We start from the raw sequence: 60,948 nt of genomic DNA, 5'->3' as shown, positions 1-60,948 counted from the left end.
ATAAAAATTAATTATATAAAATAAAAAAATTATTAAGTAATATTCTTGTATTTATCTGTATATATAATTTAACATATAATAAATTTGAGTAAAAAAAATAAAAATAAAATCTAAATCTCAAATAAAACCTTAATATTATTAAATATTTATTATAAATAAATAAAAGATTGATATATTGATTATAACTAACTTGAGTTTGAATTTATTTTAGGCGATGTTTAAAATTTCACCTATAAATAAAAATAAAATAAATAAAAAAAAATAGTGAAGAAGATCAAGTGCAGGACGTGCACGTCAAAGATGATAGAGACGTCGACTAGAATTCGAGAGGGAGGATAACGTTCAAAATGAAACAAGAGAGGAATCGAAAGCTCCAATCAGATGCTCCCAGCTTACAGCTCTTCCAGCCCCTTGATTTCCTCCATGTGGGAGACGGCAATCTCTACAGGTGATCGGCCAATGGTAGTAGGCCACGTGTGATAAGAGCGTTGAGTTCACGTGTGGGCAAGTAACAATAATGGAAGCACAAGCGCGGAGGGAAAGGGCGGGGCCTACATAGTCATGATGGGGACCACCGCACACGAACATCACATAGGAAACTAAATACCGCTGAGCTGAGCCGACAACGAAGAGGAGGAGCCGACACCAGCTCAGAAAACGATTAAGGACATGTTGCAGAAATAAGTCGGGAACAGACCAAAATGTCGTTAATTGAGATTTTGACAATTTTTTTCAGAGAAAGAGAGAGAATAAAACAAAAAAGACCACTTGTTCTTCTTAGATAATTTCTAATTTCATTACCATAATAGTAACAAAAATAATAGAATCACTTCTCTTAGCATATTTAGCATGAAAAATTGATTAGAAGAAAGAAATATATATTCTTGAAGGGATATTCTTATAATTAAAATCAGAAACCCTACTACCGTCATGCATATTGCTTGAATGCTTGATCTGAAAAAGAGTGTGCAAGAAAAAAAAACCATGAGAGTTGACAAGATGAGATTGTTAATGTTGGCCAAAAGAAGCAAAAATATACCGTGGGAACCCATTCACGGAGCTATGATGATGGGGCGCATGTGGGTAGGACTCAGAACCCATATAGATACCTTCTTCCCTCTCTCTCTCTCTCTCTCTTTTTCTGTATCAACACTATATTTTACTACAAAACTGAAAGATGTGATGAGGGACAAAACTCTACCAACAAAAATTGCTATATTTCTTATTTTTTCTGACAGCCTTTGTTTGCCTGCCAACATCTTTTATGTCCTAAACTTTCCCACTATGCTAGTTTTAATGTTCAAATTGGCAATCCTAAAGCATTGTAGCTTCAGTTACTGCTGCAATTTTGTACAGCATCTCAAATTTTATCTTTACTCGTAGTTTTGTCACTTTCAAGGCCAATAAATGGTGACCTTATTATCAATTTTTTTTACCTTATTATCTCAAATTAAAATAAATGAGCACAGATGGCTCTATCGATGATTTTCTTGGTGAAAATTCAACAACAGACAGCATACCATGGCTAAGTATACTATAAGGTCCTGGGAGGAAAAAAAAAGGGGGAGTAAATTTCCCTTGTGGGTGATCATGATGAACAGGCAAATTGATGATTATGGTGGAATTAATCTATGATTAGGCACAATTTGACAGAGTGAAAAAAGAGGTGTAGTAGAAAGTGAAAACAGTAATTTTGGGCCATGATTAAAACTATGATTAAGGAATAAAAACTTTTAAGGAAATTGGAAGAAAGTGGCACTGTCAAAAGATGCTCATTCCCTCAGTACTCACTGCAGCTGCAATTTTACTGAAACCTGAAAGTGCGCATGGAATAGCATGACCAAAACCAAAAGGACAGTCAGCTTTTCTCCCACTTAAACAATAGAAAAATCTAAAATAATCAATTAGTTAAAATTCAATATATACTTCTCTGAAATCTCATGCTCCCCATCTGCAAAAAAAATACGCTTACATCCCCACCAAACTGACCAAAAGGCCTTATCTTTTCCTAACCCATTACACCTCCTTTCAACTGTTGAAACTATATTTTATTGGGCTTCTTTATTTTTCTCATTTATTACATGTTCAAGTCCTATTAGCATTGTTTTTAGCATTATTATATTCAACCTTGAGTGCTTTCCATCTATATAAGCATACCCTTTAACAACCGTATAACACTGTATCAACATTTGGTCATCTTCACAGTATAGTTTCAAGAGGTAGAACAGAGCTTCTTTGCTAAATTTCTAATTCTGTGCTTTGTTATTTCTATTTTAAGTTCTCTCGTCATTCTTTCTTGAATTTCTTGTGGGATTTGTCTTTATTAGAGTAGCTGACAAATTTTAGTTGCCAAACTGAAGTTAGCAATGCCTGCTTTGTTTGTGATCAGAGTTTTCTTGATACAGAAATTTAAGAGGGTGGTTGGTGCCAGTACCCAGATTGTACAAAGAGTAACCAGAGGCTAAGGTTTGCTCCACCTTTGGCTCTATTATTTGCATTAAAAGAGGACTCGCAGGCAAATATTTTCACTCCATTGGCTCCTCTGCCATTATAACTTGGCTGGCAGCTGCTGGATCTGGAATTATAATTGGTATGTATGTCCTATATCTCATTCTTCAACTATATCGTCTCTTTTGTTTTGAGATTTGACCCTCTATTTCTTTGAGCTTTTCTTGATTCTTGATTCTCATATTCTTTGATTTAACTAGGCTTAAAGAATCGATGGATAGTTTGTGGTGGGATGACTCACAAGTTCTCACAAACACTTCATCCTTATGGAACAATCCACAGCATGCATCACCCTTGTGGAGCAATCAAGAAAAAGAAGAAAGCTTGATCGCCTCCAATTCAAATTCTTGCCTTTTCAGTGGCAAGATGGATCTCACAGAAGATATCTTCAATCAATTTCAAGAACTTCAAAAGGTGAATTCAAATTCTATTGAAAGTAAGTGAAATGATTTATCAGTGAAATTTGTCTGTCCCTAACTTTGAATCTATTAATTAATGGCAGCTCCAAGAGACTACAAGGATAGTTGCAAATACGGTTGTTGCAAAATCAGGAGCAGATGTAAGATGGGGAGACACTTCAACTCTAGAATTATACTCTTCTCCATCGATCAATAAGCCTTACGCCACAACTAATCCTACCATCACTGGTTTTGGCATGAGTAATCAATCAAGAATCATCAATGGCCTACCAAATGAAAAGGCGGCCGGTGTTTCAACAGCTGGTGCTCTTGAGTCCCTTGATTGCTTGCTGTCAGCGACTAATAGCAACACCAACACATCAGTAGAGGACGATGGGATTTCCATGATCTTCTCTGATTGCAGAAACTTGTGGAATTATGGAGCTAATAGTGCAGTTTCATCTGGAGAGTCTGAGAACAATACTTCCAATGCAAGAAACAAAGAAATGCATTGCCGGGTGGGCAAGCTTGATGAAACTGTTTCCCAGAGTTCGTCTGATAAAAAAAGTTCACCAACCAAGCCTGATTCTATAAAGAGAAGCAACAATCAAAGTGAGCTCAAAGTGGGTGCCAGTAACAAATATCCTTATTTTGATCTTCTCCAAAATGATTGTTCTACTTCAGGAGGAAGTTTTAGGCTCATCTCAGAGAACCCACCAAAGCCAAAGAGATTCAGATTGGATAAACGTCCAGGCTCATCGAACATCAACTTTCAGCAGCCTAGCTCATCGGTATCTTCTTCTATTGAGGAGGTTGATCCAGAAGCCATAGCACAAATGAAGGAGATGATTTACAGAGCTGCAGCTTTTAGGCCAGTGAATTTGGGCTTGGAAGTGGTGGAGAAGCCTAAAAGGAAGAACGTTAGAATATCAAGTGATCCGCAAACAGTGGCTGCCAGGCAAAGGAGGGAGAGGATAAGCGAGAGAATTAGGGTTTTGCAGAGGTTGGTCCCAGGAGGAAGCAAGATGGATACTGCATCAATGCTTGACGAGGCTGCAAACTACCTCAAGTTCTTAAGGTCACAAGTCAAGGCACTAGAAAATCTTGGCCACAAGCTTGACTCAGTTAATTGTCCACCAACAAGCGTTGCTTTCTCTTCTTTACCATTCAATAACCACTCCTTTTTTCCCATGCAAACTCATCACTTTTCACCCCAAAACCCTAATCATATTGACCATCCTCAGAGTTGAAAAGCAAATAAAAAAAAACAATAGAAAACCTTAATAATGGATCCTTAATCATGATACTTATCATCATTTATTCCATCTCCAATGATTTGATTAAGGATCCAAAGCCCATTTTCTAGCCTGAAAACAAGTACAAAAGCTAATCCAAGATCCTTACCATAATCTCGATCATCATTAATTACATTCCTGTGACCCAAAGTTAAAAGCTTTCAGTAATGATACATTTCCTAATTAATACCACCATCATTACATCCGCCTTCCAAGACCACAAGGGAAAGAGTTTTGTGCAGTTGTGTTTCCTCTCCTGCTTTTGCTGCTTCCACTATAGTAAACAGATTGAGTGAAACTGAGGAAGATAGAAAGATGATAGTGGAAATAGTAAAAATTGGGATGGAAGTGGTTTAGGCATCACTGCCTTTTCATACAAAAAGGCATAGCAATTATAACACTTATGATTAAGATCAAGGGCTAGAAAGTGATTATCACTTTAGCTTGTTTTTTTACTATAGTTTGTTTAATGTATCCAATGTACTTAAAGCTTACTTTTCTTGGAAATTTTTATGATTTTTTAATGTAATTTGTTAGCTAACCAATGCAATTGACATTCTCTTAAGAATTGTGAGGTCCAGTCAGTGGTCCTGTCTCCTTGATTCAATCCAAAGCGTGCCCTTGAAAATCACCCCAAAGCTCATTGCTTAACACATGTTTATGCTTCTTTTTTGGCAGGAACTTCGATTTGTTACTGTTATAAAATTAATTAAAAACCCTTTCACCCCATTTTAAATTCTATCATTCCATCAACTTTTATCCAGCTAATGATATTGATCATGATTCATGATGATGGGTTTATGATCATAAATTTTGGTATGTGGGTTTTGCTTGGCAGCAATGGTTTTGTCTTGTAAGAGTTTATTTTGGTTTAACCTAATTTAATTTAATAATTAAAAATATATTACCAGCTCGATAAAGTTAAATTTAAGTCTTTTACTTTCTTTATCTTTTATATATATATATATATATATATATAAAATAATAACTAGATTTTGATTGGAGGAAAAAGAGGGTGGAGTCTTTTAATTTGTGCGGTTGGGGACTGGGGGCATATGCTATATTTAGACAATTCAGTTGTGAAAGGAACCTAGATCACTCCCTTTTGGGGTTTTGTTTTTATGCTTTTCTCATCCAAGTTGACAAATGCTATGCTATAGAGAGAGGGGTCCCAAGCAAAAATAACCGATTTGCGTGTGTAGAAAACTCATTTTGTAGGCTTCCCCAAGTGGGAAATTTGACTATTAATTTGTTGAACAGTTGGGATATGGTTGTGTTGTTATGGACAGCTACGTTTTCCATTGAATTGAATGACTGGCTGCTGCTGCTGCCTTAATCAAACCTCAAGCCATCTTCTCTCTTCTTTAAAGCTTGCAATATTTATATTTATATATCGGAGCTACCCTTCATTGATTTTTAGAATAACTTGCAAAAATTAAATATCAACTTGATCCTTGAGTTATTGGTCGAGATCAGAAATTGTCACTACGCACAACAATGTTGACTTGATGATGAATTTGCTCACAGAATTTGAAAGATTGAATTTTTTGATTTCTGGTTGTTGACAATAACTCATCATATTCATATGCTTATTTCAGCATATATATATATATATATATATATATATATATATATATATATATATATATATATATATATTTCTTTTATTTGGTAAATTATGTGTAAATGGAAAATGAGAAGTTGTATTGTTGAGATTCAAATTTCAATACAATTTTGCAAATAAATTTTATTTTTACTACTATATTAAGACACCATTAATTAACATTTATATTCTTGTTATACAAATAAAAATTTATTAATAATTCATAGAAATGAATATTTAGCTCAAGTTAGAACATTCAAGCTTGGCTTTTAGTGAGAGAGGCAATTATATTAATTATCTTATTGGATCAACAAGAATGCTAGTAATTGAAGAAAATATTACTTGATTGTTTTGTCTGTATATAGTGGATCCACATTTCAATTGATTGTGCTCTGAGATGACATGAAATAGACTGACTGGTGATCCTTGTTTTTAGGATATCGGGATTATTCAAAGCTCAAGTATTTTAGCTGAAATACAACCTTCTGAGTTTAGACGCATACTCTCTCTCTCTCTCTCTCTCTCTCTCTCTCTCTCTCTCTAATAATGGAGTTGTTAATATAGTATCTCAATCTGATTTTAAAAAAAAAAATCTCTTCTCTTAAGGGGTGGGTTTGTCGTTACTCTGGCTTACTTTTTTTTTTTTTTTAATATTACTATGACTGTTTAATTTAGTTTCACATAGTTTCATTTTTTTCAATAAACCCACATATTAATATTTGTTATAAAATCCCAACTTTTATTAAATTTTGATTTTTAATATTTTAACTTAAACAATATTTGAGTTTTTAAAATTTATTTTCTATTGATGATAATATAAATGCTAAAATTTTTACTATTAAAATAATAAGAAAATATAATAAAATTAATAAAATAATAAATGAAAAAAAAACTCAAAATTTATAATTTTTAAATATTTATGTGAAATTAATTTTAAACAGAGCTAAATAGTAAAAAACTAATTTCAACTAGTTTAGCATTGATTGGCATCTTAGCACAGTTAGGCTCCTGAATACTCGAGACTTGTCTTCTGTTCCCCTACTCGAAATAATTGAATGGAAGTAATTGAATTATTACAAGAAGAAAGAAATGAACTCTTTCATCCTACACTTTGATATTCTGTGCCTTTGTCAGGTTTGCAGGTTCAAAAATTATTAGCAATGCCTTATAATATACATACTAGCCTAGGCAGGAGTAAAGCTCACAGTGATAAGATTCCTGCTAGATGACAATTCAGAAAACAACAGAAGAACCGGAAATTACAGAGTAAATCTTGCTGAGTAGGAAGCAGAAATTAAGCTGGAGGCCACGTTTCCAATATGAGAAGCACCTTGCCAATTCAGCTGAGACCTATGAAATCTTTGAAAAGGAAATATACATGCACTAATCATATATCGTAGGGCGAGGAGGGATTGTGAACTTAATATTAACGGTTGGGATAAAAGATTGGCAGCAATGGCCAGAATTTGAAACTTGTAGGGCATGGTGCTCCAGAATTAGAAACCTGTAGGTGATGACGCTTTCAGGGTCTAGTTTATCATATCATGCCTCTGTTTTGACCCTCCAACAACTCCAGCTCAATGCAGAACTAGATGGAACGGACATAAACGCATATCAGCAACCAGAAATTGAGCCATGTCAAATTTTGTGGACTGGACTCTTAGGTGAGACAAATTGTTCTTGAGCTCTCCAAATGGGCTTGGTCTCTTGAGCTTAATGGGCTACTACCCCGGTCTCTTGTGCTTAATGGGGAGCTATATCGGTACTCAATTAATTCATACACTTAGCTTGATAAAAAAAAAGAGAAGCATGTTTGAATTAAAACCGGATTATTGTTATTATTATTATTATTTTGAAACTACTATTGTTATTAGAATAGACAGACAATATAATAATTAATAAGGACTTCTTGGAGAGCAGAGAGGATTTAAGAATGAATGATTCAAATTAAGGGTTGAGAAACATTTCTAATAAGTGCGGTTGTTATAGCTAGTTGACAACGCCTGAATAAAGGTATTTCTTCAGGTGATTCTTCTAGTTACCCAGATAATTCAAGTAGACACTCATATCTTGGGTTGTTTTCAGATTGCTTTGAAGGGTTTGAATGAAGATTTGACAAAGAACTGCGTATGAGGTATTTTTATGCTCCTCTTATCATATTTCTGTGTTTTTACTAAACCAGCATTTGTGGAATTATAGCTTGCTTTTCTTCTATCAAAGAATTTAGCTTTTGTTTTATTTGCTATAATATGTTTACCATCAATAGTCTTCAGCTGTGGTGCTAATGGGATAGTGAAAGTAAAACCAAATGGGTACCTGAAAATTTCTTTCTAGGGATAGGAATTGCAGCAGAGATCAGATGGGGCATGCAAAATTCTGTATCAAAAGTGCACTTTATTTTCTTTTTTCTTCTTTTTATTAATTTAGCACAAGAGACCTTGATCAACAAGCAGTACAAAAAAACATAACTTTCACTGGAAATCAAAATATTAAAAAGAAAACAAAGTCTTTCGTACATGCTTAACTACCTTGCCAGGGGAGTTGATTCAGTCATCATTTTAATGGAGACTAATGGTTCACTTTCATAATGTGTTGTTTCTATCTCTAAGCATTCGTTCAATTCTGTCACTACTTGATGCATAGTTGGCCTGCCAGTAGAAGTTGGAGTTGTACAGGCCATTGCTATTTCTACTGCTTTCCAGACAGAGTTAATGTTGAAATCTCCACCCAAGCTTGGATCAACAACACTTTTAATGTCACCGTTTGCGAGCAAAGAACTGACCCATTGACGCACGTGAATACTCCTCTCAGCTCCTACTGCAATCACTGGCCTTCCTGTGATAATCTTTAAGAGAACAACCCCGAAGCTGTACACATCACTTTTCTCTGTTAGCCGGTTTGTCACAGAATACCTACAAGCCCAAATTTGGAACCCAACCCATGTCAATTGCCAGTTCCCAATTGATCATGAAATTCTGTTACTTGAACAAATAAACTATTTCATTTGATTTGATATAGACTACTCACTCAGGGTCAAGGTAGCCAGGGGTACCAGCAACGACTGTTGATACATGAGTGCCGCCTTCGACTGGGAAAGATCTGGACAGTCCAAAATCAGCAAGTTTTGCTTGGAATTTGTCATTTAATAAGATGTTTGATGTCTTCACATCCCTATGCACGATTGGTGGCTTGCTCCCATTGTGCAGATATTCCAATCCTACATTCAGATCCCATCAGTTCCCTTGTGGACATAAATAATAAAAGATAAAGTGGAATCAAAATCATGCAAGTTAGTTATCTCCAGTCTAGCTAACCTTTTGCTGCTTCAACTACTATTTGAAGTCTCCTCGCCCACTTCAATACATTTGTGTTTGAACCTGCATTTATGCAGAAGCTGTTTCAAATTTCTGGCAATTGTTGGAAACTGCACAGTATGCTTACCTTTGCTAATAAATGAGCCTGAAACTATTTCTGATGCAAACTAACCTGACAAAAAGTTTTCTAAATCTCCATTAGCCATGTACTCGTAGATGAGCCCCAGGTTGGCGCCTTCATCACAGAACCCAACTAGCGTTGTCAAGTTCCGGTGATGAACTCTCAAAAGAAGTTTGACCTCTGCCTGAAACTGCCTATACCCCTGGACTGATGATGGGGAGAGCATCTTCACTGCTACTTGAGTGTCATCATCTAAGTAGCCATGGTAAACTGTTCCAAATCCTCCCTTACCAAGAACCCTTTCGAAGTTGTTGGTAACTTTCAGGACCTCAGAGTATGTGAAGTGTCGTCCTTTTGATTTCAGTGACTTGTATATGTTGTTGGTTTTGGCATCCTCTTCTCTAGCTTGTAATACTTTAGCAAGGTCAACTAGTAAGCAAATACTTATAAAGAATATTTTCTTTAATTGAATGGAAATTTGCATCTTGAATTTCCTGATATTGAACCCTTAATGACATTCCTTTTCAATTTCAAACTCTAAACAACATATTTAATTTTGAAGGTCATACCTTTTTGTTTTCTTCTTTTAAGACCGCAGAATAAAATAGCTAATGCACTTATGACAATGACCACTCCAGCAACCGATGCCACTACTGGAACAACCAAGTTGTTCTTCTTGTCCCTTTTGCATGAAACTGATGCACATAGATTTGGATTTCCACCAACACTTGAAGTAATTGAGTAGATCTCAATATAAGACTTGGAATTTTCATTAAAAATTTAGAAAATAACTTCCAATTGATTGTTACATCTATAAATGCACACCTTAACACTAGCAAATTCTGCTTTGACCTTTCAATGAGTGAAGTTGGAACCGAACCACTGAGTTTATTTCCCGTCAAATTCCTGCCAAGGAATGACACATAAGACAAATTTGCTAAGGTATTACTCCTTTCAATAGACTTCATTTGCTATTATATTCCCAAACAACTTACAGGAATTTCAAGGATGACATCTGAGAAAGAAAATCTGGCACTGATCCTGTCAAACTATTATCTGATAGGTCCCTGAAGTTTTAATAGAAAATTGTTAGAGAATTTTGTTTCTTGTATTGATATATTGAGAACAAACCATTTTATTTAGACTTACAGTGATTCTAAGAGTTTGAGATTGGATATAGCAGGAGCTATTTCGCTAGTCAATCCACTAGAGGATAAGTTCCTAATTAAACATCGAGTATTTTTATCACATAAAGTTCCAATATAACAAGAATTATGCTTACTTAAAAGCATAGACTTACAAGGATATGATCCTAGGCATATCATTGTCGCTGTAGCTGCAATTGAGACCTTCCCACAAGTACCCTTGAGGGGTGCATGGATCTCCTTGCCAGTTTCTCTTTATTCCATATGATGACTTGATATTCGTAATGGCATCAACTGATTACTCATAAGTCACAAATACATAAGTAGTAGCAGTAAAATTACAGAAACTTGACAAGATAATAGACTGGCCAGAAAATGCAAATGTTAGAAAGAACATACCATCTTCTTGGTTTGATTGGGACTGCGACAGTTGAAGCACATAATAAATCTCAATTGCATTCAGAAGGGGTGGAAGGGTTGAACGTTCTGTTTTATGGAGTGAAAACTGATATTGTTCTGCAGTCAGTGCTGATAGACTATATACTGTTGTTGTGTACAAGTACTGAGGAGCTACAGGTCCAAACCACTGTGTTTCATTAAAAGAAATGTTGAATTCTCTGGACTGGTTGGCTTTGAGTTTTACAATTTCAGAGAAGTGCATGTAGACAAAAAATTTGAGAGTACTATCTTCCATGTTTATAGAGAATGTCATGTTCTCATTAGCATTTGCAGGTGTGGCAGCAGTGCTCATGACAACCGATGGTGGCTGGTAAATATTTTGAGCTTGTATGGTTTGTGAGGTATTTATCTCTGCCCCATTAAGGAAATGATAAGGAGTCCAGGCACGGTCGTAAACATCGTCTGCATACCTGAAGGCAAGTAACTTATTCAGTTGTAACTAACAGCATTAATTGCATGCAGTTTTCAGGTTTGAACTGCTCACCTAACAGTTTGATTTGTTGTTGAACCAACATCTAATCGAGCGAAGAGTACTAATGATCCTGATTCAGTTTTGTACGACGCATTCTTTAGAGGCCTCAATTCTAAAGCTGAAATGAAAGGCGTCCCAGAGCCAGTGTTTGCTAGGCAGACAAGTAAATCATTCTCGGTAGTCACATGTATGATCTCCTTTGAAATAATCATGGTTGCGTTAATCGTTTCAACTGTATCCCACTTGCTAGATCCTAGATGGATATCAAACTGTGGTGCTTGGTTTTGACCATCGTAATTTCCATACACGAAAGTAGCTCTGATCAAATATTTACTGCCCTTTTTCAATCCAACCTTGTAGCAGTTTCTGTTTCCCTCAGGAAAGCTTCTAAGATTCTGTAGCTGCTGGTCTATATCATATGTCCTGAATTCAGTTGATATTTTCATACTTATGCCAGTGTCAACAAATGCAGCATCAGAAACGTAATTTAAGTTTGTTCTTTTATCGGTGTAGGTAGCATTATCTGGTATTCCACAATCTATGCTGATGAACCCTGACCGAGAAACAGCAGGAGGCGTAAATTAGCTCAACTGTAAAAATAAAGGACAGATCAAACTGAACTTCAAAGATTGATGTATGTCATACCATATTGATCCTGAGCTTGAACCTCAGCTGTAAAAACGAAGATACTAAGCAATGGAAAGAGGAAATATCGTAACTTCCCTGCAAGAAGAAATCAATACAATCATTGTCTTGTACTTCCTATTGCGCAAGTAGTAGATAAGGAATTGCTTATAAATGTTTGGCTATACGCATGAAAACCCTTTTGTGAGTGTTAATCAATTAACCAGTTTGGTTATCTTGGTGTTGTTTTGTCCTGTTGTACTGTAGTCTCCTCTTGATCAGTTCATTGTACTATGGGTATGGGAATACAACTAAAAAATGTTGAAAAAGAAAATAAAAATAATAACAAAAAAATTTTTTCATTCTCCAATCAAGCATGCCTAATTATGAATTTCTATGTATAACCTCGAAGAGTAATTACAAGTTTATATAGTGGAGGAATATAGAAAGTGTGATACAGCAATCTTGAAGATTAATTAATGAGTAGACTCACCTGGAGGAATGGCATTGGCAATGGCAATGGCATAAAGCTTCGCTCGAGCATGTTGATTGCCTCCATAAGCTAGTTTGGAAAGGAAACCGAGCCACAATTTTAAAACCAAAATCATTGTTTATAGCTCTTGTAATGATTAGCTTGGCTGTAGATCCATGCTTTATAAAACAAAGATTCACTCCGTGAAAGTCCGCACGTTATAGCTCAGAAGTCTTCCGTGCTTGTTAGTCTACAATCTATATATTCTACTGTCAACTATTTTGATACGAACAATATATAGGCTTGGCCACGCCCTGGTTTAAATTTGAAATCAGACTGATTTAATATGGACTAAAACCGAACCGGAGTTTCATGGGTTCAAACTAGAATCAGATTGTTTTTTCCCTCTATTCTTGAACCATAACCACACCGAAAGTTGGGAACAAGCAATCACTTGTCTTTAGATTCGGACTTTGTCAAATGAAGTTGACTTTTTATTGAGAATGAAAAACTTTGATTAGTTATAATTCAAAAAGTTAATTAGAGATAAATTTAAGAAAAAATTATTATTCAGTCACGGCATTTCAATAAATCTAATTACTTAATTTTTTTATTAAAAAATATATATTTTAATTTATATAATTTGATTTTATTGACTTATTTACTATATATATATATTTTTATTGATGACTCTTTTTATTTTATTTCTTTCTTACCTTCTCTTATTTTTCTCTTCATTTTTCTTTCTCCTCTTCATTGCGCCCTTCTTCCCTTATTCTCTATTTATTTCCCATATTTTGATAGAAAATTGTATAATATTCTATGGAACAAAGTTAATCTTAAAGTAATCAAGATGATAATTTAGAAAAATTATTTTTTAATAAAGAAAATACAAACATGATAGATAGGGAATTGAATGAAATATTTGAATAATTTAAAAAATAGTTGTAAATTAAAATTCAATATACACACAGTAAAATTTGCATTTTTATCAACTCATATGTTTTTCAAAATATTATACTTTTTAAAATATAGAAATTAATTAATTATTTTAGAGACTAAATAATAGTTTAATTGATATTAAAATTATTTGAATAGTAGAAATTTTAACAGAAAGACTATTGCATTTAATAGAAATAAAATATAAAAATTAAATAATATATTATGAAGTTGCAATTTTGGACAGATCCATGCAAACACAACACCAACTTGCATGGTCCAGATCTTTGCAATTATGGACCTCTAATCTAAGCTAGATTGTGCATTCATTTGTAATCTCCTTTTCTTATTATGAATATAAAGAATCTTAAAATAAGTAGATATAAAGACTTAAATTTTATATCTTCTATTCTTTTTTTATTTATCAATTTTACCCCTATTCTATCATTAAGACTATTTAATATGACTTTTTAGTTTCCTAATGTTTAATATTTTTCTTATTTTTATTATTAATAATAATTAATATATATATATATATATATATTAAATAAAATTTATTAGTTGTATTTATTGCTACTAATTGATATGTGGCTTTTTAGTTTCTTAAACTAAGTTATGAAATAATGCTATAATATAAAAAATAAGTAGTGATATGAAGATAAATAAGCAAATAATAAGTAAAATGAAAAATGATTAATGAACATAATGGGATATAAAAATCCATAGTCACAAGTATATATTCATGAATTAATACCGTATAAAATTACTATTAAAAAATAATTCTACAAAAATTTAATAGCAAAAGCCCAATATAAATTTAAAATAATTATAGACCTCTTTATCATCATTTTTGAATTTATAGTAAAAAAATATGTAGAAATAATAAATAAAAGTTTCTACAAATATTTAAAAATATTTTCTTAAAATTTAAGTTTTTCACATTTTTAATTTTTTAAAATTTTAAATACTGTATTTTTATTATTTATTCTATTAATAATTTTAACAAGTAAAATATATCCACGAAACGCATGAGTAAATATCTAAGTCATTAGTTAAAGTGTTAAATTAATTATCCTGAACAAATAAAACTCTTAAATTAATCAAACGTAATTATGAGATAAGTTTTAGTGTGTGTAATGTGTATACTCACCAGGAATGCCATTACCCTCAAGCTTCCTCGAAACAACAATCACCGGCATGATTCAGGAAGACCAGCCAACGGTTTTCACCTTTCAGAAGCTGAATGTTTTTCTCTTCCTCTGCTCTATTATGGCTCAGCTTTAATTTGCCTGTACTCACTTTATATAGAAGAAAATTCAAACACCCAACAGTAAAGTCCACCCTAGCCTCTACTGGCTGGTGCTATGTAATTAATATATACAGGCGTGTAGTTTCCGCACAATTTGAGGACTCATTCAATTTTTGTTTGGGTTAGAATTATAGTAAGGTATTCTCAGGTCAGTCATTGGAGCATACTTAGAGAAGTGCTTTAAACATCTAATTATTTCAAGTTACAAGTCATTTGGTCTAATCGATTTTTTGATAGACTCAATTCGAGTTATTTCAAATTATGAATCGATTCAGATTGCTCATCCAGATAATATGTAAAAATGATTTTGAATCAATTTGATAGGTTTTTAGTAAAACTTTTATTTTTAAATTTGGTTGATAAAATTTGCCTAAATATATCAATTTCAGAATGGCTCAAATTAGGTTTATACTCGATTTTTTAACTTTTTTCGATCTAAATTGTTTTCAAATATTTATGGATTAAAACATACTATAAGTCGATTTTGAACCAAATGTGTGAATTAGGTCATAGAGGGTGTTTGATTTAGCTATTTATTATTAACTTTTGATTTAAAATATATTTTTAAATTTATGAGTTAAATTAAAAATAAATAATTAGTTATTTCATAAAATTACTTAAAAATAACTTTTAAATAATTTAAGTGTTTAGTTAAAAGTTACTTAAAATATTTTAATTTATTAAAATGATAAAAAATGATATGTAATTAAGCATTGTAGTTGTTAAAATGAGAATAATATTGATATTTTTAAAAATTATTAAGATAATATAGGCTTTTACTTAGTTAAAGAGTAGTTTTAAAATAAGTAGATAAATTATAAGCAAGTTATTTTTACTCATAATTTATAACTTATTTTAAATAATTTTTTTAATTTAAATATAAATCAAATTAAACGCTAATTTATTTATAACTTTCTACGTAGATTTGACCGATTTATAAGTTAAATCAAATACACTCATAATCTATTATCTCCGGTTAATTTCATTAATCTCTTTTAATCTTACACAATTGATATACATATTTTCTCTCTTACTCTCTATTATTAATCTATTAAGTTTTATTGGGTAAAATTATTTTGCATATTTGATGCATTTTGTTTATCACATTTACATCACATAAAATCTACATGTACATTTTATTTAATTAATATAAACTTTATATATAATTAATAAGAATATATATATATATATATATATATATATTATTTTCAAAATTAAACAAATCTTGAAATCGGAAGTAAGAATTAAATGGAAAAATAATGCCTGATAACTAAAACAGCAGCATACAAAGAGACTTCAAGGTCTTCGTCTTTGCATTAAATATGGGGAAGAACTAATACGAAGTTACAGGCGACTGGCTAGTTGCGGACAAATACAAGCAGCTGCTTGCACCCTTGCGGTTCAGTAAGTCCACGGTATCGATGAGAGTAGTTGAGAAGTCGATCGGCGTGTTTTTTAGCGTGTTGATTCAGCCTCTCTGATAGCTACTCACTTATTATTATTATTATTAAGTCTTTATATTTTAACAAAATTATTTATTTAATTTTTATTTTTTTAAATTATTTAATTTCTATTAATTTTTTTAATCAATATTGATCAAATTACTATTTAACTCTCTATTTTAGTAAAATCAATTAATTAGTCTTTATATTTTTAAAAAATATATTAATTAGTCCTTATAATTTGACTCTGCTAACTATTTAATCTTATAATTATTTTTTATATCTAAATTATCATAATCATACTCCTCTTATTTTTTTTCTTATCCTTCTTTATTTCTCTTTTTCTTCATGTTTTTTTTTTCTACATCCACACTCTTCTTCCTCTCATTTTTTCCTTATTTTTATCTGTTGATGAGAATGTTACAAACCGCCTATACAAAAATATTAATAAGTTTCTTTAAATTTCTAAATAATGAAAGGAAAATTATTTTACAATAGAGAAAACACAAAATGATGTCCAAGAAATTAAAAATTTTTAAAAATATAAATTTAAATTTAGTCTCTGCATGATAAAATTTTTATTCTCATCCAACGATATATTTTGAATTTTTTTTTTCAAAATATATAAACTAACTAATTTATTTCACCAAAATATAGAATCTAAATAATAGTGTTTTTTAAAATACATAATTAACTAATTAATTTCTTTAAAATAGCGAGTCTAAATAATAGTTTCAATAGCATGAATAATAAAAAAATTTGAAAAAAAGACTAAATAATTTAACGAAAATAAGATATAGAAACTAAGTAGTTTATTTTAAAATACAGATCAAATAATTAATTTCAGTAAAATATATAAACTAAATAATAATTTTCCCAATGTTTAAAGGTGACAAGTTGGGAGAGTTCATATTAGCTTATGAATCAATCCTATCGATTTTTGGATGAACTCAACTCGGATTATTTTGAATTGTGAATTGATTTAGGTTATTTGTCGACACTGAATAGAAATGATTTTAGATCAATTTGATAATTTTTTTAGTCAAAATTAAGTTTTATCAATTTACTTTTTTAGATCAAAATTCGGGTTGAAACGAATTTGCTCAAATATATCAGTTTTGGATTGGCTCGTATAATGAATTGTCATGTTGATCCTCAATTTTTTAAATCATCCAGTTTGAATAATTTCAAATTTTATGTAATGATGTAATCCATAGAAATTTCTTATGGGTATGAACTAGGGATGGTGATAGATCGTGTTTTTGCGGGTATTTGATCTGACTAAACTCTAATATGACGGATTTAGTTAATATATAACCGGGTATAGGACAAGTTTGGGTTTGAAGAATACTACCCGTGACGAGTTCAGATTTTACAAGTTTAGTATCTGTTATCCGAAACAATTTATATAAGTACTTAATTAAATATAAAATATATGTTTTTTTATAATAATATTTATAAATTTTTATAAATTTTATTTTTGCAAAATAGAATTTAAATATTTTATGAAATTATTAAATTTTTTAAAATGTATATTATTAATAAAAATAATTTGTTATTTAGATTATTAATTAAAATACATAGAATTAAATGGTTTCAGGCATTTTTCGGGTAATAATCAAGTTTGAAACATGTTTGGGTAGTTGAGAATAAATTTTAAATAAGTTTGTGACGGGTTTAGATTTTGAGAGTATTAATTGGGTTTGAGTTTAAATAGGGTGATTTGTGGGTACCCTACTTATTGCCATCTCTAGCATGAACTTAGTAAATAGATAACAAATGAGTCAGAAGTTCACCAAGATTTGTCTTGATAAGAATTCTTTGACGCTTAAGTTAGAGTTAACATAAGAGAATAATGTATTAAATTAAATCTGATTAGGAAAAAGGAACTTACCTTCATATATGATATAATCTTTTATATAGGATACACACAAAAGTTGATTTTAGTAAATCAACTGCGTACTTATTAGCTAATATTATTATAGGAATATATTTTTATTTATATTGTATAATTATAGATATCATTATCTTTGACAATTCTATTAAGATGAGGATTGCTATATTTGATTGAGATTCTTTTCTTTTATTGTATTGCAGTGATTAAATCGATTTGAATAAATTTCATAGTTAAACAATTAAATGCGATTAGGTCTATTAGTTATCCGAAAACTCGAACAGCTGGTTAAGTATATATATATTTTGGGGAAGTATATAATTTGAAATATATTATAAATCATTTTAAATATGACAAATTCAAGTATAATTTATGCTCGCCTGGCTTTGGTCCAGTGGCAAGAGCACAATAAACCTCGGGCTACGTCTCCATTTCGATCCCCCATGTACCTATCGACAAAAAAAAAATGTATGAGTTAAGTAAAAATTTGTTATCCCTAATTAATTTCAATCTCTTTTTATTTCCCATTAAATATAAACTTCATATATAAAATAAAGGCTAAAATCATTTTTAAATCAAAAGTAAGAATAAATGAAAAAAAAAAAAAAAGCATCCATGATAACTCAAACAGTAGCATATAAAGGGACTTTGAGGTTTTCATCTTAGCGTAGAATATGGGGAAGAAGTTATGAGTCGTTGGAGTTGCGGAGAAAGACGAGCAGCTGCTTGTAACCTTGTGGTTCAGTCAATCAATGAAATCGACGGTCAGCCATTTTCTATTTAATTTGTCAATTCTGTGGCTTACCAAACCATTTAATTTTTATTAAATAATCATGCACCTACCAACCAACCAACCTATTTTTTCCTCAAGTCTCCTACCATGGGCAGATACTGCCCCCATGAAATCCTTAATTTATATAGTTAGTTTATTTGCAATGTTGCCCCATTAAATTTATGAATTTAATTTGCCCACATAATTCACTTAATTTTTTAAGTTATTTATTTATTCTACTTAGACTAAATATGAATTATTATTTTAATTTTATAATGCTAATAAAAATTAGAAAATAAATAAAATTATCATATTAATTTATTCATTGTAATATATATTTTCACTAGGTTCAATTTCATTGGTGACAATCCATCCTTAAACTAAAGAAAAAAAATATTTTTTCTATGTATATTATAAAATTTTTATATTTATTGCACATTAGTTTCTTTTCTCAAGAAAAATGAGAAATTTATAATAATTGATTCAAATTAAATTTTCTATATATAATAGGACCCTCGGTGAAGGAGCTAGGAATTTAGTTTTGGGGCTCAATTAGAATATGTTATTTATTAAATAAATAAAAATTAATAAATTTTTTTTTGCAAAAGTTAATATGTTGTTACAACTAATCTATAATAACAAAATTTAATATCTTAATTTTTTTTTAACAAAATTGACTTGCTAAAAATCAAATAGAACTATTGTTAATTCAAAACCATAATAAATGTTTTATATTATGAATTCCTATTGTGGCCTAAAATCGAAAAACTTGTCTAATTTATCTCAAATTTATTTTTTTCCAAAACAATAATAAAAAGTAAATTTAATTAAAAAAATATAAAAATTATTTTAACCATCTTAATTTTTGATATGTTTTATCACACTCACATATGTCTAATGAATCTATAAAATATAAATATATATATATATATATATATATATATATATATATATATATATATATATATATATATATATATATTATTTAGATATAAAATATGAAAAGTGAAGAACTAACTTATTTGATTTTGAAAATATAACAATTAGACTGTCGGTTTTATCAAAATGACAAAAATTTAATTATTTCAATTGAAACAGGGGTGGAATTAAGAATTTATCATTTGAAGGGAGGGAATAAATATTAATAAGAAAAAAAAAGAAATTTTTATAAAAATATGGGAACTAAAATAAAAATATAAAATATTAAGATATCAAAATCAAACTATGAATGGAATTTATATAAAGATAAAATTATTGGAGGGACAATCAATAATTTTGTAAAAAAATATATTAAAATTTATAGGTAAAATTTTAATTTTAAAAATTGTAAGAGGGTAAATAGTAATTAAAAAAAAGATTAAATTTATGGGTAATTTTTGAAATTTAGAAACTTGCGCGGGGGGGGAGTGGGTGGTCATGGCCCCTTATCTGTGTATAGTTCTGCTCTTGAATTGATGTCACGACCCAACCTATGAGCCAGACCAGCACTAAGACCTGGGCCGGCATAAAGCCCCTGAAGCCCGTAGTAAACTTTACTGTTCTCAAATCCGTAACCATGGCCCAAAAACTTAGGCCCAATATGTAAATAAAATAAAATAAAATATTTTTATTCGGATCACCCAATCTGATAACCATCAAAAACTTAAATTCATGCAGTCTCTGACAGGATTAATGCTACTACTAGTACATGCAGAGTTCTAAATTATAAATTTAGAGAATAATAATACAATTAAGTAATTTTTTTCATAACCTGCTAGGAAAAGAACAGGTTATTCTGAAAAAGGTCTCCTCCTATAGCCTGGAAAAATAGGTGAACAAGAGTGAGCGTTCGACTCAGAGAGTAAAATACCAATTTTAAGTACAATTTCTATAGCTATCTAAAGCTAATGCACCCTGTGGAATGAAATGTAATATCATCATAATTTTTATACAATTCACATCATAATAGTAAAAAAGTAATTTGGAGCACTCACTCACCTAGTAATGTTCAGACAGTACATATATGGAAGTTTATCTCCTATACAGCCCTCTTAATCCAACCTCTGCCAGCGAGTGGATTGAAATGTAATATCATCATAATTTTTATACAATTCACATCATAATAGTAAAAAAGTAATTTGGAGCACTCACTCACCTAGTAATGTTCAGACAGTACATATATGGAAGTTTATCTCCTATACAGCCCTCTTAATCCAACCTCTGCCAGCGAGTGTCTCTCAAGCTGGACTTTCGCTTAATAAACCAAATGCGGGGTCCCAGCGAGTGTCTCTCAAGCCGTGTCTACCCCGACTTATCCATAAAGGACTGGGTCCCAGCGAGTGTCTCTCAAGCCGCGTCTACCCGTCCTGTCCATATCTAATACCATACCACACGCACGCACATTGCTCCAAATTACCACAAACAATATCTATGGCATTTCATCAATTATGAATGCAATATAAAACGTGCCTAGTATTTAACTACATAGATACATATTTATAAGTGATGCATGGGCATGCTTGAACATATAATAATATTGAAATTATAATTAAAATTAATATTTTACTCACAGTACACCAGAGACGACTGTAGAGGTTGGGTGAAGGAAGATAGTTGACCTTGATTACCTACATAATTTTATTATGAATTTATTAGTGCTAATTCAAATAAAAATAAATTTTAAAGAGGCAAACACATCCTAATTTATGCCAAAAATTTGACAGAGTGTCCCCTATACCTAGGATCTACCTAACCAGCAAAAGGATTCAAAATACACTTCTATATCCGCCAATCACACAATCACAACTCAATCACATCACAAGACCCCTCCTGGGCCCACCCAAACAGTCAACAACCACAATTTGAAAAATTATAATTTAGCCCCTATAACTAGCCTTTTTGCAAAAACTATCCAAACAAGCTCTAAAAATTTGCCCAGCGGTTCTTAATAATATTATAAGGCTATTGCAAAAGGAATTAAAATTTTCTGATCATCCACGAATATTTTATGAATTTTATTCTAAATCGGTATTAGCCGAAAATGAGCAACTTGGTGTTCGGGTTTACCTATGTCAATTCTAACACCTGAAACGCGTCTAGAACGTCTAAAAATGCTAGAATTGACTATAATATCGATCACGTTCTGAGACTGGCTGCCAGGTAGCCGGATCTAGCTGAAAATGCGGTCCCGACGCCAGTGAGCTATCTTCGATCCAATTACACCTAAATTAAGTCCAAATTGTTTTAATAATTATCATAAAATTATTTTTAAATTTTAGAAATCAAAAAGTGCAAAAATCTCACCAAGCGATCTGGACCGATTGATTATCGCCTTTTCAAACGATGTCCGATCGTAGCGGGACTGGTTCTATCTCTAAGATTTCGTTGTCCTGAGTCCATCGGTGGTCTCGGATTTTTGATCCGACAGTCAGATTGCCAGGAAAATGACCAGAAAGCCACTGCCTAATTTTTCTCTCTCCTCTTTCTCTCTCTTCGAAACTCGCCGGAAACCTCTATGGAACGGAGCACCGCCGGTCGGGATGGGAAGCCCGTGGTCCAAGGAGTCGAGCACCACCCTCCACTAGCCGGAACGCCACCGGGAACTGCCGAAATCATGCCTGAAAAGACGCGGCTGCCACACACGTTGGGGCCTCCTCTCGCCGCCGTTCGCTATCCAGGCAGTTTCCAGTGCCGTTGGGGACTACTGGAAGCTCGCCGGACCTTTGCCGACTGTCTCCCACCACTGGGTCAGCCGGAGATGTAATGAATGGAGAGGGAGAGGGAGAGAGACGGGAGGAAGAGAGAGAGAGACGGGAGGGAAGGGTTGTTGCTACGTTTTAATTTTTTGGGTCTTTTTTTTTATCTTTTAATTACACAACTAGTCCCTCAACTTGCTAGAGGTTTACAATTAGGTCCAAAATTATTTTTTTATGTTAAAGTTTAATAAAACTCTAATGATGATAAAAATAAATATAATCTAGGAAAATTTAATTATTTTATTCTTATTTAATAAATTAACTTTAATTAAATTATTTATTTATTTATTATTATTATTATCTTCATTTATTTTAAAATTAATTCAAATAAATCCTATAATATTAATAATATAATATTTCCTTTTCATTTTATTTATAATTTAAAAATTTTGGATTGTTACAATTGAAACCTTCGATAACAATACAGTTTGAACTATTTTGTTGATGGATTATAAAGTAAGTAATTTGTTTGATTTTGAAAATACATAGACTAAATTATATATTTCACAAAATATTAAATATTAAAGTGTAAATTATCTTATAAAATATTTATTTGTAAAAAACTGTCATTATACCCTTAAAAATTTTCAAAATTTCAAGGGGACTAGCGCCTCCTTGACCCTAAGCCCCTATGTCCCAGGGACCCTAATGTCTTTTTCACAAGACTAATGAATTTTTTGAGAGAAGAAAAATTTTAGAAATGTATATCATGCTATTTTATAATTTAATATTTAATAAAATTGTCATAAGTAAAAAAAATCTTATTCATTTGATATTTTTATATTATATTAATTAAAATTATATATGATATTAGAATATAAAGTTGGAGATATCTTTTGAAAGTCTTATTTTATCTAAATATCTAAATAGAATGGAAGAAAAGTTTTATTTTTTTTATATTTACTTTATCATTTTATAGTTGTATTTTACACTAAATTATATAATAATAATAATAATAATAATAATAATAATAATAATAATAATAATAAATGAATAAATATACAAATCAACGTATCAACATTTTTCTCAGTGAGAAAATTTGTAAAAAATAATCCTCACTCAATAAAATATTAAGATAATCACTAGCAATGCTGTGTTAAAATGAGAAGGAATAGATAAATGAAAAAAAAATCTATAAATCTATTGAGGCAATGATATTGCATTGATTTGTTAAAAATATCCACTCCAACAATAATTGACAAATTTCTCTATTTTATAAGGTGTTAAAAAGTCAAGCCACTTATGAATCACTCAAAGTTTAATTTATTAACAGTTTAAATTCAATTTAAATGAGTTAAATTGGAGTTTAATTTTTAGACTGATTTAATAAATAAGTAAATTTTATGTTAATTAGTGGTATTTGATAATATTGTGAATATATTAATTTTGTTTATAATTAGTTTATGAAATGATGTAATATCATGATAATTTAAAATTAAAATATAATTAAATTATACAAGATATAGTATAATTAAAATATAATTAATCTCTTTTTCTCACATTAATAATTTTATAAATTTTTATTTAAAATTTTTTTCTTTTAATGATTTTTATGAAAAGTAACTTAATTTTTTGTTAATATCAAAAAGAAATTTAAAATTATGATGATAGATATCTTTCAGTTTTGAAGTTGTATTTGAGTTTAGGGCACCTCATTAGCATTTTACATATTTATGAAAATTAAAATATTTATTAAAAAAAAAAAAGAAAAGAAAGGCACCAATAATTCCATCCTTGCCGGGGAGACTTTCACTTCCACAATTTCAACAGGAGAATTTGACTGATAACTCTGTTTTTCCCCTGTCTAAGCCATCTCAGTTGCTAAACACACATTCAACTCCACCACTTGATTCATCGTTGACCTTGTAGCAGAAGTTACAGATACACAAGTGATACAGTTGAATTGTATAGATGTTTTTAAGCACATTTATATACTATCTCATGGCATTTAGGTAAGTAATCTCATGCATAGTTGTTAATTTCATTAGTTTTTGTAATATCTATTGTTAAACTCTTAATTTCATGTTTTCTGCACCATTTCAGATATTTTGATGAAGTCACAGAGCATAGGAGTGCAAAGGGAAGCTTGAAAAGGTCAAAAGACTCAGAATTGCTGCTGATACAAAGTACACGGGTCGTGTAAGCAAAGTCACAGACCTGTGTAACTTTCTGCCAGAAGAAAGCCAGAAAGCCAATGGAGAAACAAAAGTACACAGGTCGTGTAATTGGACCCATGTAATCTGTAGACTCTTGTAAGTCTCTGCCGGGCACAAGCTTAAAGAATTTTCTAAGAACAAAAGTACACGGCCTGCATAACCAGGCCCGTGTGTCACTGCACGGCCCCGGGCCGTGTAACTTACTGAAGCAGAATTGCGGAGTCTTGCATTGGCACAGAGACTTACACGGGTCTACATTGGCTACACGAGCCGTGTACTTTTGTTCTCAGAAAATTCTTCAAGCTTGTGCCCAGCGGAGACACACAGGTCTACAGATTACACAGGTCCAATTACATGGCCCGTGTACTTTTGTTTCTCCATTGGCTTTCTGGCTTTCTTCTGGCAAAAGGTTACACGGGTCTGTGGCTTTGCTTACACGATCCGTGTACTTTGTATCAGCAACAATTCTGAGTCTTTTGACCTTTCCAAGCTTCCCTTTGCACTCCTATGCTCTGTGACTTCATCAAAACACCTGAAATGATGCAGAAAACATGGAATTAAGAGCTTGACAATAGAAATTACAAAAACTAATGAAATCAAATACTATGCATGAGATTACTTACCTAAATGCTATGAGATAGTATACAAATATGCTTAAAAACATCTATACAATTCAAGTGTATCAAATACTCCCAAACTCAAACTTTTACTTGTCCTCAAGCAAAATAAAACTCTGTTTTAAAATGCATTTCAGGGGATAACTTAGGAATATAACCAATAATTTAATAAGCACATAATTGAACTCCTCCAATCCTTTATACCATTTACCCTCTTTCAAGGCATAAGGGTTCTAATAGCTGCCTGTTTGGAACTTCACCTCCTTTCATGGTATTTCAACTAATTATTCCTCTATACAAGGCCATTAATAAGTCACAAATAACCTGTTTTATTAGGATAGACTTGAGAAACACTTACTCCCCCAAATTTGCCTCTATTGTGGATGATTATGATGAAGTAACTCAATTCTAACTCCGTAGGCATATCTCAATTTTCTATCTCCATTAATGTAGCATATACTTTTCAAAAGATCAAAAGGTCTTTAAAAGGATTGTAATGGGGCTAGAGGGATAATGACTTGATTGCCAATAAAAGGTTTATAGGGAATGCAAATATGAGGATAGCATTTATACATAAAATACCAAGTATACTAAGTTTATTCTATTGATTTTGTATGGAGAGGAGGGGCTTTTGGTTTTTTTTTTTTTTTTTTTTAATAGTGCCAAGCATGCTTCCATGATACTTATCTTGGGACTTCTCTTTTATTTATTTATGTCCCTTTTGTCTTCTCCCCCAAACTCATTTCTTTTGCTGGGTTTAGGAAGGCATATTTTTCTTTTGTTTCAATTGCACACTTGCACTCTTTCTCGAGTTCTTCATCCTCTCTCCATTTTCTTTTTGCACTTAATATACTTTTTACTTATGCATTTAGCTTCCTCAAAAGGGTAGGTATGTGTTTAGGCTAGGGGCTAGGTCAATAATTATGGGTAAACAAGGAAAATCATATAGGTAAAAATATAAGCTCAAGTTGGGTGCAAGGGACATATTGTGACTAAAGGTGGCTAAGGCTTAATTAAACTATATCAAAGAATACCTTAATCATCTCTTCATCAAGTATATGCTAGGATTTCGCCTTGATAGGTCCAAGAGATATGTTCTAGAGCTGGTGAGGCATTTTCAGGTTTGTTTATATTTCAAGAAATTTCTCCTAACAAGTTCGATGTGACAAATTAATAGTTATGAAGGGGTTTAACTGGTCTAGTTCTACTAAAGAGATTAGGTTTTTCACAGACAACATATTAAAATCCCTTTTTGCCTATCCAGATACATTCATTCCTCTATCTCGTGGAGTTCAATTATTAACTTACTAGAAATTGGTTATAGTTCTAAGTTTCACAATTCAAAGTTCAAAATTTTCAAAAATTTTTTTCAATATTTTTTCGGAATTTTGATACACAAGGATAATATAGTTGAAATTAAGCAATATAATGATATGCAAGACATGAAATGCACCCGTACCCCCCCCCCCCCCCAAAAAAAAAAAAAAAAAAAAAAACTCAAATCGGACATTATCCTCGATGTCAACATAATATGCAAAATTATAGAAAACGTACAAAAATAATAAGAAAGCATATTATTTATTAAGCATGGAAAAGTTTGGACATAAAGGAAATAAAAGAGACCTGTGATTACAGTTTAGGACTAAGGTATGCAAGATTTTACAATAAAGAACCTATCCTATAGTCTTAGCTCTAAAAGGTCTCTAATGGTGATGATGGCGACGCTGGCTCCTCTTCATTGAGCCTCTTCATTAGCATGTCCAGCTTGTTGTGGGCTTCCTGGAGGCTGTCCTCGATTGCTCGCATCCTATTGTTGATGGTGGTCTCCATGCGCTGTAGGTATGCGAGGACCGGGTCTGTGGGTGGTGGTGTGTATGGAGGCACTCGAGTGAGGGACTCATGAAATAGTGGCTCTTGGGCTTCAACTTGTGGCTGCGAGGTCTCGCCAGGTCCTTCTTGTGCTTCATCTCTCCGAGGGATGGCATTGTAACACCCTAGGCAAATCCCACATCGACAAAACACGGGAGAGATGCTGGGTTTATAAGTTGATGGTTTGTAACCCCTAGTGACGCGTTTTAAAACCGTGAGGGCTTCGGCCCAGAGCGGACAATATCACTAGTGGGCCGGGCCATTACATTTGTGGTATCAGAGCCGCTCCGCGTGCAACCTTGAACGATGGTGGGGCAAACCTTAGCGAGGACGCTGAGTCCCATAAGGGGGGTGGATTGTAACACCCTAGGCAAATCCCACATCGACAAAACACGGGAGAGATGTTGGGTTTATAAGTTGATGGTTTGTAACCTCTAGTGACGCGTTTTAAAACCGTGAGGACTTCGGCCCAGAGCGGACAATATCACTAGTGGGCCAGGCCATTCCATTTGTGGTATCAGAGCTGGACTCCCTCTAGTACGGTGTGTGGTGCGAGGACGCACCAGGTGGAAGCTGGTGGGCTTGTCACGACCCAAGGATGGGGTTGGGACGTGCTTGTTCAACCAGCTACGCACTGGGGTGGAAACTTCGTGTCCCACATCGGAAACGGGAAGAAAAGATTTGGGCCATATATGTGGGAGCCTTCCTCACCTAGTCAACGCGCTTTTGGGAATGAAACCTCCCAAGGGACAAATCCGTGAGGCCCATGGGCCAAAGCGGACAATACTAACTGGAGAAGGATCGGGCTGTTACAGGCATTCCCTTTGAAATTAAGCAGGTAGCAGGTATTGCCCACCTTCTTACATATCCCCATTGATATGCAGATGGTTTGATCAATTCTTGATGTTCCACTGACGAAGCGCAGCTTGTGATGTCCTGGGACGAATCTGAAGTGGAGGGCGATGGTTGTGATGAGGCCACCACGTATGATATGCTCGGTAGGCTGATGATAGAGGCGGCGGAGCTGATTGCACAAAAAGAAGTCGGTGCTGCAGCGTTGCTCGGTGACCATACACCATAAGAAAAAGAGCTCACTGGCGTTTACCACGTTAAGGCTGTCACCACGGCCCATGATGGTGTGGGCGGCTAATCGGTGCATATAATGCAGGGCTGGACTTGTGATACCCGAGGATTTGGACTTGCTGGAGTTATATGGCTCCGTGTTTGGGGCAATGGAATTCCAGAAGTTGATGCTATTGTAGAGCATGTGGTGCTGAGGGATCTCTTGGTGGTCGGTGCTGTCGAAGCTGAACATGGCATTGAACTCATCTATATTCATCACTTGGTCGACACCAAGGAAGTGAAATTCAATTCTGCCTCTATCTTCCCTGTCGGTAGGCCATAAGGTGGCCTTGAAACTGCCCAAAAACTCCTGTGTGGTGTCTCAGTATGCGAGGAATTGGAGTTGGGCGAACCTTGTCCACCCGATGCTATCGAGTAGTCCATTGATCTCATCCTGTAGCCCGATTTGCTCCAGTAGAGTAAAATCCATGTATTTTGTGGAGCTAATTTTCTAGGTGTGAAGCCGGGTGCACATTGCCTTGTGGGCATCATCACAGAATCCCCAAGGAATGGAGATTTCGGGTTGTGGAGCGGTTTGTGGTTGGGGTTGCGGTTGAGGAGGGGCTGGTTGAGAAGAGGCTATCCTTGTTCTTAGGCGTTGGGGTGTCGGCTGAGGGGGAGAAGGTGAGGATTCTCCTCCTTACCTTGAAGAAGAGCCCATTCTTTATGCAGATTACTTTGCAGGTGTAACACCCCTATATGCATAGCCTGATATATTTTACTATTCCGGTGATCGGTGTCGGTCCGAACAATTAAGGAGATTAGAATCACATCTAAGACACCTAGATAAGCCCTGAACGCAGATAATTAGTGATTGCCAGATAGTTAAGTATAAATAAGAAAAACAGAACATAAAAGGTTAAATGAGCTGGGAGTCACAACAATGGGTGACCTTCCCGGGAAGTGACTGCGAAGGCCATCGCAACTCAAATTTTGAACCGAAAATATGATGCTGCGGTCCTTAGAACTATTGCGAATATAGTGGAAAAGAGAAAATCATAGAAAAGAATTGTTAAGTAGGTCAAATAATTAGGTCAGGGATCCGGAAGAAATATTGAATAACTAACAAACCGGATTAAACCGACGATGGGCAATTTGGTAAATTTACCCCTCGAGCTGACTCCTGACCTAATTGCCCAATAAAATCAGAGAAACAAAAATTTCAGAGTCGAGAATTAAATTAAAAAAATAAGAAAAAATAAATGAAAAAAAAGAAAAAAAAAAGAAAAGAAAAGCTTTTATTACATCACTTTACCTCATATATATGACCTCATAATTCAAATTTAAATTTCCTACAATTTTTTACTAAGTCAAATTGACTTAATAAATACAAAATACATAAAAATTAAAACAAAAATTCACTCTCTTCTCTCCCCACAAGTTTCAACAGCCCCTCACTCTCTCTCTCACCTCCATTTTCAACCCATCATGAAAGCTTGATTCAAGCTTGAAATCCCCCACTAAACCCTAATTTCCCCCATATTTAGTTCATAAAACCTTCTTATCTTCCCTTGAAGAAGAGATTTAGCAAGAAAAAAAAGAAGAAAAGAGGAGAAAATTTGAAGATTGAATATCAAAGTTGAGGTAAGAATTTAAATTGAAATTTTTAGTTTAGAATATACGTTTTGAGTTAATTCAACTTAGATTTGACTTAAATTCAACTGAAAACAATCATTGGGGGACTAGTTAGGAAATTCGGCTAGCCTATAAGGGGTTATAGATTGCATGAATTTGATTAAATTGAAGGATTAATTGAGGTGAATTAAGTGTGTAGATGTTGAAATTTCATTGATTGAGTGAATTGTGTAATTAGGGTTCTTAACCCTCTTGAAAATTTGGGAAAAATTGAGGAAATAGTCAAATGATGAAAATGACCTTAATAGAGGTTGGAAATGGTCTATTGGGACCATTTGTGGTATGTTTGAATTGGTAGAAACCAAGTGCAATTTGAATTGGTTAGGGTCACTATTTTGGCAGCTTGACCTAGGTCTCTTTCAGGGACTAAAACTAAAAATTTACCAACCTAATTAGTGTGAGGCCAATTGGGAATGAAAATAGACACATAATGTCCCATTTTTCATTTGGGAACTATGCCCAAAAAATGACATTAACATAGTGAACATTAGGTCAAACTCGGGTGTAGTGCACTGCCACTGTACCAAAATGACCAAATGAACAATGTCATTTGGCCATAAATTGGGCTATAAAGGTCCAAATGACCTGATTTTTGTGGCATTGGAAAGGTATGACATTGCACTGCAACTTTCATGAAGAATACCAACCCAAATTCTGCCCATAACCCAGTCATTTTTTCACCTAAAATTAGTGGTCCAAAACTGCCAGAACCAAAGTAGGTGCCTAGAAATCTTGGTTAGACCAATCCGGCCAGCCATGTTCAAATGGATATATCTTGGGTTACAAAACTCCAAATGGAGTGATTAAAAAAGGAAGTTAAAGATAAGACAATAATGAATAACTTTGATGAAGAACACTTAGCCAAATTCCCACAGAAACATGACCAATAGAATAGTGCAAAACAGGACATCAAAATTGAAAATTTGAAATTGTGCCTAGGAGACCTAAAAAAAATTGAAGGGGCAACTAAAACCAATAAATTTGGTAACCAAAATGTTGTATGTGAGTGTAATTAAAATTCCCATACCTATTAAGCATAAAAAAGTCAACGTTTTGACTTGAATAGTGCCGTGAATAGTAACCCCGAAATGCAAATTTTAAAGAACATTAATTTAAGCGTATTAGAGTTAGAAATAAATAGATGTGAATTTGTTATTGAATTTATTATAAGTTGTGATACTGAAACACTATGAAATTTTGTGTTTCAGTTGAAAAGAATACCAGGAAAGAACCCGAGACATCGAGTCAAGGCCTAGAGACGAGTCGCACAAGGTTTGTGCACAACATAAAATTTTTCTGTAAATTCTCTTTGACAATTTGTTTTGATAAATAAATTATGATTTATCTTTATTGCAAATTTGTGGCTGAAATGAATATTATGTTTTTGACCTAAATTGTTGGAAATGCAATTGTATGTGTTTGAATTATTAATAAATGTTTAGTAAAATGTTAAGATAGTTTTGAAACTACAGTGTCATGACCATATATTTGAATGCCTCACTAGCATGCCTAGTGGGAGGAATTAGTTTTGAATTTTGATTCCCTCTCTGGCTGAAGTGTTGAGGTGTGTGCCAGTAGAGGAAGAAATTGAATGGGTACCCATAGATTGAGCTAGCTAGCCTTGAGATTCCTCATAAGCCTCTGGCTATTGAGATGAACATTGCACTGATGGCATGATATAACTGTGTGTTTTTATGAAATTGTTTTGTGACTTCCAAAATAAGAATGTTTGACTAAAAGTATAAATTATGTTTTATATCTGCTTTTCCTTTTCAGTACCATAATTGAATAAATGTGATTTGATTTACACATAAAATTGTATTTCTATTATGTTGTGCACCACTGAGTCATTGTACTTAGCGATAGCTTTTCATTGCTGTCGCAAATAGACAGACTAGTAGAGCAGTAGAGGATTTCAGAGCTACTTCTAGACCTTTTGTCGGGTATAATCTTATACCCTAATTGTACATGTTTATTTTGATTTAATTAACTATATGTACATTTGTAAATTGGTTATGAGCAGTTGTACAAATTATGTAATATTATTATTTTAGATTTTCAGATGAAATTTCTGGACTGATGAATGTAACTTAATTTTTCTTTAATGAAATATGTATGAAACTAATTATTACTATTTTTGAAAATATTTGAATTAAAATTTTGAGTTGTGAAATTTTGATTTGAATTATGGGAGTTGAGCTAATTTGTGTCGAATTGAGTTGAAATGGTGGTTGAGATTTGATGAAGTGTTATATTGGAAGTATTTTCTACAGGTTAAAATTTTCAATTTTCTCAAATACAGCTGGCACTCTGCCGAAAGTTTTCTAAAATTTACGAAAAAATAAAAATAGACAAAAATTTTATCAAATATTTAAACTTCAAGTAAATGTTTTTAATACCTGCTAGAAAAGCTCACCATTTTTAAAAAGCAAGAAAATTATTTTAAAATCCCTTATAGCATATTTAATGGGTTATCAGTAGACGGAGTTGGTAATTCATTAGGTATACTACGAGATCATGTTATGCCTTACAGAGGGATAAGGTGTGACAGCAGGAGCCATTAATCAGTTTTGGGGGAAGAGAAAGCTAGGGTTTGGTGAAGGGAGAAGGGATTTGAGGGGTTTTTATAGACTAAAAAGGGTGGAGATGAAGGGTTTTGTCTTTATGAATGGGTTTAAGGCGAGGGGTGTATTTAAAGAGCCGTTAGGACTCTTCATTTCGCTCATTTCGCGCCCTAGGAGTCGCGTCTGCAACATGATACATGGGTTGTGTAACACTACACGAGTCCCGACATGTAGGGTCATGTAAATTTCTGCCCAAAAATTTCAAATTCTATCGTAGTACACGACCCATGTAAATGAGCTCTGGGACCCGTGTAACTTACTGCCTCTCGAGTTGCTTTGCTAAACATGTTACACGGCCCGTGTCAATTACAAAGGGGATCCGTGTAACTTTCTATCCTCAAGTTATTCTGCTAGTAACATTACACGGCCCGTGTAATTTACAAATGGGACCCATGTAACTTTCTGTCTCCCTCAGAGTTAAAATTTGTAAGAGTTTTATGGACTTTTAGAAAGTTACACGGGGTGTGTGAAACCAATACACAACCCGTGTAATTTTCTGATTCTTCAATTTTTCCCTTATGAAAAAATTTTTCTCACCACAATGCATAAAAAGGATGTAAAGGTTAGCAATAGAGCTACTTCCCTAATTTTGTTCAATTTTCTCTTGTGTGGTTTTGACTTGATGATTCCTCTCCTGTGACACCCCTTACCCGACTACAGTGTAGCCGAGCAAGCAATGCCACTCAGTGTGCCGGAGCACTCTATTTTATCTTAATTAATTTTTATCATAATTTTGAATATAACTTGTGAAATATAATTCATTTTAAGCCATTTATCGAAATTATTATTTATTTGAGGTTCCGAAAATTTTAAAGAAAATCCGGTAGAATACCGGCTAAAAATGGAGAAAACTGTTCTTCGGAACCTGTGAAAAACACTTCCTATATTCATATTCAATCATCTCAATTCCATTTATCAAAATCTCAACATTTTTCAACCTTTCATTTCTCAATCATTCATCACATGTGATAATCATATATAAATTACAGATAAACATTCACTTTTCCATTTATAAACACAATTCTCATTATTTACATGAACATCAAATTACATTTCATAAGTTCATTTACACATGAGAAAATAAAATCAATTACAAAATATCAAAATGACACCTAGTGTCCTACCAATGCACTGCAGACGGTGAGGTGACACAGACACTATGCGTAATCGTGAACGGCCTTACCCAACTGTGGTCTACCGGGCCCTCTGTCCAAATCTTTCGCACTACGCGTGGCAAAAGCGACGCGCTAAGCATAAAGCTTAGTGGTGCCAATAATACAAGAAAATATAATATGCAAATAAAAATCATAATTTCTTAGCCATTGTGTTCATAAAAACTGAATAATTACCAACTTAATATTTAGTCGAGGGCTAATTACGTTTTATGATATTAACTTCTTCATGCATTTTGTTAATTATTTTCTTCATGATCTTGAGTTTCTTTGTATTCTATCATAATCATTCCTGATATTTAATTTTCGTATTTTCTTTAACAATCAGTTCAATTACAGTTATACTTTTCCATGCCCAAGTAACCTATACTGAACGACTGGACTGGATAACGGGTCGTTGGCACTGGACACCACGGTGTCTCGGGCCGTCATACCATGGGACGTAGAACGTCAACCATGTATGCAGTCAGTATGGCTAAAAAGCCATGATATCACATAATCGGGCATAAAAGCCATAAATACTGGCATAAAAGCCATGAATACGGGCATAAAGCCATGAATACAGACATAAAGCCTTTCGCAGTACTACTAAAACAATACCCTATTGGCATGTCAATCTATCCAATCCAATCACATTAGGCCTACTAGGGCATTTTGCACTTTTAAGTTTCACAATTTTTGAATTTCAAGTCTTGGTGTCACTATTCACTTCATTGGTCAACAAAAAGTTGACTTTTGCATAGAAAATAGTTGCATTGGTTTTAACACTTCCAATGTACCACATTTTGCATTTAAAACTTGTTGGAATAAGTCACCAAATCCATTTCCAAGTTTAAACCAAGGGAAGCAGAATTTTCAGTTTTTGTAGCCCAACTTTACTGTTCCATTGGGAACTGTTGCAGTGGGAATTTGAGGAAATGGTAAACATGAAAGTTGTTCCTTATTTTGTCTAATTGAATTTCCTTTTTTGAATCACTCCATTTGGAGTTTTGTAGCTCCAGATATGGTCCAAAAACCACAGCTGGCCGGATTTCCATTCTGCAGAAATTACCATATCTACAGTAACATGAACAGTGACTGTGATTGCATATTTGAATAGGTTCTGGCCATAATTTGGGGTAGGTTCCTTCATGAAAGTTGTTTTTCTATGTCTTAACTTGTTGATGTAAAAATTTCAGGTCAATTGACCATATCTACAGTGAGTTATGGCCAAATGAACAGTTACTGTTCATTTGGTCATTTCTGCAGGTGCTGTTGCAGGGTATCCGGATTGGGGCCAACTTTTGGTCCTCTTGCTTTGGTCTTTTGGGCATGGTTTCTTCAGCAAAAATGTGCCATTATAAGCCTAATTTCATGTCCAATTGGCCAAACACCAATTGGACCAACACAGCCCAAGATATGGCAGTCCAAGTGGACTAAAATTTCAGTCACTCTGCTGCTGTCCTTAGGCAGCCTACACATTCACTTTGCCATGCTATATTTCAGTCCAAATTGTTGTAAACTTACCTAAAATGGTCATTAATTGACCATTAAAATGTTCTCTAACAATTTTCTAAGCCAAGTCAAATTTTCACTTCTCAAAACCCTAGTTTCCATTTCAATTCACCCATACACCTAGTTAAACACTTTCATTCATTATATATGTGTATATACACCTTAAGCATAATCTTTAATTCATTCTAAGTCCATTAAAACCATCAAAAACACTCCACCTTTGTTCCTTCCTTAGGGCAGCCGAAATTTATGGCATACATACACATAATTTTTATTCATTTTAGTTACAATTCCTTACTTATTTCAAGTCCCTTAACATAGAAATCAAGAGCTTTAGGTGTATATATGCACTAACCTTTAAGTGGCAGATTTTTCCCAACTCAAAACTTCACTTTCTTTCCTCTTCTTGGCTGCCAAAAGCTTCCCCAAGAGATATGGTCAAGTTTTAATGAAAGGAGTTAGGGTTTCGTGGTGTAACAAAGTAAGAATTAAGCTTGGGAAGTGAGGTCTAATGGAGGTTTAGGGCAAGCATAAATTTCGGCTGGAATTGGAGAAGAAGAAGGCAGCTGAAATTTTGATTCTTTTGTCTTGGTTTGTCTCTTTTATTGATTAATTAAAGGGTTGTTTAATTTTGATTGGTTATGGCTTTTAAATGACATCACCATGATGTCATAAATAGGCTTTTTTCCTCAATTTCTTTTCTTTCCTCCACTACTCATTTCCAATTTAATTTCTAGTAATGTTTATTCATATTTTATGTCATATTAATTATTTACTTAACTGGACAAGTCGGCCAAAAATCACCTCTGAAGGCGAAATGACCAAAATGCCCTCCGTTTGGCTTAACGGGTCAAAATTGTCTGTACTGATTGAAAAATTTTTCTAAATATTTTCTTGGCATTCTAATGCCATAGGAACCTCAATGACCCTTCTCTGGAGTCCCAAAAATTATTTTATAATTTTTCCCCCGGGTCTAGGGCTCCTAGTTGCGAGAACCGCAACTTCCCTCCGGTTACCCATCGCTTGGGCACCGGCTCATTTGACTTAGTTGTATTTTATTTCTAAAATTTTTACTAAATTTTTCTTATTAATATTTGAGTTAATTATGGTCCCTCACTTTAGTTTAAATATTTTTTCCGGACGTTCTAGCTATCCGGACCGACACCGGTCACCGGAACAGTAGAATGTACGGAGTTGCTACCGGGAGGGTGTTACATCTCCTCTCTTGCTTCCAGCTCCTTGCTTTTCCAAAAGGTCCTACAAAATGAAATACTAATGAATGTGAAACAAAAATCAAAATGAGAAAGGGAAAGAAGAAAAGTTCAGAAAAATTTTGGGTTGCCTCCCAAAAAGCGCTTGTTTATAGTCTTTGGCTAGACTTTGCTTTCATCTTTTATGGTCTGTCAGGAGGATGGTCGATGGTGTCACACCTTACCCCTCTGTAAGGCATAACATGATCCCGTAGAATATTTAATGAACTACCGAACTTCACCTACCGATAATTCATTAAGTACACTACAAGGGAATTTAAAACCATTTTCTTGCATTTTGGAAGTGGTGAGCATTTTGGTAGGAATTAAAATCATTTATTCAAAGCTTAAAAACTAGTAAAAATTTTTGTCCATTTTTATTTTTACGCAAATTTTATAAAAATTTCGACAGAGTGCCATCTGTATTTTGAGAAAACAGTTCTTCAAATACTTGAGTAAAACACTTCCAATAAATTTTCCACAACTCCCAACCTCCAAATAATCTCAAGTCAACACAATTCAATTCATTTCACAATTCAACCAAAAATTTATCAACTTAAAATATTTCATAACTTCATTCACAGTGCATATAGTACGAAATTTACAAAAAAAAAAATCCAAAATAACATTATTACAATTTATTGTATAACTGCTCAACTTTACATTGATACATAGAACATTACAATATTTACATCAAATAATTACAAGGGTATAAATAAATACCCGTACAAAAGTGATTAAGAAGTTTTTGCCAATCCAGCAGCTCACTCTGCTGCTTTTTCCTTGCCCTTATCTGTGACAGCAAAACAAGCTATCGCTGAGTATAAAAATACTCAGTGGTGCACAATAAAAATTTAAAATATAATGCATAAATCATTCATTGACAAAACATAATTTAAATGTTGCACAATTACATTTCACCAATTATCAAAACTCATTATAGCAAAATTTTTGGGTCAAATAATTTAATAAACACAGTGTTGCCAATTCATACACAACTTAAGCCATGACACAAAATTTTCGATCAATGCCGCGTTGTGCACCACAACAAAGCAATCTACAACCCCACTAATCGAAATCAATGAGGGAGGTGGCTAACTAGCTAATGAGTACTCATCCGATCTACAACCTCAACTGGTAAACCAGAGAGGGAGGAAAATAATCGATCTCAACCCCATAATTGGGGGAGGAATAATAAGGCACTGTCATGCTAAGTGTGAATTAAAAATCCATTTCAAACATTTTATTCAAATATTGCATTCAAAAATCAAATCAATTTCCAAAGTTACAATTTCATCACAAAGCGGCAACACAAAAGTTCTTAAACTCATAATGCGTACTAAATCAATTTTTCAAGGATAAAATGCTTAAATAGGGTTTATTGTGCACAAACCTGACGTGAGTTGCTTCTAGGCCTTGACTCAGTCTCTCAGACTTTCCGAGTCTCTTTCAGCTGAAACACAAAATTTATAGTGTCTCAGTATCTTTACTTCATAACAATTCCAATAACTAATTCCAATATGTTTAAACTTGCATTCTTGCAATTTCATGTTGAGGTTACTATTTGTGGTACTATTCAAGTCAATTTATTGACTTTCTAAGGCTTAATAGGTATGGGAACTCCAACTTCACCCACATACCACATTTTGGTTACCAAACTTGTTGGTTTTGGTCATTTTCTCAAAACTTAAGTCTTTTAGGCAAAATTGCAAATTTTCAGTTTTGGTGTCTTAGGTTGCACTGTTCCATTGGTCATTTTTCTGTTATAATTTGGCAAAACTTTCTTCATAGAAAATGTTCCCTATTTTCTTAACTTTATGCTCCTTTTTGAATCACTCCATTTGGAGTTTTGTAGCTCAAGTTATAGCCATTTGAATCATGGCTGCCGGATTGGACTTAACCCAGATTTCTGGGCACCAAACTGGTTCTGGCAGTTTTAGGTCACTAACTTTAGGTGGGCAAATGACTTGGTTAAGGACATAATTTGGGTTTGTGTTCTTCATGAAAGTTTTAGGTCTATATCTCAACTTTCTACTGGTAACATTTCAGGTCATTTAGACCTGCCTAGCCCAAGTTATGGCCAAATGAACAAATACTATTCATTTGGTCATTTTTGTACAGGTCAGATTGCCTAAGTTCGGATTTGGTCAATTTGTTCACTAGGTTTTGGTCACTTTTTGGGCATGATTCCTAAATGAAAAATGTTCCATTTTGTGTCTATTTTCAGTCCCAATTGGTCATACCAATTAGACTTGTAAATTTTCAGTTTTGGTCCCTCAAAGGGACTTTGGTCCTGCTGCCTGCAGCATGACCCTAAACAATCCGAATTTGCAATTGGTTCCAACACTTCTAATGTACTCCAATTGGTCACAAATGACCATTTCTCACCTCAAACCAAGTCCAACACACCATTTAACACATTCCCACATTTTTGTCTCCAAAATCCTAGATGCCAAAACCCTAGTTCATGCCATTGATCAATTCCTTAATCAAATCATTACACTAATCACATATTCAACCTTATTTAAGCTCTAATTCATGTTTAGTTTAACTAAACACTATCAAATCCAACACCCTATCAAGCTGGCCGAATTCACATATGGTCCCTCAACAAAAATTTTCTTTTCATTTAAAGTTTATTTCCATGTTCAATAAATTAAAAATGTAAGAATCAAACTAAAAGTGTTAAGTTTGCTTACTAACCTTACTTTGAATTTCCAAAACTTCAATTCCCTTCTTCTTTTCTTCTTTCTTTCTTGCTCAAGCTTCTTCTCAAGACTAAAAGACCAAGTTTAATTAAGGGAACTATGGGATGTATGGCTAGATCAAGTGGTTCTTTAAGCTCAAAATGAGCTTTAATGGAGGAAAGTGAGGGTGAGGGAGAGAGAGGTGAGTGACGGCAATGAAGAAGATGACTTCTCTTTTTTTTTTTTTTTTCTTTTTCTTTTCTTTTTTTTTTTATGTCTTTAGTCTTATGAAAGACCATAAATTACCATAAATTTAATTTTTAATTATAATATTTATGGCATCATGCATGATGTCATCTCTTTTCACCTTTTTCATTTTCCTTTTATTTTTTTTATTTATTTTTCTATTAGTTCTTTAATTTAATTTTCGATTCTGAAATTTTCTTTTCTCTAATTTTATTTGACAGTTAGGTCAGAAGTCAGCTCTCAGGGTCAATTGACCAAATTGCCCCTCGCCAGTTCAACTCGGTTTACAAATAATTCAATATTTCTTCCGGCTCCCTGACCTAATTATTTGACTGGCTTAACAATTCTTTTTCGTGATTTTCTCTTTTCCACTATGTTCGCAATAGTCCTAAGGACCGCAGCGTTACATTTTACCGTTCGAAATTTGAGTTTAAATTGACTTCGCAATCCTTCCCGAGAAGGTCACCCATCGCTGTGACTTTCGGCTCATTTAACTTCTTATATTCTGTTTTTCTTATTAATACTTAACCAATTGACAATTACTAATTATTTGTGTTCAGGGCTTATTTAGTTATCTTAAGTGTGGCTCTAATCCCCTCAATTGTCCGGACCAACACCGGTCACCAGAACAGTGAAATATACTAGGCTATGTAAATAGGGGTGTTACAGATGGTGCAATTGAGTCCCTTCTCTATGGGTTCTCCTTGAAAGTAAGGCTTCAGCCTCTACCCATTGACTTTTAATGCACTTGAGGTTTCGCTCCACACTTCTACTGCTCCATGCAGGAAGACTTGAGTGACCTTAAACGGTCCAAACCATCTTGATTTCAGCTTCCCTGGAAAGAGTTTCAATCTAGAGTTGAATAACAGGACAATGTCTCTTTCTTTTATTTCTTTCCTCACTATGCGCCTGTCATGCCATCTCTTGGTTTTGTCTTTGAAGATCCTGGCGTTTTCATATGCGTCATGTCTGATTTCTTCCAACTTATTCAGTTGTAGGAGCCTTTTTTCACCAACAGCTTTGAGATAAAAGTTTAGGATCTGAATTGCCCAGTAAGCTTTATGCTCAAGTTCAACAGGGAGATGACATGATTTTCCATAAACTAGTTGGAAGGGTGTTGTGCCAATTGGGGTTTTAATCATCTAACTTCATGCACCAGTCCTTCCTGGATCGGTTCACAGTTTTCTCTAAAATCCGTTTCAGTTCCCTATTTGAGATTTCTACTTGGTCGCTGGTTTGAGGATGATAAGGTGTGGCCACCTTGTGAGTCACTCCATTCTTTTTCAATAGTGTTTCGAATTGTTGGTTGTAGAAGTGACTTCCTCCATTGCTGATTATTGCTCGTGGTGTGCCAAATCTTGTGAATATATTCTTCTTAATGAACCTTGTGACCACTCTAGCATCATTGGTTGGTGTGGCTATTGCTTCTACCCATTTTGACACATAATCAACACCAACCAGAATATACTTGTTTACATGGGAAGAGGGGAATGGGCCCATGAAGTCTAACCCCCATACATCAAACAATTCTGCCTCAAGTATATCATGCAGTGGCATTTCATTCCTTCTTGAAGTTTTACTTGTTCTTTAGCATTGGTCACAATCTAACACAAAGGATCTCACGTCCTTAAACAAATGTGGTTAGTAAAACCCTGTTTGCAAAATTTTAGCTGCTGTTTTTGTGGTGCCAAAGTGTCCTCCATATAGTGATGAATGGCAGTGCTGGAGGATGCTCTCCATATCCTCCTCTGGTATGCATCTTCTTATTAGTCCATCATTGTATCTCTTGTATAGCAGAGGTTCCTCCGATGTGTAGTATCTCACATTATGTAGAAATTTCTTCCTTTGCTGATAAGTCATGTTTAGAGGCAATACCCTACATACAAGAAAATTAATAAAGTTAGCATACCATGGAGCTTGAGTTAATGCTAGTAATTGCTCATCAGGAAATGATTCATCAATCGGCAAATCCTCGAAGTCCCCTGTGTACTCCAATTTCAGCCTGGAAAGATGGTCAGCCACTATATTTTCGGATCCCTTTTCGTCTTTGATTTCAAGGTCAAATTCTCGCAGGAGTAAAATCCATCGAATCAGCCTTGGTTTCGCTTCCTTCTTGTTCAAAAGGTATCGGCTTGCAGCATGATCTGTGAATATAATGACTTTTGACCCAATTAGGTAAGATCTGAATTTGTCCATTGCAAACACCACTACTAGGAATTCCTTCTTTGTGGTAGCATAATTGATTTGCGCGTCATCGAGTATCTTGCTGGCATAATAAATGGCATGGACCTTTTTATCTTTTCTTTGCTCGAGCACTGCTCCCACTGCAAAGTCACTCGCATCACACATCACCTCGAATGGTAGCTCCCAATCTGGTGGCTGCATTATTGGTGCTGAGATCAGAGCTTCTTTGATCTTGTTAAAGGAGACAAGGTAATTTTCATCAAAATCAAAGGGAACATCTTGACTTAACATGTTGGTAAGTGGCTTAGCTATTTTGGAAAAATATTTAATGAATCTTCTGTGGAACCCTACATGTCCCAAAAAGCTTCGCACTCCCTTGACTGATGTTGGTGGTGGCATATTTTCAATGATCTCAATTTTTGTCTTATCAACCTCAATTCCTCTTTCTGATATCAAATGTCCCAGAACTATACCTTTTCTTACCATGAAATGGCATTTTTCCCACTTTAGGACTAGGTTTGATTCTTCACATCTTTGCAACACCTTAGATAAATTAGCTAGGCAATCATCAAAAGTAGTTCCATAGACAGAAAAATTATCCATAAAAACTTCTATGATATTTTCAATATAATTAGAAAAAATAGCCATCATGCATCTCTGAAAGGTAGCAGGGGCATTGTAAAGACCAAAGGGCATCCTTCTATATGCAAATGTTCCATAAGAGCATGTGAATGTGGTCTTTTCTTGGTCTTCTGAGTGAATAGGAATTTAAAAAAATCCCGAGTACCCATCTAGATAACAAAAGTAAGAGTGTTTTGCTAACCTCTCTAACATTTGGTCAATGAAAGGGAGAGGAAAATGGTCTTTTCTGGTGGCACTGTTCAATTTCCTATAATCTATGCACATTCGCCAACCAGTGACTACCCTAGTAGGGATCAGTTCATTGTTTGCATTTTGGATAACAGTTGTCCCACCCTTCTTAGGAACTACATGTACTAGACTAACCCATTTACTATCAGAAATTGGATATATGATACCTGTATCTAATAGTTTTAAAATTTCTTTCTTAACTACTTCTTTCATGTTTGGGTTAAGTCTTCTTTGGTGCTTGATAGTGGGTTTACTGTTTTCTTCCATAGGTATCCTATGCATGCAAATCGAGGGGTTAATCCCTTTCAGGTCTTCTATTTTATACCCTATGGCCTTGTTATGGGTCCTAAGTTCTCTTAGCAATTTTTCCTCTTCTATCTTAGACAGGCTAGCATTGATTATAACAGGATATTTAGAGTTTGAGTCCATAAATGCGTACCTTAGTGAGGAGGGGAGAGGTTTCAGTTCTACCTGTTTGGCTTTTTTCTGGAGCTTGCCTTTGGGCTGTTCCTCCTTCAACTTCACCATCTCGGAAGCTTAAGCTAAGGATAGGGGTGGATGAGCTGCTAACTGTTGTGCATAGGCTATTATTTCTGTGTTTTCATCATTTGCTGTGTGGCTGTGCACAATGCATGCTTCAAGAGCGTCTTTAGGATGTATCTTATGAAATTCCTCTTCAACTTGTTTGTCAATTATATCAACTTTGAAGCATTCATCAGGTTCAAATTTGTGTTTCATTGTGTTGAACAAGTTGAATTCCACTTCTTCTTCTCCTACCTTGAGGGTTAGTACCCCATTTTTGACGTCTATAATTGCTCCGGTGGTTGCCAAGAATGGTCTTCCCAAGATGATAGGGATCTGAACATCTTCTTCCATCTCAAGGATAACAAAGTCTACTGGAATGAAGAATTTGCCCACTTTAATGGGGATGTTCTCAAGTATACCCACAGGATATTTAACAGATCGATCAGCCAATTGCAATGAAATTGTCATGGGCTTCAGTTCTTCGATCTCTAAAATTTTGCATATTGATAGAGGCATTAAACTCACACTTGCCCTAAGATTGCAGAGGGCTTTGTCTATTTTTTTCTTGCCAATGAGGCAGGGTATGGAGAATCTTCCTAGATCTTTCAACTTAGAGGTAGTTTGTTTTGTAGTATGGCACTACATTCCTCTGTCAGAGCAATTGTCTCATAGTCTTCCAGTTTTCTTTTCTTTGACAGAATTTTCTTAAGAAATTTAGCATAGGATGAAATTTGAGAGAGTGCTTCTGTGAAGGGAAGTTGATATAAAGTTTCTGTAAAACTTCTAAAAACTTTCTAAACTGCTTGTCTAATTTGGCTTTTTGAAATCTCTGAGGAAAAGGTAGGGGAGGCTGGTATGGCTCTGGTAACTTCTTTTTCTTCCCTGCTTCCTCTTCCTGATCTTTCTTGGCTTCTTCCTCCTTTTTCTCTACTTAGCTTTCAGATTTTTCTAAGGTCTCCTCTATCGGTTCTTCCTCTGGTTATACTAGAGTTCTCTCACTCCTTAATATAACTACCTTACAATGCTCCCTTGGATTCATCTCTGGTTGACTAGGCAGTTTACTAGCAGCATTACTTGAAGAACTTGCTTGCTAAGCAATTTGATTCTCTAGCATCTTGTTATGGGTAGCAAGTTGGTCCATTCTGGAAGTCAACTGTTTAATTAATTAATTCTGTTATTGTTGAGCTGCTAGGAAACCTTCCATTATAGATTCCATGGTCATTTTAAGTTTAGGTTGCTGAGGTTGAGGAGGCAGCAGTGGCTGTGCAAAGTTTTGGCCTCTGTTTTGAAATCCAGGGGGCGCTAGTGATTTGTACCCCTATTATTTGTTTATTGGCTGATTCTGCTGATTGAACCATGAGAAATTTAGGTGGTTCCTCCATCCAGGGGTGTAAGTGTTTGAATATGGATTATTGGGCTGCCTCTGGCTGAAGTTTCCTCCATTATTCACATAGTTCATCTGTTTTGTGGGAGGTTCATTGAAGCTGTTATATTCTGAACTCATGTATCCTCCTCCATAGTTGTCCTCATGTTGACTATTCATCCCTACTACATTGGCTTGCATTTTATCAAGCTTCTTTATGAGCTGATCAAATTGAGCATTTATCATGCTTATGGCATCCACTTCCAGAACCCCTGCTGTTCTCCTTGCATTTCCTCTTTCATTTGACCACTCATAATTATGATATGAAACCCTCTCTAGAAGTTCAAGTGCTTGTGTCATTATTTTCTCCATTAGGTTACCTTCTGCAGCCGAATCTACTGTGCTCCTTGTAGAGGGTAGTAACCCATTATAGAAATTTTGCACTAGTAGCCAATCCTCTATGCCATGGTGTGGACATTCCCTCTGCAGGTCCTTATATCTTTCCCATGGATCATAGAGTGATTCACCTTCCTTTTGTCTGAAGGTGTTAAGCTCAAGCCTCAGTTTTGCAGTCTTTGCAGATGGGAAATACCTTGCTAGAAAAGCTTGTGAGAGATTTTCCCAAGTGGTGAACGTTCCAGCTGGTTGAGAAAGTAACCACTTCCTTGCTCTATCTCGAAGAGAGAATGGGAATGTTCTGAGTCTTATAGCTTGATCAGAAACTCCATTCATCTTGAATACAAAGGGCAAGAAAGCACTGGAGGTGATAGTGTGGATCTTCTGTTGGTGAATCTCAAAATTGGGTTTGTTGAATTATTTGAAGCCATACTGGTTTTAACTCAAAGTTGTTGGAGCTCTGTAGTCTCTCAAGAGTCTTGGCCTGTCATTATTATCGGCCATGGTTAGAAATTCAGGATTTTCTTGATCGTGCTCTTGATGTTTCCTTTCCCTCTTGATGGCTCTCAGAGTTCTATCTATCTCCGGATCACAGTCCAAGATTTCTTCTTCTGGCCTTGTTCTGGTCATATACTAGGTCAGGCACCTGAGAGAAAAGAAAAGAAATAAAACAAATCAAATAAAATTAGATAATAAATGTAATTGCCTAAATCAGCTAAATTGCCTATCGCTCGATATTACTAAAGCCAAAATCCAGGCAACGGTGCCAAAAACTTGTTTCACGGGTTTTATAACCCCGCAAGTGCACGGATCGCTAACAAGTAATAAAGTGATGAGTAAAGTATTATTTTCACGAGGAATTTGATTAGTAAGTACCAATCTACACAGTAATTTTAACTGTTTAGGCTATCAAATAGTGAGGGAATGAACGTTGTTTATTTTAAACACTAGAATGATAAATTTAAAATGAAATAATCTATTTTGAAATAATTTTGAAATTAAGATTTCACACTTGAATCTTACTATGGATGTTATCTTGTTTATTTACTGGATTGAGAATCATTTGCCTTGATGGAAATTAGTCCTAAGGTATCCTAAGTCCTCTCTCGAGGCACCTAGGGTGTATTGTAATTAACTTAAACCCGACTTTCATGGCGATCAAATTAATTAAAACCCTTTAAAGTCTTTGTCCAATTTTGAAATTCCACAAAGGTATCAGCCTATGTCTAGGTTAGAATTCCTAGGTTCAAAATCTTGATTTTCTAATATTAATATTAACCTTCCAGTCCTTCAATTAATATTTACAATCAATACTAAGTGGGTACTAGCACATAGCATGCATTAAGATCACAAGAAATTAAATCAAGGAACAAATCTCAAATCCAATAATTAAAACTTAATATTTATCCATAATAATGATTACAAGCATTACTCTCCCAATTCCAAAATATGAAAACTACTCACTCATGGTGAGTTCATAAAACATCATCATGAAAAGGCAAATACAGTAAAAAGAAAATTTAGAAGAAATAAAACAATAAAAATTCGTTTAAGGAAATGGAATGAAAGAACCGAAGAGGGTTTACAGCTTTGATCTTGTGGAACTTTGGCTTGAGAACTCCTCTTGATACTTATATTCTTCTCCTCAAAACTGCTGGTGAGAGTGCAAAAGGGAGCACTCCTTGAAACTCCTAAAAAGTGCTGTAAAAGGATTGATCATCCCCTCCTTATTGATGTTTTCTGCTTTTATTTATAATAACTGTTCTAGGGTTAGGTCATTTTGAGTCTAAAAAGCCTTAGGAGTTTGATTTGAATGTGTAAACAAGAGTGGGAATTCGGATTAGAAAACTGGCTGCCGCATGGTACATGGCCCATGTGTCACTACACGGCCCTGGGCCATGTAACTTACTGGAGCGGAATTGCAGAGTCTTGCATTGGCACAGAGACTTACACGGGTCTGCGTTGGCTACACGAGCCTAGTTACACGGGCCGTGTACTTTTGTTCTCAGAAAATTCTTCAAGCTTGTGCCTGGCAGAGACTTACATGGGTCTACAGATTACACGGGTCCAATTATACGACCCATGTACTTTTGTTTCTCCATTGGCTCTTTAGCTTTCTTTTGGCAGAAAGTTACATGGGTCTGTGGCTTTGCTTACACAACCCGTGTACTTTGTATTAGCAGCAATTATGAGTCTTTTGACCTTTCCAAGCTTCCCTTTGCACTCCTATGCTCTGTGACTTCACCAAAACACTTGAAATGATGCAGAAACACACATTCATTTGACTGACTGATAACTATCATTTCAATAGGAGAATTTGACTGATAACTCTATTTTTCCCCTGTCTGAGCCATCTCAATTGCTAAACACACATTCAACTCCACCACTTAATTCATCATTGACCTTGTAGCAGAAGTTATAGATACACAAGCCATTACTAATTCCACAGCTTTCCATACAGAATTAATGTCGAAATGTCCACCTAATCTTGATTCTACAATGTTTTCAATGGCCCCATTTTCAATCATGGAATCAAGCGACTGACTTAAATGAGTCCTGTTATGGGCTTTGGCAATCACAGGTTGGCATGTGATGCTTTCTAAAAACTCACCATCCTAAAGCTGATTGTACGGGTAGCCACAATTTGCATGATTACAATCTCACAACTGTTTGTTTAGTGAACCTTGGTGAGCATGCACCTATTTGTAACCCCTGTTCTAGAGAATAGTAAGTTATGCTGGCAGTATAGTTTCCCTAAAGAATTATGACAATTTGCTACCAAGAATAAGAGGCAGGAAGAATTGTTTTGAATTTTAGGTTGACTCCAGGTTTTAAGCTCAAATAAAAGCATGATTTTGCTTTATTTTGTCTATCAATATTTATGTGAGGCATGTATAAACATTAGAATGCCATCATTGTCACTCTAGTTGCCTTTTTTTTTTAAATAGTTTCAGATCAATTCTAAAGGAAGTCATTAGTTAGTCATATTCTGTTAGTAGTATGCCCTAGAGCATATCATTTAGTATGTATCTTGTACATGTTTTATTAATAAAAAGGCAATTTCACTTTTCCGTTTATATAATATATTTATGTGTAATAGAAAAGGCCCATTGATATTTTGTTAAAAATTTTATTCTTAAGTTGTTAAGAATATGAGTGACAGTATTTCTAGTACAAAATATCATAAACTAGTTCACAATCGAGGATACTTCATAATAAGGACACGATTTATCCAGAAAGATTATAATCATGTTTGTTCTCAATTATTTATATGAGATGTAAATAAGATGGAATGGTGAGTCTTATGCCATATACCAAACATGATAGGCACTTATGCATGATAAGTAGGCCTAACCAGTGACACTTATGACTAGCATGTGGAGTTTACTCTTGTCAATGCATTGTCATAAATCATATCAGTGCTTATAATCTTTAGACCTAAGATAGCACAGTTATCTTGTATATAGGTGGTTTGAGTTTGATACTACTTTCATACTTGTACTGTGTATGGGTATATGGGCATGTGTTGGCTCCTACCAGTTATGTATGAAGATAGGTGTTGATCAAGATAGAATCTATTACCCTAAGTAAATAGGGATAAAATCCTATGTTCATTTAATTGTTCTTGATGTTTCAAATTCCTAGCTAGGATAGACAGATTTAATCAGAAAAAAGTTTCTCATGAGAAAATCTTTTTAATCAAGAACTGGAATTAAAAGAGAACATAATATTCATAGCAAATGGGGTTTGACATAAACTATGACTCCAGTTCGAATTGGGATTTTGTAACAGAGAGATTCTAGTGCATGGTAACATATGATTATAGGTTCATTTAAGGTATTCCTTATTACTGATTGGGTGGCCATGGCATGCTATGCTAGGTGTTAACAGTGGTCTATGAGGAGCCTAAAATGATTTTGGGAAATCATTTATGGTAAGAAAAAGTTCTGATGATATTAAGAGTTGATATCATATCTCATTGCCAATTAGTGATGAGCCTAGTGAGTCACACACATACACAAGTAATCACCAAGTTAAATGTGATTTAATTGATTAATTAAAGAGTTTAATTGATTAATTAAATAGGTTTGGTTTGCAATTAGATTGCAAGGTCCCTAGCATGGCTTGAAACCAAATCTAGGTTATTGGATGTATAGTATATGTTAAATTTATATTTAAAGTGTTTAAATATGAATTTAATTATGAGAGATTAATTAATAGAGATTAATTAATTAATTTATATTTGATATAAATTGATTAGAAGAGGAGAAATAATTATTTTGGGTTGAGAACTCAAAATTAAAACACAAGGGTAATTTGGTCATTTCACAGGGTGACACGTGGCACCATGAGATGGTGACACGTGGCACCATATAAGTTTGCCATTTGTCTTCCTATCATACAAGGTGATCAAAGTCAAGATTAAATCTAGCTTTGACACTTGGCTTAATGTGATTAGGTCAATTAAAATTAAGATGCAATCAGGTGATGACATGTGGTAAGGGTTTTAAATGATGACCTAATTATAAAAGAAAAAAGAAATAAAAAATAAACACATTCTTTTATTCTCCAATTGGTGCCACCACCTATAGTGCTCTTCTCTCCTTTTCTTCTTCTCTAATCAATTCAAAGAGAATTGCCAAATTCTTTTAAATTAAAATTGCTAGAAATTGTTTTTAGTGTCCTATACACATCTACAACCTCTCTAAAGGCAAATCCCTAATTTCTAATTGGTTGGCAAGACTTGAGAAGCTGGTTTAGGGGCAGCCATTGGTGATCTTGGTGTGGACAAGCTAGAGGGACAACTCTTGGGGTCCTAGGTGCCTCACAAAGGTACCAATTACATCTAAAGTGCATCAAAAGGTTAGTGCACATATTATTCTTTTAATCTAGGGTTCTAATGAATTAATTTGTTAATTCAAAAATCTTAAATGGCAAATGTAGATCTTAACACATATTAAAAGTGTTTTAATATGCAATTGAACATTGAAATCAATTAGGCATATAATGGATGTGGCATGATACATGAAACTCTAGAAGAAAAATTTTGTATTCAATGTTCTAATATAACAAATTACATGCTTCCACTCCTTCAATTGGTATCAGAGCCACTATATTTGCCATTTAGATTGTTTAATATCTGATTTAATTGTGTGATTTGATCAAAAGTTGATTGATTCATTCCTAGTTGGACCAACAATGTGGCGGCAATATGAAGAGCATCATTGGTGCGCATGGTTTGGTTCATTCAACCATGGGCATGGTTTTTGGGTTTATGCATGGGCTTGGTTTTGAGGCCAATAATTAGGCCCATACTTAATTAAATTGTTTAATTAAGAATTTTAATCATACAATTAAATTTTGATTCAATTGTTTGAATGAGATTCAAATCTGAATTTTTAAATTGTTTGAATGAGATTCAAATTTGAATTTTTAAATTTGTTTGAATGAGATTCAAATCTGAAGTTTTAAATTTATTTGAATGAGATTCAAATCTAAATTTTTAAATTTGATTGAATAAGATTCAAATATGAATTTTTAAATTTGTTTGAATGAGATTCAAATATGAATTTTTTGTTGAATATGAGATATTCAATTTAATTTTAGTATGTATGTTTTATTTAATTGTTAAATGGTAATATGAATGATGGATGATCATGGACAATAAAAGACTAATGTGATTGGATTTATTTCTTTTATTTTTCTTTGGGTTATAAATTAATTAATTTATTTTGGTTGCATGTATTATAAGTATTGTAATAATTTTGGATTGTAATTTCATTTATTTGAGGACTTTAAAGTTAATGTTCTTGTAAATTCGCCTTGGTATGCTAACGATTACAATGTAATTGGATTACAAGAAGATCAAGGTGGTCAAGAGCATTGGTGGGACCAGTAGGAGGAATTCAAGATCAAGTGTTGATTATGTACTCCTTCAGCAACTCTTGTAATATGAATGAATGAAATGCACCTAGGAATGCCCTGATTCAATTCTTGGTGGCTCAGAATTGAATCCCTTAGACAGTCCATGATCGTACCATATTTATTGTTTATCCATGTATGTATGAGATGTATGTGAATGTATGCAAGTATTTGATATATGCATGCCAAATGGATAATGTGCAAAGTGAGACCATAATAGTAATTAAGCCGATCACTAAATCTTCCAAACAAATGATTAAGTCGGAAATAATATAGTTAAGGTAATTATATCATGGGCCCTCCATTGAGGCAATTATTTTAAGAAATTTTAAATACTTGCATATGATGCAATTAATTTAAGACATTTTCTTAAGAATAATTGTTAAGCATGAGATGTTGTAAATATGTAAATGGTTTGGTGTCTAATAATGGATGTGCCTGAGGAAATTAAAATTATTTGTATGTTTACTGGCTCAATGGGATCAACTTAACTAATGCAAGATAAGTCAATAATGGATGTGCCTGGGATTTTGAGCATTAGGGGCTAGGTAAATGATTGAACCTCACATGAGATGTGATGGGCAAGGAGTTGCTCACTTATAGTTTATTGTAATTTCAATAATGGATGTGCCTGAGGATGATCAATAAGACTATAATAATTCAATCACCCACTAGAAATCCATCCAACTAGGATTTATGTTTCCTACTTTGAAAGTGTAGGATTCGCTAAGTTAGTGGGAGGACCAATTTGATTAAAAGACCATAATCATTTTGTTTAATTACATGATACATGTACTAATTAATCTAGTTATTTTCTGCAGTTATTCTTCTGATAATAATGAGCAAACAACAACCACCACCATCCAATATCCTTGCAAGCATACTTGATCATAATAGGTTGATGGGACCTAATCTTTCAGATTGGCTAAGAAATTTAAAACTTGTTCTGAACCTAGAACATATTGGATATGTTCTAGACTCAAAGGTTCTTGGTCCCTTACCTCTAGAGGCTACTCAAGAGGAACATGATACTTTGGACAAGTGGAAGGAGCATGATATGAGAGCCAAGTGTTACATGCTTGCTTCTATGAGTAATGAGTTACAGAAGCAACATGAAAATATGCAATATGCAAGTGAGATCCTCCTTCACCTACAAGAGTTGTATGGTGAGCACAGCAGGAATGTTAGGTATGAGATATCTAGACAGCTATTCCGCATGAGGATGTCGAAGGACAGAATATTGGGGATCATGTCCACAAGATGATTCGGCTTATTGAGCAGCTAGAACATCTTGACTTTAATATGGATTTTCAACTGCAGACGGATTTGATTGTTTAGTCCCTACTTGAGACATTTGGAAATTTTGTGACAAATTTTCATATGACTAAGTAGGAATACACCTTGGCTGGTTTACTTAACATGCCGATTATTGCCCAAAAGAATATCCCGGGCAATAAAGGAAAAGAGGTAGCTTTGATTGCATCTTCTTCTGCTGGAAAGTCTAAAAAGAAGAAGGACAATAAGAAAAAGAAACCTCAAATTCCTGGTCCTTCCAAGAAGATAGCCAAACAGAAGGGGAAGACCAAAGCTGATGGAGGCAAAAGCAAGTGTTTCCACTGCCAGAAGGATGGGCACTAGAAAAGGAACTACCCAGAGTATCTTGCTTCTCTGAAGGACAAGAAGGATACACCTTCCGAAGTGTCGCAATAGATTTTGCGGTCGCCTGGACGATCACTCACCGAAGTGGGAAAAAGTGAGGAGTCGCCACCTTAGTTTTGAGGGAAACTAAAGAAAACCATTTGAGAAGTTAAATTAAAAATGAAACCACTTCAAAACAGAGATTCTAAGTTCGGGGTCCGTAAACGGGTGGGGAAGGTGTTAGGCACCCCACCTCGTCCCTTAATAAGGGTAAGTAGATTTAATTTCTGCCCTTTATAAATTAGTTAGGAGGGCTTAGACGGCAATGTTAATCCTTTTGGTAAAAGGAATATTTGATTTTTCACTAAATTTGGATCACCTGATACATAAGTAAATGAGACATCCTTAGTGAGCAGGTGTGAGAATCGGATAAGAACTCTCATCCCATCTCTTTTTTTTTAATTATTTATATTTTGAGTGGAGATCTGATAATAAGCCTCCTCCGATCTCTTTTAGAGTTATTTATTAATGTTTTGAGTTGAGACCGGATAAGAACTCTCCTCCGATCCCTATTTAATGTTTATTAAAATTTTGAAGGGAGACCGGATAAGAACCCTCCTCCGATCTCTTTTAGAGTTATTTATTAATGTTTTGAGTTGAGACCGGATAAGAACTCTCCTCCGATCTTCTTTTATTGGGATTTCGGATTGGAGACCAGATAAGAACTCTCCTCTGATCTCCTTTAACTGTTGATTTAAAACTTTTAGGCAAGGATAGGATAAGGACTCTTCCGACCTCTTCTATTTTGACGGGACTCGGACAAAGACTTTTCCGACCTTTAAAAATTTAACCACAGCTACGGGTCCTAAGAACCTAAAACTAAGAATTCTGGCATTCAAAAATGCTGGGGATAAGGTTTCTGGATACCCTGTGGCTGAACGGGGAACACTAGACTTGATTCACTGACCTTTTCATGTAGTCATTTTACCAATATCTATTAACATCCGATCTATTCTGTTATGTTTACTTTGGTTCTATTTCGCTTTATGACATCTTGCCGAATTGCTGTTTACGTCAGCCTAATAGTTTGGCTATCTTCCTGACGTGTTATTCATGTTCTCTCTTTTAAAAGAGACTCCTAAGTTGCAGTTACCTACGTTTACCCAACCACTTACATACTACTAGGAGTTAGAAAACTTGCTTTCAAAAAGGATGAAGATTAATAAAAATGAACTGATCACTAAATAGATGATTTGAGAGTGTCATTCTTTGGGGATTGTTTGTGCAAAAATAGTATTGAGGAAAGTTGCAGATGTAAGAAGAACACGGGAAAATGCGGAAAGTAAATGCAGACACTCGATAAAACAGTGATATAAGCTCTTACAGTAACACTCTTTGGGGATCGTTTGTGCAAAAGTAGAAAGTCACAGATGTGAGAAGAACAAAGAAAATGCAGAAAGTAAATGTAAGCACTTAATAAAACAGTAGTATGAGCTCTTACCTGTAAGGAGCCAAAGCTACTAAAATAACTATGGGGTGCCAAATAGTGATAAGGCAAGGATTGATTGGCCTGAGGGGTGGTGTTCCTCGTGAACTGGAGGGTGATTAGCTAAAATGCGATCAGATCAAGATAAAAAGAACCGAATAGAATGAAGTTGAGCTTGGACAGAAATGATAAAAGGCAGAAAGTGAGAGTGTGACCAGATAATGAACAAACTGGAAATGTAGAGTTCCAGATTCGATCTTTTCAAGAAAAACACTTGAATACTTGTTTCAAAAGTCTTTTTGATTGACACTTCTAAGTAGCAGAGTAGTAAACTAAATGAAATTTCAGAGTTCCTCTGCTATAATAACAGCCTCTTGTCTATTTTTTCTTGCCCGTCCGTCCCTTGAACAGTTTTTATGCAGGTATTTATAGGAATCGGGTGCTCTTCGTGAAGGGTCAGGATTTATTTGAGGGAGATGGAGGGTCGAGATTTCGAAGGACATGATCGGAGGTTCAGGAATTAAAGAGAATCAAAATGAATGGTTGAGATCACTCTTCATAATATTTGTCCTTTTCTTCTTTCCATCCGACGGTCCCAAATTTCCTTGTCCTAACGATCCGAGGGTTAAGAGCGAAAGACGCTGCATCGCTGCCTTCTCTCTTGATCTAAGGGTTCCGGTTTGTCCTTACAAGTGGGATCAACGGTGGAGATTGGGATGTACAGATCGTCATGACATACCACGCACTGTCAAGATTGCAGCGATTCTTAGGCGTGGGGTGGAGATCTCTGCCCGCAACGCCTTAACTACCTCGGCTCGATTCTCGACGACGGTTATTGGAATTTGTCTTATTCTTTTTGCCTACCGATCCTCCTCTTCTCGATCTCTTTCACATGTTCTTTCCGACCTTTCATGCTGGTCTCCCACCTTCCGATCTATTATTCCGATCTCTCCTTTTCTCCTGGTCTGTCTGGTCAAAGCATTAATTGTCCTCGATTCTCAAGCGTCCCGCTTTCTCGCTAGCAATAAATGCTCATCCTCCCTATATATACCCTTGTCGACGAGACATTTCCTTCATCTGATTTTCCTCTCTTCCTTTCTTACTTTCCTAATTTGCTCGGTGGAAGTTACGCTATAATCGTGGCTTTGATCTTTTTCTGATGGACTTCTTTACTCACCGACTGAAAATTTACGATCCCGGTGATCGAATGACCTTTACTGACGATGGTGAGAGGACTGGATTTGACCGATCTGTATTGCGGACCTTGGTTGTACCGATCTTGAGTCACTCAACTGAGTTCATTCGGCTTCTTACCACATTGGGTGTTCCGACAGCGTCTTTCCTCCACATTGGGTGTTCCGACAGCGGGTCGGTTTCGAGTGGTAACATCGGTGACGATGTCTCTCATCTTCATGGGAGTCATAGTCACCCCATCTGAGCTGTACATCTATCCGATGTCAATAGCCGGTCTCCTGATCAAACACCTCTTTTGATTCAGCCACGAGACTGGGCTTTGACATAGGTCCTTTAGATAGGATGTTCCACCGGTCTCTAGAGATCGCCCAAATGATGTAATCCTAAAATGTAATCAGATCTCTAGAGATCGCCCAAATGATGTAGTTAGACCTTTATTGTAGTCCGATCCCTAGAGATCGCCCAAATGATGTATTTTATTTTCAATGCAATCCGATCTCTAGAGATCACAGAAATGATGTGATCCAATGTTAGTGTAATCCGATCCCTAGAGATCGCCCAAATGATGTAATCCGATCTTTTGAAAATAAAGACTTTATTTTATCGGTTATCATCTTATTATTTTTGCATTGATTATTTTTCCGATCTCTAATGTGGTTATCCGATCTGGTTCTTTACCTGAATGACACTTAACTGATCCTTTATTCAAAATATTTAACTCATTATGCCGATCTCTAATTAACCGATCTCTGAACATTCGGATATTTGAGAGAAGTGTCAGAACAGCTGTCGAGTCCCACCAATCGATGCGCTGCCTAGAACCTCGCGAGCATTAAATGCTCGGACTAGTATAAATAGGGGTGGGAGGGTTAGCCAGTTGTTCTCTCATTCCATCTTCAATCCCCTGCTCACAACTTCGAAGTTCTCTCGTTTTCTCAAGTTCTTCCGACGCCGATCAGACTCCGGTAAGGGCTTTGATCCTCTTTTTAATTTAAATTCTTTGTTTCTTTTGAAAATGAACGGTGCCGAAGGTCAGAGAGCGGCGAGCCCTCCTTCGATTCAGTTCTCGTGGTCATCGTCTGATGAAGAAGAGGCAGTCGGGCCAAGCGTTCAACAAGAACCTCCCAGGGCCTCCGCTCCAACTCGGGGGCGGGTCATACCATCAAGGCTCGCACCTTCTTCAGGGAGAGAGACTCTCCCTATAGACGAGCTACCGTCGGTTCTTCGAGAATCCGATCTACAATCGTTTAGCCAAGAATATAATATTCGGCCTGATTCGTACGAGCTAATCAAGTGCCACGGCGATCTTCGTGTCGATCACTCCTTTGAAGAGAATGACATGGTTATGGTGTACGAGGAACAGTTAAAGGCCGGTCTGAGGTTCCCTCTAGACGATTTCTACAAGGAGGTCCTAAAACTCCACCGAGCATGCATTGTTCAAATTCACCCCAACTCGTGGCGGATCTTGGTAGCCTTCCGAGGTCTATGCCGAGCTAAGGGAATCAGACCTACGGCTAAGGTGTTCGCCGAGCTGCACAGACTAACTCGCCGAAAGGATGACGAACACTGGTTCTTTCAGGCGAAGCCTCATTGCGGGCTCTTTTCCGATCTGCCCTCATCCCTTAAGAATTGGAAGAACCGTTTCTTCATTCTGAGGAGCAAAGATCCGAGCTGCTTTGAGGACTTCCCCCGTAGCTGGTGGTACCAGGGGCCCTTGCTTCCGAGGTACATTACTCTGAGTCAGGAGGAAAGTTTAATAGTGATGGATCTGAAGAGTCAGGCCGCCACTCAAAAGTATTCTTGTTTGGATGCGGTGACTGCCGAGCTGCACCATTGGACTATTCAATTGCTCACCGGCCAAGACCGCGAACTTCCGCTCTCCGACCTCGGCATTGGTATTTTCTATATCTCGCCTCCACGACCTTAGCGATCTCACTAACCTTTTCTTTGTGCGGTATGGCGGGTGGTGAGGGTTCTAGGAAGCGGAAGAAGGAAAGAGAGATCTCCGGAAGATAAAGGAGATGAAGCGTCGAACGACTTCAAACACCGGTCATGAGCACAGGGAGATACAAAGAGACCTGCCTCAACCTTGGTCCGCCGACCTCGGAAGTGTCCGATCTCCTCCTAGAACGGAAGAGCGGCCTCCACCTCTCCCAATTGTTCCAAGCACGTAAAGGGGGCCTACTCAAGCTTAGGAGGACCTCTTCTCGTGGCGCTCAAATACCGATCGACTCCTTGAAGAATAACCTGATTAGAGAGAACCAGTTTTGCCAAAGTCCCGGGTCTACCATCTTCTTCGGGAGGATCGGGACAGCTATCCGAATGGTCTCGATGATATCTTGACTCGATCCATGAGCCTAAACGTAGAGTGTCTGGTGAACCAGACCATGGTTCGGGAAAAGATTCAGCGTCTGGGTAAGGAGATCGGGAAGAAGAATGAGGAACTGGCTTCCCTCCGATCCCAACTCTCATCCGCTCGGGATTATATATCTCAAGTCGAGGGACGGGCAAAGTTCCATGAAGACAGGCTGGCCGAACAGAATCATATTTTGGCTGAGAGGGACCGTGCTCTTGGGGAAGTCCAGGCGCTTCACGCCAACGAAGCTGCTCAGGTCGCCCAACTCATCGAGGAGCTTAAGGAGAAAGACGAGGAGCTTAAGGCGAAGGATGAGGAGCTTAAAGAGAAGGATGAAGAGATGGTGACAGGGATAGCCGGAGCCTATGTGAATGCTCACAAGGACCTCTTGGCCGAACTCCAGAAGCGCTACCCTGAAGAGGACTTCTCCTGGATGGCCGACCTGGCTCCTGAGGGCGACGATGAGGACAGTGGGGAGGAAGCCGAGGGTGAGAGAGAGAGTGAGCAGAATGTAAATCAGGCTGGGGGTGATCCCCCAGCCGAATAACTTGTACAAATTATGAAATGAAATGGAATGCCTCTTTGTTCAATGAAGGGTTGTGATCGGAAAATTTTAAACCATTGTTTGTCTGAGTATTTGATTGTATGAGCACAGGAAGACAAAAATGCAATTATTAATCTAAGTATAAGAGATCGGAAAGCACAATAAGCATTAGATCGGTGGGGAAGAAATGCTGAACGGGACTTGATTAAAATTGAAAATTTAACTTGAAAACTTAAGATCGGAACCCTCGTTAAACCGAACCAAAACCTTAGCTCTTAATCTTCCGAAAAGGAGATCGGCTATAAAACTGGTAAGAAAAGATCTAGTGCTAGTTCACTTCATTTATCAACAGAGATCAGGGATATACCCGACGGGTCCGGAAATTCGACAGCGGGTTTGAGAGATCGGTAAATGATTTGAGAGATCGGCAGGGCTTTAACGAATGTTAGGACTTAGCATTGATTCAATTCCTTTTAAGGAGAGTTCGGAAATATGGTCATCTGGTAAAGAAAAATGAAGAGAAGTCGGAAATGTCATTGGCTGGCCCAGGGAGACCTAGTGCTGGGGATCGGTTTCAAAGTCTTGTTGATTTTGGGGATCGGCCAAAATATGGTGTCGACACGAAGGTATGTCTATATCTTGTTATTTAGATGTTGATGATGCTCATAGTTCATCTTCAGCTTGAGTTTTAGATACTGGTGCCAGTTCTTACATTTCTTATGATATGCAGGAATTAGCAAATAGTAGCAGCTTGCATTCTTGAGATGTTAGACTTCGGATTAGCGATGGCACAACTGTTGAAGCTTTATCCATAGGATCTAAATCTTTTTACATGTCTGGACATGTTTTGTGTTTGAATAATATTTTATATTTACCTGATGCTTTTAAGAACATCATTTTTATATCTAGTTTGACTAGAAATGGCTATAAATTTTAGTTCACAGATGATATTTGCAATATTTATTTGGGAAATAAATATGTTGGCTCAGGTTATATGCATGATGGTCTTTATTATTTGGATAATAATAATAAACACAAATTGAATGCAAGCAATCTAAATGAATGCAATGCCATGATGAAAATCAACTAAAGTTCAAAATATATTTAGCACTTAAGGTTAGGTCATGTTGCAGAAGATAGGATTGCAAAACTGGAGAAAATAGAGATTTTATCCTTATTGGGTTCTGAACCTACTCCAACTTGTGAATCCTGCCTTCAAAGCAAAATGACTAGATCACCCTTTGTTGGACAAGGACTAAGAGTTGAAAATATTTTGGAGCTAATACATAGTGATGTGTGTGGTCCATATAAAGAAATGGCTAGAGGGGGTTTTCATTACTTTATTACCTTCTGGATGATAAATGAAGGTTTGAGTATTTGCATTTGATAAAATACAAACATGAATCCTTTGAAAAGTTCAAAGAATTTAAATCTGAAGTAGAAAATCAAACAGGAAAAAGTATTAAAGCTCTTCAATCAGATCGTGGAGGTGAATACTTGAGTACTGAATTTGATGAATACCTGAAAGAGCATGGCATTGTTTCCCAGCTGACTGCTCTAGGAACGTCACAGCTGAATGGTGTATCTGAAAGGAGAAATCGTACCCTATTAGATATGGTACGTAGTATGATGAGCTACACTGATATGCCAATCTCCTTTTAGGGATTTGCATTAGAATCAACTTTGCATATTCTGAATAGGATTCCATCAAAATTAGTATCTTCCACACCTTATGAGATATGGCATGGAAGAAAACCAAGTCTTAAGCATGTTAAGATTTGGGGTTGTCCAGCTTATATCAAAAAGCTGAACACTGATAAATTGGAAACCAGATCAGAAAAGGGTCAATTTGTTGGATATCCAAAAGAGAGTTTTGGATATTATTTTTATTTGCCTACATCACAAAAGGTTGTGGTAAGTAGAGATGCCACATTTCTTGAACAACAGTTTGTTCAAGAAGGAGGCAAAGGAAAGCAAATAGAGTTAGAATTGGAGAATTCTGACCAACCAACAGATCAGATGGATGTAGATTTATCTAGTCAACCTACACCTATTGATGAAACATCTACAGCTATTCCTCGCAGATCAACCAGGATATCTCACCCACCAGTGAGATATGGTTTTCTTCATGAAGATGAACAAGAGTTGTTTACTCATGAAGAAGTAGATCATGGAGATGATCCACTTACCTATGAAGAAGCTATATCAAATATAGAATCTTTAAAATGGATTGATGCTATGAAATCTGAAATTGATTCCATGTATAAGAATCAAGTTTGGGATATTGTTGACCCACTGAAGGTATTGTACCTATAGGGAATAAATGTGTTTTCAAGAAGAAAATTGGTTCTGATGGAAAGGTAGAGACCTATAAAGTAAGACTAGTAGCGAAAGGGTTTTGCCAAAGGCAAGGAATCGACTATGAGGAGACTTTCTCGCCTGTTACCATGCTTAAATCAATTAGGATTCTATTAGCAATAGCTGCATACTATGATTATGAGATTTGGCAGATGGTTGTCAAAACAGCTTTTCTCAATGGATACATTGAAGAAACATTTTCATGGAATAACCTAGGGGTTTTGAATCCCAAGATGGTTCCAAAGTATTCAACCTAAAGCGATCTATTTATGGGTTGAAATAAGCTTCGAGGAGTTGGAACATCCATTTTGATGAAGCTATTAAGTCATTTGGTTTTATCGAAAATGAGGATGAGCCATGTGTATATAAGAAGATTAGTGATAGTGTTATCAATTTCCTTGTCTTATATGTGGATGACATTTTGTTAATGGGTAATGACATAGGTATGTTGACAGTTGTAAATGTATGGTTGTCAAATACATTCTCCATGAAAGACTTAGGGGAGGTAACATATATTCTTAGGATTCGTATCTATAGAGATAGAGCGAAAAGAATAATTGGTTTATCCCAAAGTCTATACTTGGAAAAGGTGTTAAAGAGATTTAACATGCTTGATTCCAAGAGAGGATTATTACCAGTGAGACATGGTATCCACCTTTCTAAAGAGATGTCTCCAAAGACACCTAAAGAAAAAGATAAAATAGCCAGGATTCCATATGCTTCAGCTATTGGAAGTTTG

The 60,948-nt window shown here is 35.0% G+C and overlaps 2 protein-coding genes and 1 non-coding gene across 3 annotated transcripts; 2 read left to right on the top strand and 1 right to left on the bottom strand.

Annotated features, from left to right (window-relative positions):
* The first annotated feature begins 2,118 nt into the window (after positions 1 to 2,118).
* Positions 2,119 to 4,769, top strand: LOC110665817 (transcription factor bHLH87). The gene is made up of 4 exons (XM_021826094.2): positions 2,119 to 2,219; positions 2,390 to 2,590; positions 2,709 to 2,922; positions 3,011 to 4,769. The coding sequence occupies exons 3-4, from the start codon at positions 2,722 to 2,724 to the stop codon at positions 4,154 to 4,156; spliced, it is 1,347 nt and encodes a 448-aa protein (XP_021681786.2). The 5' UTR covers positions 2,119 to 2,219; positions 2,390 to 2,590; positions 2,709 to 2,721; the 3' UTR covers positions 4,157 to 4,769.
* A 3,429-nt stretch (positions 4,770 to 8,198) lies between these two features.
* On the bottom strand, positions 8,199 to 12,547 carry LOC131180713 (putative leucine-rich repeat receptor-like protein kinase At2g19210). Its single transcript, XM_058148082.1, has 13 exons — positions 12,433 to 12,547; positions 11,961 to 12,038; positions 11,328 to 11,868; positions 10,784 to 11,253; positions 10,540 to 10,678; positions 10,389 to 10,460; positions 10,235 to 10,306; positions 10,065 to 10,145; positions 9,809 to 9,966; positions 9,291 to 9,653; positions 9,119 to 9,181; positions 8,832 to 9,021; positions 8,199 to 8,716 (listed from the first exon to the last, which is right to left on the bottom strand). Exons 1-13 carry the CDS (start codon positions 12,545 to 12,547, stop codon positions 8,329 to 8,331), a joined length of 2,730 nt encoding a protein of 909 aa, XP_058004065.1. The 3' UTR covers positions 8,199 to 8,328.
* Positions 12,548 to 44,775: 32,228 nt separating this feature from the next.
* LOC131181182 (small nucleolar RNA R71) lies at positions 44,776 to 44,882 on the top strand. The gene has a single exon (XR_009149810.1). It is a non-coding gene; the product is annotated as a small nucleolar RNA R71 (small nucleolar RNA).
* The last annotated feature ends 16,066 nt before the right edge of the window (positions 44,883 to 60,948 follow it).

This window comes from Hevea brasiliensis, chromosome 6 (assembly GCF_030052815.1).
Source record: "Hevea brasiliensis isolate MT/VB/25A 57/8 chromosome 6, ASM3005281v1, whole genome shotgun sequence".
In the NCBI taxonomy this organism is placed as follows: domain Eukaryota; kingdom Viridiplantae; phylum Streptophyta; class Magnoliopsida; order Malpighiales; family Euphorbiaceae; genus Hevea; species Hevea brasiliensis.
Note: the sequence above shows the minus strand (reverse complement) of the source record. Positions and strands in the feature narration are given on the sequence as shown.

Excerpts from the sequence above, each read along its gene's own strand:
- LOC110665817 (XM_021826094.2), top strand. The coding sequence starts at position 2,722 with ATGGATAGTTTGTGGTGGGATGACTCACAAGTTCTCACAAACACTTCA. Across the intron at positions 2,923-3,010 it reads AATTTCAAGAACTTCAAAAG|CTCCAAGAGACTACAAGGAT; the intron begins GTGAATTCAAAT and ends AATTAATGGCAG.
- LOC131180713 (XM_058148082.1), bottom strand. The coding sequence starts at position 12,547 with ATGATTTTGGTTTTAAAATTGTGGCTCGGTTTCCTTTCCAAACTAGCT. Across the intron at positions 11,254-11,327 it reads ACAACAAATCAAACTGTTAG|GTATGCAGACGATGTTTACG; the intron begins GTGAGCAGTTCA and ends ACTTGCCTTCAG. Across the intron at positions 9,654-9,808 it reads TAAAAGAAGAAAACAAAAAG|TATTACAAGCTAGAGAAGAG; the intron begins GTATGACCTTCA and ends ACCTTGCTAAAG.